We start from the raw sequence: 72089 nt of genomic DNA, 5'->3' as shown, positions 1-72089 counted from the left end.
TGCTTATTAAATATCACTTACATTTAATGACAATGTGCGGAATTACCCGTTCGTAAATGCTACAAGTTGTATTGTTATACTTTCATGTTAAATACTGAAATCTGATTGGTTAAGACGCAGTTCAGAATCCGTTCTATTTCCCCAGCGTTAGCAACGCACTTAGCAACGGGTAACATTACAAATTGTTACATGCGCGAAAATTATGCGCGTACGGTTTGCTGTAGAATTCACCTTATTCCTATACAAAAGCAGTAACATTTTCTAAAAAAATTAAGACATTCCGTACAACAAAATAAATAGTGCCTGTTTGGGAGGATAACAGTTGAAATTGACACCCCTCGAAAACCCTCCCAAACAGGCACCATTTATATAATACGTCTCGGAATTGTTGGTGCTGAATGGAATCGAATGTAAAGATGTAATCGAATGTAAAGATGTAGTTGTTGCATAACTTTAATTGTTCTTTTCTCTCATTCAATACCATGTTTTGTTTTTTTTCTTTGAAACATACTGTTCCTTGTTTTTTGGTATTTTAAATCATCTCGTTTAAAACAAAGTAGATCTATCGTGCTATTAAATACACTGGTTTTAAAAAAAAAATCAGGATTTTTTTTAAATAAAGTGTTTATTCAATTTAAGCATATATAAGAAATCATTTCCGTTTCTATTTGTATAATATTCGTTTTTTGGCACGTAACCCACACCTCTTTAATGTGTGTTATATCATATCTGAAATGGCTAGATGGTAATAAATATATGGAAATATAAGAGAGTACCCAAATTGTAAAGTAAAGAAATAGTTTTTTTCTTTCACAAATAATATTTGATAGTTATACTCATTATGTCTTTAAATTTCAGCTAGGTATAATAATAATATTTACTATTTTTCCACAACCAAGTCTCCTAAGTCGTTTTAACTAAATGAAACTTCGACAGAATGTTTAGCCGTTAATATTATTTTCATTTTTTTTCATTAAAAAATAGCGTGGTGGTATTTCTAACAACATTTACATACTTTTTTTCATTTTCCATGTACTTAATACTTTGGATCGATATGACAATTGAACATGCATTGAATAATAATTATGTGTCTCAGCAAACAAGGAAATAATCGTCATATAATACGCGGAGGTATAACAGTCTTGAAATAGCAAGTCATTGTCCTTCTCTGAAGGAATGCGCATCGCATATGCTTAATTCATCTCTATATTAATCTTGGAAAATTTGACGCAATCATACAAAAACTACGAAGTTTGCTTTGTTTAGGTTTTGTTAAGGTAAACCTATGTTAATAATATTGTACCAAGAATATTTTGCTGATTTATAAATACTGCTTTGTTTCTTTTTTACAAGGTTTGCAATATAATACTCTTAATACATGTGCATACACGTGTTGAAAATCTATATGTGGTCGAGTCAGGTACATGATATCTAATATGCTCTCAGCAGTACTACTTTAACATTAATTGAAAGTCATTAAGGTGTAATTAAAGATGTGAGTCCAGCATTTTTGCGTCATCCTGGCAACCAAAACTTGTCCCACAACCACCAGAATTTTCAAATCTTTTATTTGAAATCCATAAAGTTTTGCGCATATATTTCAGTAAAAAGGTTTAAATGCACTTTTATTTAAATAAAAGAATATATGATATTCTTCATATCATGATTACGTGACGAAAAAAAATTCTAAATGCAATATAATACGAGAAAATAAAGTTACAGTTAACAAAGCATAGGACAATACGAATTAAGATGTATGGTGAATTTAATTGATCCATTCTTCTACTTTATACAACGATCACTTGTAATCACTTAAGATAAATAACGAATATAATCAAAGAACTGAGAGTACTGAAAGACGGGGTCTTAAAGTTTGAATTTGAAATTGTCCTGGATTTCCTCGAATATGCTTCCAAAATTTATGAGTTTGAATTAGTTGTTACAATCTATGTTTATTCGGCTTTTTTGCAAATGTCTGATACTTTGTATAAATTTTACTCAATCCCGGCCTTCATAATTGTAGAAAATTGACACAACGGCATATTATGTAAAATAAGACCCCAAGAATTTTTTTTTTAAAAAATAACTACTAACCGGGAAAATCAAAACACTATATCAAAGTAGATAATTTTAATCATTAGATTTATTCAATTTGGTGATCCAAGGGAAAATCCCCAAGTCGGACGGTATCCGTAATAAAAGTTTTATGAAAACACCGAAAACTCTAAAACCGCTGAATTATCAAACAAAGTGAATATTTGTATACCAATAAGGCAATAACACAGGCACCTGACGTTAGAAATATTTTTTTCAATAAGATTCCAAGAACTTTTACAATAAAAAGATTTGTCACGATCGCCATTTTGATTTTTAAGAGTTAAGACCGACTTTTCTGACACGATTTTCTTTATTTGCGATTCATGCAAAATTATTAGGTAAAAATAAATCCGTTCGCCACTTACTACTTTTTTGTGTATACTCGTGCATCACCTACACGAATTACGATACAACCGTTCCTTTCATTAAAAATCATACTCCGAAAATCAGAGACATAAATAACAGAGATTGTCAACTCCGCCATTAGCGTGTAAATGTTACGGGACCAACCTTACTTTGAGAACTACAAGTGCAACAGCAATCTTGTATAAGTCATTAAAGTAAATCCACCCTCCTGTGACGTCATACATTTTACATAAACCATGAATTCATTAAAATTCTTGCAAGTAGATTTGTAATTTCTATGTTTTCATAGGTGCACATCAAAAACTCAAATAATTGTTTAATTGGAAATATTTAATAAGCGTTTTCCATCCTTATATTCGACATAATTCAAAAATGACAAAAGGAAATAACTCTTTTCTACTTTTCTCTAAGTGATATATCTAAATGCTATAATTTTTCTAAAGTAAACAATTTTTTCTTTTTTTTTAAATTAATTTTAGTTTTCTGGCATAGTAAGCAATAAAAATTAAATAGACAAACTAGTATCCATCCACTTATATTTAATTTTTAAACAAATAAGTGTGATTTTCAGATGATAATTTCAGCCTTTGGTTTTTATTCCCTTACATCTTAAATAGTATGGATACATATATATCTTATTTATTTTTTTATGAAATTCAAGTCCAATAAGTTAAAGAAAAGTTCAGTTTTTAACTTTGAACCCATGATTTTATCGGTACGGAGCTACCTTAAATTTGAATCTGAGAGTGAACATGAATCTGGAAATATTTTAAGCATGTTTTATATATGAAATATTTACAAAAAACATTTATTTAGTTTTTAAATTACTTTTATAAAACTTATTGACTTTTCACAAAGTAATAGTAATGCATTACTTTACTCATGTAATGGTAATTAAGTAATGGTAATGTAATGCATTATTTTACAATGTAATTCAGCCCAAGCCTCATTCCAACTAAGCCGGAAAACATGAACATTAACATTGAACTTGGTTCTTTAATCGATAATATTGTATTATTATACGATGTATAAGTCTTCCAAAATGTATAATCTATTATAGATTTTGCTTACAATGCATTGTGTAAAATTAAAATTCAGTTTAATGAAATAAAGACCCAACGTACGAGAAGGCAAAATTCCTTTAGAGACAAACAGCAGTCATACTGCAAGTAGACTGGAAGCCAATGAAACACCTATGTAATTTGTAAAACATCTGTTTATAACCCGTCCCGATTTCAACTTCGGCTTGCGCGTGAAGTTTGTAAGGATTAAAGTGAGAGATTGTCAAAATAAAATTCACAACTTTTTAAAAATGGGATATTGCGTTTGGGAACTTTATTTTCGATTCAACCTCTTCTATTGATTAACGAGCGCGTACACCAATTGAATCGTCAACAGCGCATTCAGTTACGTAACTCATTCCACATTTGAACACGAGCAAGAATATTTTGATCAATAAAACTATTTGTTTATTTTCTAAACAGAATTTTGTTTATACACAGAGGACTTAATAAGATTTAATGTGTGTTTTAATAATACATATTTACTGAAATGCATGAAAACTTTCTGCACTATTTTCTTACGCGTATACTCAATGCATGTGTTCTACGCGTACCTTCCGGTTTGAGACTTCGGCTGACAGTAAAGCAATAGACGGGGTCACGTGACCCCGTCTAAAAATCAAAACAAAACCATTGGTGAATATTACGTGTCTTATTGTTGCTCCATCATTGTATTTAAAGCTGCTTGGTCCGATTTTATATCAAAGTTTATGCACGCTTTTAAACGATGGCTTTGCTTAGTATATGTATAATAATAGACATTGCAGTAGTTTTACCCGTCAATTATGCCAAATTTCAATGAAGAAAAATACGTACAAAATTTGCTAACAAAACAAACGACATTAAAAGGTACCGCGTTATTTCGCCTCATGTTAAATTTCACCCCTGACGACGAGACGGGAACGGTTGTATTACGAATTTGACATCGCTTTAAATAATGGTCGAAATGATCAAAAAAAGTTACAAATAAACATGTGTACGTTCTGTTAGCCAATATTTCTAAAGTCTGCTTTCTTTACAATCGATGCATAGCATGCGGGTTGAATAACCCCAATCATTCGGGGGACAAAACCATGCAGTTTCCTTTTCTAAACATTCCCGTGATGCATTTTGGTTTGTTTGCCCAAAGAGAAATTATTTTTGTTTACTTTAAAGCAATATGAGCTGTATTTTCTAAAATTTTATTTTGCTGCAAAAACCTGCTAGTATGATAAGGCTGCATGTAACTTAAACTTTTAAGATAAACAAGATTTGGAGAGATCATTAATTTTTGTTAAAAGAGAGATTTCTCTTCTAAGGAATATATAGCAGGTCAATTTTTGTATAGGACGACAATAATTCAATGTTGCTTCAATTTAGGCTTCTAAACGGCTTTTTCCAAAAAAATAAGACTTGCAGAAATTTAAGAACTATGTACTTTTGTCATTTTAGAAGAAAATAACATTTTCGTAACGAAAAATTTCAGCATGAAAATTGCAGCTCATATTGCTTTAAATATTTCTAACTTTGAAAGGAGACTGATTCTGCTAGTGTAAATAGGAGGAAGTCCATAACTTTCTAAGATAAATGATTTGTATATAAAAAAATTGATACTGTAATTACAAAAAAATCGGACCAAGCAGCTTTAAAAGGACACTTCTTGTCTATATATTACAGTAATGGTCCTAAAACTAATATTAGAATATGTTTTTCCCCTTTCCGACTGCTGAAAGTTCATGTGATGGTCACTACTAGCACTCTCGTCATTGGTGAGGTTCGCCTATCCTGCTGAGGGTACTTGTGGTAGATGATTTTCACAGGAAGGTATACTTTTGTGCTTTAATTTTGGCTGAAAATAGAAATTTCACACTTTTTTTTAATACTGGCCGCAAATATTGACATCGCCATAACCTAGCAAATACTTTGAACGCTTTCAAATAATAGAAAAAAATAGTTGTTGTTTTTTTGTTTGATATTGATGCATGCATAACGAATATTAAAGAAATGTTATTTAACAATTAATATAGCTTATACCGTATAGCTGTGTTCTTGTTTGGCGGAAATATAATTTTGGCCTAGTTTGGCGATTTCTGATAATTCAACAACATTAAAATCGCCAATTTTAAGTACTGTCTATACAACTTTTATTGACAAACATGTAGTTTTTTATAGATAGTTTTCATATATTTTTTTATAGTGTGTGATCTTGATAAAAAGGGAAAGACTCATTGTTACATGCACACAGTGTTACAGACACAGATGTACATTTCCTCAACATCAATACAAAACTAATGTAATTAAATACAAACTAAACATTACTATAAATTAGAAGTTAATTGTTTAAACACCATATCTCTTTCCCTTTCCATGTGTGTAATTAGCCCCAGTGTCAGGGGTGTTAGCTTGTGTTGTTTTAGGACACATGTGATTCATGTTTCATTATCGACTCAAGTGCAGATATTTGTCAGATTAACGGTTTCTTCACTACCTATAAAATAATCAAAGTACTGAGAGTACTGAAAGACGGGGTCTTGAAAGTTTGAATTTGTAATTGTCATGGATTTCCTCGAATAAGCTTCCAAAATTTATGAGTTTGAATTAGTTGTTACAATCTATGTTAATTCGGCTTTTTTGCAATTATCTGATACTGTATATAAATTTTACTCAATCCCGGCCTTCATAATTGTAGAAAATTGACACAATGTAATGTATTATGTAATATAAGACCCCAAGGAAATTTTTTTAAAAATTACTACTAACCGGGAAAATCAAACAACTATATCAATGTAGATAACTTTAATCATTAGATTTATTCAATTTTGTGATCCAAGGGAAAATCCACAAGTCGGACGGTGTCCGTAATAAAAGTTTTATGAAAACCCCCAAAACTCTAAAACTGCTGAATTAACAAACAAAGTAAACATTTGTATACCAATAACAAACACAGGCACGTGACGTAAGAAATATTTTTTTTTACAAACAGATTCCAAGAACTTTGACAATAAAAAGATTTGTCACGGTCGCCGTTTTGATTTTTAAGACCGTCTTATCTGACACGATTTTCTTTATTTGCGATTCATGCACAATTAAAAGGTAAAAATAAATCAGTTCGCCACTTACTACTTTTTTGTGTAAACTCGTGCATTACCTACACGAATTACTTTTGAAGGTAATATGAGCAAATAACATTGTTTAAGTGTTAAAAATAATCGTAAATCATTACTATGAATGCCACATTTTGAAAACCAGGCACAATGTTTTTTTAAACGTTTAAATACTATTATCCATTGGAATTTTTGAATTTATGAAATACATCTACTTCGGATATCAAATGCAGAAGTGGGGGGGGGGGTGTTCCATTTCATTGTGATTTAATTCTGGTTGTAACAGCTCATTTGATTGCCTATACAAAATCATATTACATATAATCGTATAACATAACTTGCATACACTACAACACGACGAGAATGCAAAACGCATAAATCAGCTTGACGTTACGCTTAAATTATGTACCAAAACCATTATATTAATTTTTTTAAATTGCCTTTTCTGATTTAAGTAAAAATTTCTACCTGTTATACGAGTATAACATAACTTGGGACAAATAACGCTTTCTTATCAACCGCTTCTTGGTTTATATAGCATAAAGTGTCCAAAAATATGTAATATCGTATAACAGAGGTAGAAATTAAATTCATTCTTTGATTAAAAAAGCAACACATAAACGAGTTGTGGTTATAAACACATGTGCGCGAAAGAAAAAAAAACCGAGACGAAGAGCAATGAAGAAGAGGCCTGACGGAAAATGTGTTTACAAAAACCCCGAGGGAGATGCGTATTATGAAGTTGTTAAATACATGGACTTTAATTCAGAGCTTAACGAATCGACCATTGGCAAAGTACAAATTTAATATGCAGTTTACTTTGAGCATGTATTCAACAATATCATTCTACTGCATTTGCCTAAATGAAGTTACAAAAGATTGAATGTTATAATGAATTTCCTAGAGATTGCTTTGTGTAAAAGACTTTACAACACATTATTTTGAAATATTACAGCAATGTTAAATTTTGCACGTGGTGTATAATGCATTTTTCCCACGTTACACAGGCAATTGAAACCTGACCCCGATGTCACCAACACTTTCGATTTCCTCAATTTATATGTTTTAATTATATGTGTATAGATTTGAGCTCAGTACTTTACTCTTGGCTGAGGTTATTAACTTTATTTAAGTAAAATTAGTTAATTTGGAGCCTGTATTTTGTAATTAAAATATATTTTATTACAGTATACAATTAAACTAGTATACTAATTGTTCACGGAACAATTAGAGGCCTTTTCACCTTTCATAATGATTAAAAAATAAATTCCAAAAATGTTGATAATTATTGAGCAATTAGATGAAAATCAATATCCGAAAAAAAAAATTCCGCATTGCGAAATCGAACCAATAACCCTCGAATGCGTAGGCGAGAATGTTGCCACTACCTTATATCGCTTGTTACTTGATAGAAGGTAAAATTTGTTGAGTTGTGTAGTCAATTTGAATGATGATAGAAAGAAGAGATGGAGCGTTCTTCCGTCCATCTAAAGTTAATATACCCAATGTTGTGAAACCTTTAGAATAAATAGGCGCCATGCGATTGGTCGAGAGGACAGTATTTGTTCATCAGTTTATTAAATAAAATCAGTGCTACATGTAAACAATGTGGCCGGATTGTGTTGACTAAGAAATCAACAGGCCAGGTCAAACTCTGGTGGCGAACGGCTATTTGGAAGGCCACGTTGGATTAACTGACACTCATTCTACTGTTGATTTGAAATGCACGTGTTCAAAAATATATTTACTGTCATGCATTTGTGGATAAAAATTACGGAAAATCGGAACTGAATTAAGGCCAGTCATGTATTTCAGCCAAGTCGGGAAATAAACAAACTGAAAGAAACTGTAAGCTAAATTCATATAAAATCAGGTTCTGGGAAGGAAGAGTTATCTTTCGTAGAACTTCAACACAAGTCGTCACAGGTTGCTGTTAAAATGTATACACAGATTTACAGTGAAATTTGAGCAGGAATTTATTAGATACAAATATCGAAAGGTTGAAATTTCCTTTCTCGGGATAAAGGTTTGATAATGCTGGAGTGGATATATCTTTCTTCATTTCGTTTGAAATTATGCAGACACTTAGATTGAGGTGTGAGGAACAAACCCCTGAATTTTTGCCGACTTCTCCAGAGTTGTACTGGAGCTGGAATTTTTATTCAGAAGCGTAGTCTAAAACGCTGTCTGGAGTCAAATTTCAGTTTCAGGCTTTCAAAATATTCTGACAAACGGTTGTAACACACACTGGATGAAATATCTGGTTTCAGCGCTTCGAAAACCCTTTGGCAACTCTGTGGAAACTTAGGGTTACTTTAAGTTCCCGACAGGTTTCAGCACGGAAACGTCAAGTTTCATTAAGTTTACGTAGTGCTGAAACTTAGGCTGTCCAGGAATCCAAATGGTTTCCGCAACGGAAAGTTATGAAACTTGAAGTTTCTGCATAGTTTCAATCTCTATATACTTTTGGGATACACATTGTTTACAAAGGGTTTCTGCTACGGAAATTTACTGAAACTTGAAGTTCCTGCATATTTTCAACATCCATATACACATGCAACTTATTGAAACGTTTTATTTTTTTTTTGCTTTCACAATAGCTCGGCAAGGTTTCTACTTTATGTAAAAACAACACAATTTCAAATAGGTCCAAATTTATTTTGTTCTCAAAACTGAAATTGTTTCCAATAATCAATAACATAAAGCCAAGATACAATAATGAAGAAACATCCATATGGCAATTCCCTTATCAGGGAATTTTATTTAAAAAATAATAAAATCGCACAAGAAAAAAAAACTTCAATAAAAATCTATACATTTGTACTTGTTTTCTTCCCAATTAAATGCATATCAAATCTCCCCTTAAAAATGCAAAAAAAAATCTTACTGTTTTAAAGATATGAATGCAGTTTACAAAATAACTGCATGTACGTGAATAAACAAAAAAAAGAAAAAACTCACTGTTACATGAACATGATATACTTGTCTCAATTTGTTTTGAATTACAATGAATATGAACACCATGAAATATTTTTGAAAAGGCAAAAGTGTCCATTTTTAGTAAAAAAAATAATTAAAAAAACCATACACTTCAAGATAGTAATTGACTGTAGAGGTATTACCCAGCTTTGATTTGAATATGTATGTCCAGAAATTCCAAAATGAGGTCAAAGTGACCCACTTTCGAGTTAGGATACATCTTTTTATTGTTTTACATTAGAAACAGGATTTTCCAAAGTGAACTTCTCATTATTTCCACCTATGTTGTACCAACTGATCAGATTTAAATGTCATAAGCCTATCAGTATTTAAGAGATGGGAGATATGAAAAGATGAAAAACTAACAATAGAGCAGTCTGTCAAATCATGTGCAAAAATTTGATGCACACATTTGGTTAATTATGCAACACACTTCATTCCTCATGAATTTTGTTCTTTACACACAGTTTACCTTCCTACATTTCACTACTTTACCTACATTAATATTTTTAAATCCAAGTAAATTATACCTTTTTTTTTTATATATGACAAGTATTACTATATTTACATGTACTTGCTTTTTGTAGCATGAATGTATAAGATACAAACTGTCACACAGATCATTCATCTTATATGATATAAAAGCTAGTTCCAATATTAATGGCATAACACAGATTAAAAAAAAACCCACATGGAAACAACTTTCTATGCAAAAAAATTGTTATATAAAAATTGCCCTTGATCCAGTTTTATATCAAAACTATTGTTACAGAGGTGCTGATTGCGAAGCACACGCCAAGGAATGTAGTCAACATAGGAGTTTATTTTGTGGTTGTTTACATCATTTATTACCCATTGATATTGTTATATAACATTGTGGCTCAGTGTTTGTGGATTTCCTTCAACTACAAATATCTTACCCAGAATAATGGTACTAAGCTTTATACAATATACTGAATGCATTAATCCCGTAAAACACAAATAAGTTTGTACATAAAAACTGTTCAACATGAATTTATGACTTCACAGAACCTAATAAGTAATACAATGGAATTTATTTAACATGATCACATTTGATAATGAAACAAATTAAAGGAGAAGAACAGACAACAATGGATTACATTTATCTGTAGAAAATTAAATGACAGTATCAGTCTTGGAGAAGTAGATAGCTAAGCTTCAAGAAGATGTTACAAGATTAAAGCTGCAGAAGGTAATATTTTCATAGTACTGCATATTAAACTTTCCTGAAAAATCTAAGTACATGTGAATAAAAATAATAGAAAATTATTATTAAGCTAGGTAAAAAAGAATTTTTAAAGGGTTTTTTTTAACAAGAAAAGGACATTTTATTATCTTAGTTAACACTTACAATACTTTTATTCAATATTTGGATATGGAAATACCTATTGCGTTTTGTAGCTCATATAATCTGCCCGAAGTTGGATACTTTAAACCTAAGATTTCTATTGCAGCCCAATAAGTATTCTCCCTCTATCTAGAAGAGATAAGCTGCACAGCCCACAAAACTTTCTCCCTCTGTCCAGAAGAGATAAACGCAGCTTCCAGTATCTTTTCTGGAGAAAGAATGAGATTCTTCCACAGCCAAGTGTTTCGGTCTTCACCAAAGATGTACTCTGTACCCATGAGCAAGTCCTCAATCAGAGGCACTCGACTATTTTGTGCTTTGGTTCTTCACAGAGAATTCAATGTAAAGCTTTAATCAATAACACTTACATATTATATAGGGTCTCTCATGATTTGCGATGGTATATGATTTTCATCCAAAAAAGTTGTGTGTTCTCTATCCCTGAGCCTTGGCGTGGGAATAGAAAACACAAGAGTTGGATAAAAATCATATACCATTGCAAATCATGAGAGGTTCGTTAAATCACATGTTTTATCACATCTTCTGTTAAACCGAAATCTTTTCTGTCGAAATTCTAATTGTGAGCCGCAAAGATGTCAAAACTTTTATGCATGGATAAAAGGTCCTTGGGGATATTTCATTTCATGTTCATACATATTTGTATCCTTCTAGAAAACAAATAACCATTTCATTTTCATATATATTTTATTCAAATCATGAAAAAAATAAAGCAGCATAAAATGCTTTACATTTACAACATAACACTTTCCAGCTGAATTATATTTGATCTTTTTTGATTCTGGATCACCCCCGAAAAATAAAGCACTAGTTAAATTTATGAAATAGGCTTTGTACCAACTCCCACCCCCTGAATATATTTTTGGATCCGTGCATGACAAGAAGATAAAAATCTTAAATTTCGAGATTTAGAAAATCAACGAAGAATCACAGTACGATTGTAACTCCAACAATGTAATGTATAATGCAAAGAACTGTTAAAAATAAACTCCACAGAAGAGCAACCTGTGAAGCGTCCTAATTGTACCAGCTGGTTATGCAAAAATGATCTGTCATTATCTGTTATTTTCCTTGTGAGTGCTCGAAAAATGTTTATTCACTTTTTTGTTATAAAAAACTACTTCTATAGTAAAGAATTGTTGAATTGAAATTAATCATGGGATGTCACTTTGGGAGACATACCTGTACTCCTGCTGTTTAGGACGATAAAGATCAGACATCGTTACAGTTGAATTTGGGGGTACTGACTTGGGTGTTTCAGCCAACTGCATTTGACATCCCTTTTACTTGCTCGTTTGTACATAGAATAAACAATAATACATGTCAGAATTCATGTTGTGGATTAATATAGACAATAAGAATTATAATTTCTCAAACATCAAGTTTTCTTTCTTTACCCAAGCAACAATGCTGCAGCCCCATGGTGGCATCTAAACTTTCCCATAGGGCACTGACATGTTAAATCTTTCACAATGCCGTTGTCTTCAGCATCCTAAAGTATCTACAATAGTTATATCAAACGATTATACAGGCATTTGATAAAAAAATATTTCATAATCTTACCTCCAAGGCACATAAACACAATGTATATCAACGATCTTCACATTACACAGATCCCTGAGAGGCATGTACAACAATAATGTACTGGTACTTTGTACAATGTGTCTTTAATTGATGCCTGTACACATGTTATTATGACATGTAATTCGTCCATAACAAACCGAAACACTCGTTCGCTTTCTACCACTGCCTCGCTTTTTCTAGTTCACTTCCTGTGTCCCTCCACAAACTTCGTCCAGTATATAACCGATAACGCCATTGTGTAGCGATGAGCCCGGAAGTCGATTTTCACGCAATGTATCGGCAGTCACATGACGAGATTTATAGACCCTATTAACTTTATATGCGTGTCGTGAAGGTATATTGCTACAATGCTGTCATCATGGAAGTTGACAAGGATGCAAATAGAATAGAATGCAGGATGCACGATACATGAAATAATAATAAAACTTAGGTTTTATCCCCACTACTGAAACAAAATAAAAACCCTAAGACTATCAAAAAATCCTTGGAAAATTCTAAGTGGCACTGCTAACACCCTGAAAGACCCTGAGGTCGGCACTAAGATTTCAAAATGTCGTGAAGTCTGCAAGTAGGTGTTTTGTTTATGATGTTTGAATCAATTAAATCATTATCAGGTGTTTAGTTAATTCAACAAATAATTTGCAAACATCTCGAAATGCTACGTTTTACACTGTCACGCATTTTAAAGTAATGATTTTGATTATTTTACACCCGCTATAAAGGAGAAGGGGTATACTGTTTTATCCTTGTGTGTCTGTCCGTCTGTCCTTATGTCTGTCTCTCCGTTAAAAAACTTCCTGTCGCATCATTTCAGCAACTATTCATTGTAGATGCTGTAAATGTTAACACACTATTTGTTTATGCATGCCATATTGTAGGAAATGTTTTTTTTGTACAAATTGGTCGTCAACTTTTTTTAGCCTAAATTTTCAGACAAATGTTTGCAGATGCTTGAAATTCTAACAAACTATTTGTTTAAGCATGCCATTTTGTGGGATAAATTTTTGCACCAATTGGTTGCCAACTTCCTGTTTAGTGACGACTTTGCTTACTTTGATTAATCACGCCAGAGCGGAGGTATTACTAGTATTACTAGCATTGGCTCACAGATATCTTGTTTATACATGTTTCTCCATATGAAGCATTGGCTTTTGATACCTTAAATTTATCTTTTAAATAGGTAGAGCTTAATTAAGATGGAAACGTGTACATAAATGTACTTTTTTTTAAAATTCCATGAACATTTGTTCAAAAACATTCCATGAATTAGATATGAGATTTAAATGATGGGGTGCTCTAAATAGCCATTAGTTGATGTTTATAAACTATAATAATGTATATTTTGTGCTTTGTTACAGTAGTCTGCCTCGTCCAATCAACCAATTTCTGTGTTTGCTACCTGCAAATCAGATGGAGGCAATTGACGGTCGTTTATATTTAGAGCGCTCGACTGAATAAGGAAGTAGATCTTAAACATCTCAAGGTTGTTTTAACAATTCTGGGTATTCGGTTGTTGTTCTTATTAAGCCTATAATAATGCAAAAATATTTAACCGAATAAGAGGAATAATGGAAACACATAAAGGCGACGTAGACTTTAACCTTTATTTCTAACGAGAAAACAACCTCGCATGCGCAATCTTTTAGAACTAAAGAGACAAATAAACGACATTTAAGAATACGGCATCCGCCTGATGAAAAGTGGAGTAACTCGGTTTTTTGAAAACTACACGTGATAATAAATATGTAGTAGGTTGTTGTTGAAACCTCAGTTATATTTAATGTAAAGTTTTATTTGTGGAATTATCCGTTTTTCAAAGGTTACACGTGCCAATAAGTCTATGGTAGGTTGGTTCTGAAACATCAAGTGAATTGAATGTAATGATTTATTTCATGCATAACTTCTAATTTTCTATTCTTCCATTCAGTATCATGTTTCGTTTTTTTATTCGAACACACCGTTCTTTGTTCTTAAATAACTTGATTCAGATCGTTTGAAGCAATGTATAAATATCCCGCCGGTTAGCACACTGTTTATAAATTGAATTGAAAAACGAAACGTTTATTTAATTCACCTACACTTTATGGACAATTGTCACGTTTGCATCCTTAATAGACGTTTTAGGCCTGTGACCTACCCCTTTTTAATATGTATTATATTATAAATAAAGTGTCTTGATGGTCGTGGCTATTGTTTTAATACATTGACGTCCTTGAAAAGGAGACCTTTAAATTAAAATATAGAAAAATACCCAAATTGTAATGGTAATATGCATGCATTTTTTTCTTTTTAGAATAACAGTTTATAGCTATACTATTTATATCTTTAGATTTTAGGTAGATCTGATGGATAATCTGTTGACCACCCATACTCAATAACGGTTTGACTGATTACAACTTCGAATGATGTTAAACCGTTTGTATGGTTTACGTTTTTATTTACATGTATTACCGAACGGCGTGGCTGTAATTCTAAGAGCATTTACATAGTTTTATCCAATTCCTCTCCATTATAAATGTACGCCATTCACGTACTTATTACGGGCAAGATAAGCTTAAATCGATATGATGATTCAATATATATTAATAATATTCATTTGTCTCAGCAATAAAGGAAACAATTTTCAACTAATCAGCCTAAGGATCAAAGTTTTGAGAAAGCGAGATGCTGTCCTTATTACAAGAACTGCACAGCAAAGATGGTAAATTAATCTCTGAATTTGACATGCAAAACAGAGCGCAATCACAGTAATGTTATACAAAATGTTTGATTGATTTATTTACTCGTTGTAAACGTAAAATTATGTTTAAAATATTGTACGAAAAATGATTGTTATTCTTAAATTTCTTAACTTTGCTTTATTTCTATTGTACAATAATCGAAATTTATTTCTCTGAATATATGTGTGTATAGACGTGCAGAGAGTCTTTCCGAGGCATAGTCATGTATATGGCATTTCTCTAGTTCTGGCTAGTGGGTTAAACCTTTAGCGCGGTTGATAGAGTTCCCGCATTCCAAAGAACCCGGATTCCAACCCCAGCAGCGGCAAAGTTTGTCCCTGTTACATAATCATTGATGTTTAGTGCATATATTTACAAAAGAACGATTCATGCATTTTTATTTAAAGAAAAGAAGTGTTTAAAACATTTTTCATATCATGATCACATGGGGAAAACGCAATTTTATATGCAATTAAATACAATGTGAAACGATGCTGTTGACAACGCGTAGACAACTACAAGTTAAGATTTATTGTGACATTGACTTAATCCATTCTTCTCTTCCACTGCCTGCAGCAATCAAAGGGTAGTCACAATTTATTGCATGTTTATAATTATAATTTATCGATGTGCCACTTTAAATAAATAACGAATATAAAAATCAAAACTTAACCAATGGTGAATGCTACATATGTCTCATTTCTAAATTGCTCCATCATTGTATTTAAAGGGACACTTCTCGTTTAGTATCAGCACATCTATTACCGTAATGCTTCTAAAAATAATAGGAGAATATGTTTTTGTCCCTTTCCGACTGCTGATTTGTATTACAATGTCATACAATGAATTCAGTGGTCTCAAAGTTCATTTGATAGTCACTACAATCACTCCCGTCATTGGTGAGTACTCCTGAGGGCATATGTGATGAAGGATGTCTCACAAAAATGTGTTCTTTTGTTGCTTTAATGCTGGCTGAAAAGAGAAATATAACACTTTATTTACATACTGGCTTCATTCAAACAATACAGAATAAAATACAGTAACAAAACTCATATTTCCGACTGTCTGCAGGATAACTCATTGCCACTTCAAAATCAAAAACAAGTGAAAAGCTGTCAATGTGAGAGCTAACCGGGTTTTCTTTTATGTGAACTGTATCCATAATCCATGTCAACCCGTATCCAATAAAATGGTGTACCCTATATGCAATATTTTGCCAAAAATGACTAAGTTCAAAAGCTGTTTTGTTTTTTAAATAAATTATTAGACATCAAAATCCTAGCAATACGCACACCTCTGATATATGTACAATTGATCTGCAAAAGAACAACTTCCTATCTTGAAAACTGTAGGAGGAGTTATCCGTACAATGAGGGAACCCTTTTGGCAGCCGCCCGCCATTTTCACCATTTTAATAACCGAATTTTTTCGTTGGAAAACCCGGTTAAGTAGGAAGAAAAAAGGAAACATACATATTTAAATAACATTAGCTTTAAAAGAAGAAACATCTTCATACCTGATTAAAATTAAGCATGGACAGTGGTGAAGCAGGTGCTCGTCTCCATACAACAGTGCTGATCGTTAACGTCTGAACAGGGAGCTGAACTAGGTCATTATAAAATGTTGGTTAGTTGTTTTTAAGTGGTTAATATTTATTATAAATAAAGAAGTAAAAAAATAATGCAGATAAAGTTAATTTGTACTACAATTAAGTTTTATTGTTCTTACATATGGTAAATCATCTGTCGAGGTGTGTGGAAATGGTACCAGTATATACTACAATGATATTATGGGTGCTTACTTTTTATATGTTTATTGATTTATAAAATAACAAAATCAAACTTATTTCAAGTAAAGAGTTTTTGTGACGATTTGTATAAAAAAAACCTTATACAAAGTGGTTTTTTTTTCAATTTTAATAACATGTAATTAATATATATATTTATTATTATTTCTTTCGAAGACGAGGTCGGGATAGAATTTTTGCGTTTAACGACAATCTTAATGTACTTTTTATTTGTTCAATCTGCAGATAGCTGCATTTTTTCTCTCCAAATTTAAGGTAAGTATAAATCAATCTAATGACTTAAAGGACTAAATAAATCAAAATGTTATATCATAACTAAATGAACAAAAAATATATATTTAGGAGGAATAACAACTTTAAACTGTGAACATCCAAGTTCAAAGTTAAAAAGTATAGGTTGTATTGATACATGTATCTATTTTATGAGAGACCATCACTAACTTGCCTACAAAAACAGAAATAAATTATAAATCTAGGATATGAATAACAATAAAACAGTTATTTTAGTCATATATAGGAATAAGATTTTATGTTATGCATTCCATGTAAGTCATAATTATATGCATTATTCAGAAAATCAAAAAACAAAATAACACACAAAACAAACAAAACAAAACAAAAATAAATCCCACAATAAAATAATCAAACAAATTCATGAACACTTACCCACAATGCACTGGGTGTATGATCGCCGGTTGGTTGATGTAAACTTGGAAACACTATACATAACTCGATAATGGGCAGGTTTGAGCAAATGTATTAAATTGAAATCTAATCGAGGTCATTCAGATTTTTGTAGACAAGAAATTGTGAACATTCTGGTATATACTGAATATTAACGCATTATATTTAATGATAATATGCATTATTTACAAAATTACTTACCCATGATACACTGGGCGTATTGTCCCAGGCTGGTTTATGCGTACTTGGTAATACCGTACGCAAACTCAATAAAATCGATAACATCCAGTTTTGCGCAAATGTATAAAATTGAAGCACTACTCGAGGTCATTGAGACCTTTCAAAAAATAAAGCGTTCGGTATATACTGACTATTAACGTGTAAGGCTGCAGAAGACAACCTAAATCAACCCACACAGAGGGACGATGTCAACACGTAATTGTAAACAAACCACGGCATACATGTTTGATGTATTAAACACAAACAAGCCTTAGTACCTTTCAATACCAACCAATTAATGTAAAAGAAAGTTTGGATATTCTTTATGTTATTGATCAATGTGTTCATTATTGAAAACATATATGATTTCATAATTACTTGTTATTTATGATTTTTTTGTTACTGTTACATTTAATAATATTTTGCACTGAATTGAAACTTACCAATATTTTCAACAGCTTCATTACTTTTTTTTTATTAAAAAAATAATGCTCAATTAAAAGAGCATGTATGTGAACAAACTAACTTTTTTGACAGAAGTATCCTATCCAGCCAGGACGGCAGCCATAATCACATGTTCCATCGACATCGTTACAACCATCACACGTGTAACTGTTGATACATGTCTCAGAGCAGTCTTGTCCAAAATATCCAACGGGACAAGCTTGCAAAATGTATAATATAATAAATATCGATCGATGCATTTATCTATCTATCATTATCCATGCTGGGTTTAAAAGAAGCATATGGAATCTGAGTTGCATGCAATACTATCATGATATCACAAATATTACTTAGCATGTACCTATTCAAATATCTAAACAATGGAATATAGACCCCCCAAAAAAAGAAGAATACTGGAGACAATTTATTTCACAAATTAAATTTTATTACATAAATTACATCATGACTGAAAAGTTGAATGTCGTGTAAATGTCAGAAAATGTTGTGAACATTTTCAAAATATCAGTAATCTAAGAAATCTAATAAATTATTTTAGTGTGATTTATTGAAAATTGAACAAAAGAATATTGGAAGAGATTTTAATTTTGTCAGTCATTTATTTAAAGATATGTAATTAGCTTTATTTATCGGTCAGACTTTCCTTTGCCGTTATTTACGATATAAATATCCGACGAGAACAAAACTACCCCGTATTCATTGAAATCCAAATTTAACATGCATTAATAGTGTGATTAATGCCTAAATTGAAAAGTGCTGCTAGAATCCCGTGTTTTGTGTTGTTTTGATGCAACATACCGTTTTCTGCGCAAAAATTACAAAGATTTATTGTGAAAGAGAGGAATATATATTTTATCGAGGAGAATATAGGATTCTAGCAGCTATTTTGATAAAACTGAGATCTTTTGCCTCTCCTTGATATGTTTATTGTTTTGTGGAAACCACGAGGTAATGTTCTATCTAATTTTATATTAAGGGATATACGTAAGCTGTTTAAAGTTATCACGTGATAATGCAACAATGTGGTGCTAATGTACTTTCCTAATTTATTGACATCTATCTCAGATGATAATACCAAGTGTTTGGACTGGTTCAAAACATTCTTCAAACTCAAGATTAAGACCCTAAAATGCCCATATGCTTCCTTCACATACCCGCATTTCAATCTAACTATCTATCACTTTATTTATCTAATATATCAATGTGTATGACTATGTAAATGTACAATAGGATTATTCTTCCACTTACGAGTTTTACACAAGTCTCCTTGATAATCGGGATCACATCCAGTAAAACATGTTCCATTGATATTGGAACACTGTTTTACATCACGGCAATGTCCACATGTTTCATTGCATTCGGATCCATACTTTCTTTTATCACAAGCTATAAATTGAAAAAAAAAATCGTATTAATGATACGAAAACAATGTCAAAAAGGTAAATGAATAGCACCATTTCTCTTCAAAACACATTAGCTAACATTCCCTTGTCTGAATGCCAAAATACATCTCTTGCACATTTTAAATTACTAAGTTTTGCAGCGTTAACATGTCTTTTTTTAATTTATATATGGATATTACATACTTTCATGATTCAGAAAGATATTCTCAATAACAAACGTATGTTTATTAATAATGAGCAAATGAAACAAAACACTTACGAGTTTTACACAAGTCCCCTTGATAACCAGCATCACATCCAGTCAAACATGTTCCATTAATATTGGAACACTGGTTTAGGTCACGACATTGTCCACATGTTTCATTGCATTCAGAGCCATACAACCCTCTGTCACATGCTACAAATAATGTTAATTCTCTTAAAGTTTAGATGTTCTTTGTATTATAAATATATTTTCAGTCAAAATATTTTACATGCGTAACTACTCACGGGTTTTACACAAGTCCCCTTGATAACCAGCATCACATCCAGTCAAACATGTTCCATTTATATTGGAACAATGACTAACATCGCGGCAGTGTCCACATGTCTCTTTGCATTCGGTTCCAAAAATTCCTTCGTCGCAAGCTATAAAAATAAAACAATTTAATATAAATATTTACACGTATTGGGAAATCAACAGTCAAACTATGAGTTAATACTCTGATATTTAGAGCATAATACATGGCAACATCTGTATCACACCCCATATCGACCCGAGACTCTTGTCTGAATGCCAAAATACATCTTTTGCATATTTTAAATTACTAAGTTTTGCAGCGTTAACATGTCTTTTTTTTAATTTATATATAGATATTACATACTTTTATGATTCAGAAAGATATTCTCAGTAACAAACGTATGTTTATTAATAATGAGCAAATGAAACAAAACACTTACGAGTTTTACACAAGTCCCCTTGATAACCAGCATCACATCCAGTCAAACATGTTCCATTAATATTGGAACACTGGTTTAGGTCACGACATTGTCCACATGTTTCACTACATTCAGAACCATACAACCCTCTGTCACATGCTACAAATAATGTTAATTCTCTTAAAGTTTAGATGTTCTTTGTATTATAAATATATTTTCAGTCAAAATATTTTACATGCGTAACTACTCACGGGTTTTACACAAGTCCCCTTGATAACCAGCATCACATCCAGTCAAACATGTTCCATTTATATTGGAACAATGACTAACATCGCGGCAGTGTCCACATGTCTCTTTGCATTCGGTTCCAAAAATTCCTTCGTCGCAAGCTATAAAAATAAAACAATTTAATATAAATATTTACACGTATTGGGAAATCAACAGTTAAACTATGAGTTAATACTCTGTTATTTAGAGCATAATACATGGCAACATCTGTATCACATCCCGTATCGACCCGAGACTCCAATATCAGCTTGAGGGCATCTGATATACATGCAGCAATTATTACAAACCATGTGTACAAAGCCCGCTTGTTAGCAGGTTACTTGTTTCTGCACAGTTGCCTCCTTCATATTCCGGAAAAGACCAAATATTTAAGCGGACTATTGTGAAAATATGTTTAGCATTTGTACCTTTAAACTACTGTAGCACCTAGTTTGATATTTAAAAACAACGCCATTAATACTTGATATTTTAACTAATGTAAACTAATAAAAAAAAACCTTGGATTTCAGAGTGTTTTAAAAAATTATTTTCAAAAGAAACGTTATATGAGCTTTTTAAGCGTTCGTTCATTAAAGGGATCTGTGTGAAAATCACGTTACCGGATATTCATTCTTTCTTAGTAGTCAATTTGTTAACTTTCCTATCAATCTATAGCGAGTGCATGTCCCCGGCGCGAAGCGCTGGCAAGAAAAGCGAGCTCTAAAAACTAGTCCGAAAATAGAAACAAAACCAAACTGTCCACTACCAAAGTGCCTGATGGTCAAAATATTAACCATCAGCTGTATTTAAAATGTTCATGTATGATTTGTTCAGCTTTAAACTTTATTTTTTGTAAGGAAAAAAGCCATGTATTTTATCATTTAAATGTGTGATCTTCATTATTTTTGTTATATATAGCTTTTCTTCTGAAGGAAATTAAAGTAGTCTAAAAATGGCCAGGACAATCGACACCACTTAAATTTATTCATAATTTATCTAATGTTCAAAACGCGTAATGACGTTACTTCTGCTTATACCACATGGTAATGTTTACAGTGTGTTTTTGAGCATTGAATGACGTATATTTCCAATGCAAACATAGCCAACACATATACTGAATGTTAGCATTTAATTAATTGCTACACAACTGTTTACAGAATTAAACACAAATTATCCTAGATAATTTTACAATGTGAAGTTGCGTATAAATGTTACTGAAAGATTTTTAATTGCATACGTCGCACTGTTAATTGCAAAGATTTTTAAATGTTAAGACTACAGCCGTACAATATTAATCATATTTTGTTTTCTTTATAGTTGCACATAAGCAGTTTTACCAAGTTCACATCGGTGACCTTTGTATCCAGGTTTACAGCCCTGACAGGTGCCCGTCTCTATGTGACAGTACTGACAGTTTACGTCTGGACAGGGAACGGAACAGTTGGACCCAAAATATCCGGTAGCAGGACAACCTTTGATATGAATAAGATACTTAAGGGTTTTTAAAATATGCGCCATGCGATAAAGCAATATATTTTAAAATGGTTTATATCATATTTCAATGTAGAACCGTGTGGGTTTAAAATGGACAGTTAAATAAAACGGTCTTTGGTTACTTTAATCCACAGCTTTTTAGTTGCTTTGTTTTTTTTTTAAATTGCAATTTGATTCTTATCGTGCGAGGAAAAATACAAACACTGAAACTTTCACCAACAAATACAAGACCATATGTCATCAGTCTGTTAATTTTTATTAAAATATCACGTCATGCACCTTAACTTATCCTGATCATAATTTAAAAGCAGTATAACATTACACTACACTCACCATACACCTCCAATTCACAAATGTCACTGGCAACACGATCAGAGTAACCGTCAGGGTAGGTAACTCCTGGTAGTCTCTCGTTGTAGTAGATGACGTACTGTCCATGTACAGGACAGGTGGTGTTGAAGACAGCAGGTATGGTGTCTAGTGTAAAGTTGTCGTCCTTGTAACACAGTGTTCCCTGTAGTATGTCTGTTGTATTGGAGACGTACACAGAGAATCCAAGGAAATACTTAGTGCGCCAATTAGAAGGACCTGCATTAAATGTTTATTAATTATTGATGGACGTACATAACAATGTAGCTAGACAAACACAGTTTAACAAACACATGGCGTTCGGGGGGGTCCCGACCCCCCCCTGGAAAATGAAAATTTATTAAATTTACATAGTAAAATTATCGAAAATATGCCTCGGACCTCCACTGGCAAACACAATTATCCTTCGGACCCCCCCTGGAAAAATTTTCTGGATCCGCGCATGTCATACATTCTGTTTAACTGTAGTCTGTCTGTAAGTAATCGCATACATCATTGTTGACATTAAATGAATTTGCAGTAAACATCAAAAATAATATTTATTTCTTCTTTTAGATTATTTGATTAATAAAGCTAGATAATTATTGAAGTTCCTAAATCGCATTCGTTGTATTAGAGTCGCGCACAATATGTTTATATAATTTACCTTTCATGTAGGAGGCAGAAGTAAAATTAAAACAAGAAAATCACTAATAGGAAATTAGTGGCTGCTTACAAAGAGCAGACAAACGTATAATCACACATTTTAATCTCAGTTCTTAACATCCATCAACTCATATTGAGTATTCACGGGTTGGTTATAAAGAAGTATTTCGTCCTAAAGAAGCTTTTAATTCAAGAAAGAATGCTATCCATTCATTATCATACCCTTAGTGATTCACACCAAGGCTCACAAGAGCAGTACATGTCCTTTATCGTGCTAACACCTACTGCGACACTGGGCCTATTATTCGTTGCATAGTCACAATATAGATTTATTTGTAAGGATTCTAACACACTATTATCTCTAGGTAAAACTGCACTTTCAAAGATATCCGTGCAGAAATGTTCTGTAGAAATAGCTTATTTCATGAAAAATATAGCAAATGTTTAAACACAGTTTAGATTTCAATTGTTCAACATCCATCAAATGATACTGAGTATTAACACCTTTCTAAAAAAGCAGTGTACCCAAGGAGAACGTTCTGTTTACATTGTAAACCATTTCTCCACACCGCGGCTTACAAGAGAAGTGAGGGTCCTTTATCGTGCTAACACCTACCGTGACACTGGGCATATCTAACGTTACATGGTTACGGTATTGATCTATTTCTATCTCAGTAGTTATAACAAGTGGATTTCAGGTTTAAGCATGTTGCATTACTGATCATTTTAATACTGATGTGATATAGTGTCGTAATTATCAGACGTATATATAGTAATTAATATAGATATTTAAATTTACATCGTTCAACATTTCATAAAATACCCAATGTGCTTGAATTTTTATTTTATTTTAATGTTGATATTACTTATAATAATCAAAATAACAAATTCATCATCTTATTAGTCGGAGAGTTGATTTGTTGTTGAGGTTGAGAAGATGTAATTCGAGAGGTTAAATTTCATGGAAACAATTTAATGAAGATTAATATCACACACTTTTGGGTTTTACATGATATTGTTTCATACATGTAACGTATTGGTATATCGTCGTATTTTATTTCAGAACACAATATTCTAATAGACTGGTTTACTCTAATAAGAATTGGGGTGATATGTGGGGCTAAACACTAAATGTTTCGATACATCTATAGCCAAAACATAAAAGCGAAACACTAAATGTATCGATACAGCTATAGTTGAAGCATATTTATATCTTACTGGACTCTTAGTAAATGTGACTATACCCCATGGTTTATTGTTCGTCGTGAAGTAGATGGTGATGTGGTGTATGCTGTGGATTGTGGTCAGGTTCACCCACCAGGTGGCGGTTTGTCCGGACCGTGATAAAGCACATTGACCTCCATTCCATCTCAGGTCTGATTTACGTTCATCTACAGCGTTACTGGCGTCATATATGCTGTCAGTTGTTAAAGGGTACTGTTGGTATGCTGGTTTGTTGAGGGCGAAATTAACTGTTTCGAAGAAAAAAAACCTTTTTAAACAATGTTAAGCTACAATTCGTTAAAAAAAGAAATGTATATTAATATGGAAAATTTATTTTAATAAGTCATTACATTTCTAAATCAATCCTCTACTTATTACAATCATATGTATAACAACATCATTTAAAGGTACAATAAAAACCGGACGATTTTGATAAAAAGATATATGCATCCAGATTTGTTTTTCGTTTCGTCGCTTTTTTGGCGGACATTAATTTTTCTTTAATTTACATTGTACACAATGACTGCATCGTCTATTGTTTTGTATCATCAATATATAAATTAATTAAAGTTTTCGAGCTGATCACGTGCTGTTAATTAAATATTTAAAAAAATTACAATGTCTGAGATATCGGCACGATAATTAGGCGTCATTTTATGTTTATATGTTAAAATATCACCCACAATGACAAGCTGTTGATCATCTGTAGATTCATATCATGTCTTTTTACCTTCAACTAGAATGTTTTAGGTGAAATACAACCCAAGATAACGTCATGCACATTCCTAATTAACACGTAACATTGAGAACAAATATAAATGAATAATGCGGTTAAAAAAACTAATTACCGCCGTTAACAAAATCTTAGGACGTGAAGCGTCATAGTTCAAACTAACTGGCCGTGCAACAATAAGATTTTCTTTTCTTATTGACAATCTAAACGTTTTGTTTTCCATTAGGAAATATTGACATAGTACAGTATTATAATAAAACACCTGTTTCATTTTCCCCGATATCAGGATCCTTGAACGTGTATTTAGATACAGTAACCAGAGCAAATATCCGTTACTTAAGACGAAAAAAACAACTTTATTTAATCTGTTAAGTCTAACAAAAAATTTTCTTTCTGAATATCGAAAGTTCACCAACTATACAAGATTGGGCCGATTTTATTTATTAAAATTAAATGTTAACTTAAAAAAGAATTGTCTCACCGTAACCATTAGCAAACACAAAAACTCCGACACACACAAACACTTCATACATCTGTGTGACAAACCCGGACATCAGAAAATAAAACCAGGAAACACACCCGACTCTTGAATTCTGTTTATAGTTTCACGTAGACATTTGTTAAACAGAGTGCCGTAGAAAACGGTCTTTACCCCCGAAATTTTCGAAGTTTGTTTATTTCAAGTTTGCTTCGGGATGTTATAATACTATAACTCATTTCCTCGTTTAAAAATGAATGTTCATTGTATGTACTTCATATTTCTGGCTTTTTGGAATTGTAATGGAAACAAAGGAAGCGAGTGCTCTTTAAAATTGTCAATGACATCACGGAGATATCTCCTCTAGCATTTTTCTGTTTATCGACATTCCGGTAATAAAAGGCTAGTCATCACAGATATTACACTTGAAATACAATGATAAATATAACCATGTCCTGTTTAACGTTTTTGTTAGTGTAATTAGTATATAACAGAGAGAATAGGGAAAATGTAGACAGTTTCAATGTCTGGTGTTAAGCAATATAAAAAAACAATGTATGAGATATAACATTGACCAGTCTGGTAAAAAAAAAACTTTGGAAATTTAAATTTATCATGAAAAGGTAAACACGCCTAACTTATAAACAACTGTTCTATTAGATATCAAATACTTTTTGAAGTCATGTATGATAATTCCTTCGATTTCAATGTTTGAAATAATCTTAAATCATTATTGCGCACTCCCATTGTTGGAAACCAGGAACTTTGTTTAGTTTTAAACATTAAATAAATTTTATTTTATATTAGAACAAGTGAAAAGCTGTCAATGTGACAGCAAACCGGGTTTTCTTTTATGTAAACTGTATCCATAATCCATGTCAACCCGTATTCAGTGAAATGGAGTACCCTACATGTATATGCAACATTTTGCCAAAAAATGGCTAAGTTCAAAAGCTGGTATTTTTTTCATAAATTATCGAAAATCAGAATCCTAGCAATATGCACACTTCTAATATATGTACAATTGATCTGCAAAAGAACAACTTCCTATCTTGAAAACTGTAGGAGGAGTTATCCGTACAATAAGGTTACCCTATATGCAACATTTTGCCAAAAAATGACTAAGTTCAAAAGCTGGTATTTTTTCGATAAATTATCGGAAATCAAAATCCTAGCAATATGCACACCTCTGATATATGTATAATTGATCTGCAAAAGAACAACTTTCTATCTAGAGAACTGTAGGAGGAGTTATCCGTACAATGAGGGTACCCTATATGCAATATTTTGCCAAAAAATGACTAAGTTCAAAAGCTGGTATTTTTTCGATAAATTATCGGAAATCAAAATCCTAGCAATATGCACACCTCTAAAATATGTACAATTGATCTGCAAAAGAACAATTTCCTATCTTGAAAACTGTAGAAGGAGTTATCCGTACAATGAGGGTACCCTTTTGGCAGCCGCCCGCCCGCAATCCGCCCGCCCGCCATTTTCACCATTTAATAACCGGATTTTTCCGTTGTAAAGCCCGGTTAAAAACATGTACGTCAGATATTACATGTAGAAAAATAATAAATTTCATATTTCAAAAATACAACAACAACAAAACATTAACGCATGTGTGCGAGAAAAAATTCTTAAACCAAAAACAAATAGAAAACACGAGGCCCAGGGGCCACATCGCTCACCTGAGCAACAATTGCCTTAATTCTGATCAAATTAGCATTACAGTATCAAAATATCTTGCCATCTAAGTACAGAAGATCTTGCTAAAAAAAAAATTGCCAATTTTTATTCACCTTTTTTTTTGGGGGGGGGGGGGGGGGGGGGTAAATACCAAGCCCCTTTTGTTGTTGTACCTGTAAGAAGATTTTTCTCTATTCCTATATACCCCCCATCCCCCCTCCATTTCGTGACCCCACTTTTCTCTAGGGAATCATGGTTTCATCAAACTTAAACCTGCATAACCTGTGCTTTGATACTAAGTACTGAGTTTTGGACCGGAAACTTTCCCAAAATATTTTTAAAGATTTTCTCTATTCCTATGTAAAAATTCAAACCGCCATCACGGCCCCGCCCTATCACTTGGAAACTTGAGTTTACACTACCCGAGGATGCCTCTGGGGATGCTTCTACTCAAATTTGGGCTTTCCTGGCCTAATAGTTTTGAGAAGAAGATTTTTAAAGATGTTCTTTATATATAAAAAATTATCCCCCATTGTGGCCCCGCCCTACCCCCAGGGACCATGATTTGAACAAACTTGAATCTACATTATCCTAAGATGGTTACACGCCAATTTGAGCTTTCTTGGCCAAACAGTTTTTAAAATATATTTTTTTAAAGATTTTTTCTATATATTCCTGTATTAAAATTAATCCCCTAATTTTGGCCCCACCCTACCCCTGTGGACCATGATTTGTACAAATTTGAATCTACACTCTCTGAGGATGCTTCCACTCAAATTTGAGCTCTTTTGGCCTAATAGTTTTTGAGAAGAAAATTTTTAAAGATTTTCTCTAAATATTACTATGTAAAACTTGATCCCCCCCATTGTAGACTCACCCTACCCCCGGGGACCATGATTTGAACAAACTTAAATCTACACTATCTGAGGATGCTACCACTCAAATTTGAGCTTTCCTGGCCTAAAAGTTTTTAAAGATTTTCTCTATATATTCCTATGTAAAACTTTATCCTCCCATTGTGGGCCCTGCCTACCCAAAGGGACTATGATTTGAACAAACTTAAATCTACACTGCCTGAGGATGCTTCCATTTTAATTTGAGCTTTTCTAACCGAATAGTTTTCAAGAAGAAGATTTTTAAAGATTTTCTCTATATATTCCCATGTAAAACTTGACCCCCCAATTGTGGCCCCACCCTACCCCCAGGGACCATGATTTGAACAAACTTGAATCTACACTACCTGAGGATGCTTACATTGAAATTTGAGCTTTTCTGGCCTGAAAGTTTTTGAGAAGAAGATTTTTAAAGATTGTGTCTATATATTTCTAAGTAAAACTTGATCCCCCTCTTGTGGTCCATCCCTACCCCCGGTGACCATGATTTAAATAAACTTGAATCTACACTACCTGAGGATGCCTCCACACAAGTTATAGCTTTTCACGTCGAATAGTTTTTGAGAAGAAGATTTTTGAAAAATACCAACAAATTTTCAATAATTCTCAATTATCTCTCCTTTAAAGAGGGCGTGGCCCTTCATTTGAACAAACTTGAATCCCCTCCACCTAGTGCTTTGTGCGAAATTTGGTTGAAATCTGCCCAGTGGTTCTTGAAAAGATGAAAATGTGAAAAGTTTACAACGACAACAACAGCGACAGACAACAGATAAATTTTGATCAGAAAAGCTCACTTGACCCTTTGGCTCAGGTGAGCTAAAAAGGCTAAGGAAATTTATCACATGTTTATCCCAATATACAGTGGATATCACTCATGGGATAAATTTTTGATATTCCACTGTGTGTTCTTACGCCACGTGACGTCATAGTTAATCATTACGTAGGTTTAGACGGTTGATTGACGTAGAATGAAAAAGGTAAATAATTAATTCAGTTGAGGGGTGTTGAGATATAAATTTGAAACCTTTAATGTTGTTTCAGTTATTTGTCATGAATTCATAAAAAAATGTTCGAAAATGAATGTCTGTTTGTTAAACTTCAAGGAACTTTTTTTCCATGCGTAACGTTGTTGACGTGTTGTAAATAATGTGTTGTGCGGCTCACAATCACAATTTTTACAGAAAAAGTTGGGATTAACAAAATACTTGGTAAAACATGTGATAAAAAGAATCTCTCATGATTTGCGATGGTATATGATTTTTATCCAACTCGTTGTGTGTTTTCTATCCCCTCGCCAAGGCTCGGGGATAGAAAACACACAACTCGTTGGATAAAAATCATATACCATCGCAAATCATGAGAGATCCTATATAAATGTTATGACGATAACAAAAACATTAAATCATAACTAATTAAGAAATAAAGTACGAGTTTTCGTGAATGTTGCAGAATAACCTCCGAGGTCGAGAAATGTTGTTTTGAAATATAAAAGCCGAGGCGTTAGCCGAGGCTTTTATATTTCAAACAACATTTCGAGACCGAGGAGGTTATCCTGCAACATTCACGATAACAAGAACTTTATTTCTATTCTACTAACAGCCCAGTATTTCTACAGATCGTTTCTCCTATAGAGAGACGATCTAGGTCATTTTGACGGCTGTTCCGTGTAACCCCAATGGTTTTGTTGGTAATGTTTACATGTGTATCGATCAAAGGAATCACATGCAGACGACAGAAATTTCTTTGGATTTTTAATACTCTTATCTTTTTTATAAAATATCTTTGAATCATGTTCCTAATATTATAAGGGCAATTTAATACGATTATTACTACTACACGATATATATTTTATGTAAAAACATGCAGTGAAAAAATGCTAAGGAGGTGCTAGGAACAGCCGCATTGATCTCTTAAAAATAAACATTTGAGGCAATACACATCGTTTTGACTGGAACTAACACGTGAAACTGACATGGTTTTGAAACTTTTTACGGTTTGAAGTTGTACTTTCATAGTCAGTGCGAGACAAATAGGTATTTCTGATCTGATAATTTACTGATGACGTTCGTGGTATATTGGAGAATAATGTCCGCGGCATCTCTTTGATCTCGGCAATAACTGTAGTAGAATTCATAACAATCGACCATTGGCAAGGTCCAAACTAAATATGCAGTTTTCAACAATATCATTTTAATAATTTTGATTGAATTTACAAAAGATTGATAAGGCTATTGTGTAGCCTATTTATAAGATATTGCTTTGATAATACGACTTAACAACCTGTCGTTAACAAAAATTGAGCAGTTTAAAATTTTGCTCGTGGTGTTAAATGCACTGTTTTGATGCACACTGCCAATTTTTACCTGGTCCCACAGTTACCAACACTTTAAATTCCCTACACGTATATTTTAAATGAAACGTGCATAAATTTAAGCTCAGTAACTTTTGGCTAAAGAGTTGGCTTAAAGAAATTGAGTAATGTTTGGAAATGAATTTTGGAACAATTTTTTAAATTAATTTTGTAACTTTTTTTGTCGAGTTTATTAAAATAATATTGAACAAATTTTCATGTTTGATAATATTTGTTCCACTTTTCAGAAACGTGATTAAAAAATGATATTTAATAATAATTGATCATTTGCAAAGTAATACAACACACTTGAACTGATGCAAATTACAAAATGAAAACAACTTAAATATGGTATATCTTAAATGTATCTATTTATTTCACTGTATGTCTTTAATTGGTAGTATTAATTTTCAAAGTGAAATGCGGACTACTTATAATTATTTTTCGCAGTGTACCTCTTTTCTTTATTAATTTGTTGTACATAATTTAACAATTCATGTTTTAGAATTAAAAAAAAAAGATCTTATTGTTAATTTGTTGACCATCCCGTCCTCCCTTCTCAGCACTTTTCCCTTCCGTTTGAATAATTTTAAATGACAAAATATTACTGTCTCAAAATTTCGACATCTCAAAAATACATTTTCAAAGCAGAGCAACGCCAGCCTCTAAAAGGATAGAAAAGAGATCAGGTGGCTAGGAGGAGTACTCATCCACTGCCGACCAATATAAAACAAAATTCTAATCTGGATCACCTCAACCAAGTCGAGGAAATAATGAACAATTTATTGATATGTTTTTGGTATTTTGTACATGACTTCAAGTGGTACCTTTACATAATGACAAGACTCTTTACCCATCGAATGTGATAGGTTGATATCTTCTGGTTTGCTAGTATTCATAAACATTTCCTTATTATGTACATAATTTCAAGTGGGCACTCTCCTTAGCAGAAATCGTAAACAAGACTAGTCACCCTTCGAATGTAAAAGGTTGAAATTTTCTTGTTTAGTAGTATTCATAAACATTTCCTTATTATGTACATCATTTCAAGTGGGCACTCTCCATAGCAGAAATCGTAAAAAAGACGAGTCACCCTTCGAATGTAAAAGGTTGAAATTTTCTTGTTTAGCAGTATTCATAAACATTTCCTTATTATGTACATAATTTCAATTGGGCACTCATCTTAGCAGAAATCGTGAACAAAACTCGTCACCAACCGACTGTTAATATTTCTGGTCTGCTAGTATTCATAAGCATTTCCTCAATATGTATATAATTTCAATTGGGCACTCTCGTAAGCAGAAATTATGAACAAGAATCGTCACTCTCCGAATATCATAGGTTGATATCTTCTGGTGTGCTAGTATTCATAAATATGTTATGTATTGTCTACAAAACTTCAAGTGAGTCTCCAACTAACAGAAATCGTTGACAAAACACATCACCAACAAGAACCATTGGTTTATATCTATCGGTGTGCTACTATCAAAAACAATTCGTGAAAATTACTTGATATTTTACTTATTATTATATTTATCTGTTTAATGATTCAAAATTTTAAGATGACATGTGATGATAACAAACTGTTTAAAATCAAACATCCAAATGAAAAACAAAACATAAAACAGGAGGAGAGCAAACACGGACCTCTAAAAATAAAATAGAGGTAGGATCAGGTGACATAGGGAGGAATGAGCACCCTTTGCTGACCCGTCTCAACCGTTGTGTGCTCTTTGTCGTAATCGGGAAAAAGTGAATAATCCGTACATAATACGGCCTAACAATAAGTATAAAAACGTTAGTCAGCATGCGACCCAGTGTAAGATTTTATTTGCTGACAAGGTCGTTGTATCGACTATAGAACTAAAAACATGACTTCAATCGAGACTGTATAGTTCTAGTTTATTAACATGTTTGTCAGTAGCTTGCCTCGCCTTAGAAACTGTTTATACAAAGAGCATGCCCTTGCGTATCAAATTAACTCTATATGCAGATAATAAAGGTATATTGCCACAGGGCTTCAATCATGCAAGTTGACATGGATAAAAATAGGATATGATGCAGGATGCACAATACATGATAAAAATATAAAAAATGAATTTTATCCTGTACTATCACTATTGCAATGGGGAAAAAAACTGTGACTATCAAAAAATCTGATAAAACAGTGAAAGACCCTGACGTCGGCTCTAAGTTTTAAAATGTCGTGAAGTTTGCAAAAAAAATTTTGTTTTAGGTGTTTTAATCAATTAAACCATTATCAGGTGTTTATTAAATTCAATATTTTGCAATAATCTTCACATACATTGTTAAACACAGCTGCACATGTTAATGTAATGATTTAAATTTTTATTCACCAGCTCCAAAGGAGAAGGGGGTACAGTGTTTTCCCCTTGTCTGCTTGTCTGTCCGTTTATCTTTCGGCCTCTTTGTTACAAACCTGTTTTTATTAGGAAGAGCGTATTAGTCCCCTACTGGTTTTCACCGGAGGGGACAATAGCTTTCCTCTGCGCCCTTCTGTCCGTCCGTCTGTCTGCTGTCCGTCTGTCTGTCCCACTTCAGTTTTCTACACACAGGATGAATGACCATCTTTAAGTCCTCCTTAAAGATAGCTTAAAGGTGTTTAAAGGTAGCTTAAAGACGATCTTTAAGCCACCTTTAAGCTATAAGTATTGCTTAAAGGTGGCTTAAAGAAAGCGTAAAGATGGCTTAAAGGCAGCTTAAAGACTATCTTTAAGCCACCTTTAAGCCACCTTTAAGGACAACTTATAGGTCCTTAATGTCCAAACTTCTTTAAGCCACCTTTAAGCTACCTTTAAGCCACCTTTAAGCCATTAAAAAAAATTTAATTCAATATTGTGCTTAATTTCCAACAAAATGTATTAACTTTATGAAAGAAAAGGTATTAAAACGGTTTTTGTTCTAGAAAGAAAAATGAAAAAAAAAAACACAAAAAAAAACCGGCCACGGCGAGAATTGAACCCGGGACCCTTAGTTTACTAGCATCTCCACACATCCTCTGCGCCACGGCAACTTACATATAAATAAGCGTTTTTATATCCTATATATCAGTGGATATTGAATCACTGTATTGAATGTGTTTACTTTAAAAAGATTTTGACAAACCATTCAGTTTGTAACAATCAATTATATCTAATTTATAAATTACATGCATGCATGTATTTAGAATGAAATACGGAACTTGGTCTTCAGTGAACAAAAATATATTATACCTAAATGGAAACCGTTAGGTTCACTATAGTAGGCTTTCTTAGTTAATAAATTTAAACCGAGTAGATATACGTTCATCTAATTTATAACTATAAAAATGTAAGAAAGAAAATGAAATCATTTCTTTTATTAAATGCATTGATACTATTAGGGTATTTGTTCAATTTCCCGCAATTTCCCGGTTTTCATGATCGCGGCGCCGTTCCAATATGTTAAAATATTTACATGTAATTGTATGTACATGTACATGATTTTTAAACTATCAATTCTATAACAAACAAAATTACCAATCACCGGTGACGTATTTACTGCATGTGACAATTGCAAATGACTTGTACATACAATTGAATGATGTGCCAGGCCGGGTATATTTGACATATTTACCCTTATACATATATTTAAATAATCAACCCCTATTTATGATCACCGGTACATTAATTAATTAGCCTCAAGATTTTACTCTTACATACATGTATCGTTAATTTGTAGACGTAACATCTTTGAAACCCAGAGCTAGGAAATAATACTTTGAAAATGAATTACAAATGTAAATTAACTTTTATTCACTAGACTTATCGTATACTCGTATGTACTAAGATTCAACGCCTTTAGAAACCCTGACGTGCACCTGGGCACACTACACACCTGTTGTGTATATCTTTTATATTCTGTGTTAGTTCCAGGGGTTTTCTTAAGTTGGAAAAACAATAGACTTTAATTAGATATACACAAACATGCACCTGGGCACACGACACAACTGCTGTGTATATCTTGTATATTCTGTGTTAGTTCCAGGGGTTTTCTTAAGTTGGACAAACAATAGACTCTAATTAGATATACACAAACGAACAAAACTTTGTCTAGACAAACAAAGCAGTAATATCTTGCCCGATATAACAAAGGCAGTTGAGAGTCTTTTCATCTTTAACATGTATCTAGCAGATCTAGAGTTAGAAATAATGAAAATTGAAAAAAAAAATACAAACCTTAAACCGATTAACAAATTAAATCAAGCATTTTTGGTTCATTATCTTTATTTTGTTTAATAACCGGATGAACTGAGAGAGAGAGAGAGAGAGAGAGAGAGAGAGAGAGAGAGAGAGAGAGAGAGAGAGATTGAGATTTTTTTCACCGATTAATTTATAATAGGAAACAAACATACTTTAATTAGTTTTATGCACATATTAAGATACAGAGACTGCGCTCATTCCTACAATAATTTTGAAACCCCCAAAAATTATAAAGAATTTAATAACGGCAATCTGTGTCCATCAGAGCGGTGCTGATGATAGCGATCTGTGTTTAATGGAGCGACGATTAAAACCGCCTGGAACACCCCCCCCCCTTCCTTGGAAATTATATTATCACTCGGATGACCCCCTTCCATCTCTATAAAAGAGCTTTTGCATTTAATATATGTTTTTATTGTTCAGCTTGATCAATATTTACTTAAAGGCCACTTAAAGACAGTGTAAAGGCAGTGTAAAGAGAGCGTAAATGCCACTTAAAGATGCTTAAAGGTGGCTTAAAGGTAGCTTAAAGAAGTTTGGACATTAAGGACCTATAAGCACTTGCTTAAAGGTGACTTAAAGGCGGCTTAAAGGTTGTATAGCCTTTAAGCTCCTTTAAGTCACCTTTAAGCCACCTTCAAGGACTTGCTTAAAGATGGTTTTTCGCCCTGTGACACTTTTTATGCCCCCCTTCGAAGAAGGGAGGGCATATTGCTTTGCTGCTGTCTGTCGGTCTGTCGGTCCACCAACAGTTTCCGTTAATTTTCTTCGCAGAGGATGAACATATTGAAATGAAATTTGATATATAGGTTAATCATGATAATATCTAGGTCAAGTTCGATATTTGGTACGATCAAGCAATTTTCGACGGAGTTATGGCCCTTGGACTTAGAAAAATTATAGTTTTTTGCAGTGTCCGCTCATTTTCTTTGCAGAGGATGAACATATTGAAATTAAATTTGGTATGCAGGTTTATCATGATAATATTTAGGTCAAGTTTGATATTTGGGTATGATCGAGCAATTTTCGACAGTTATGGCCCTTGGACGTAGACAAATTCCAGTTATTTGCAGTTTCAACTAATTTCCTTAGCAGAGGATAAACACATTAAAATTAAATTTAGTATGCAGATTTATCATGATAATATTTAGATCAAGTTCGATTTTGGGTATGATCGAGCAATTTTAAACAGAGTTATGCCTCTTGGACATAGACAATTCCAGTTATTTGCAGTTTCTGCTCATTTTTTTCGCAGAGGGTGCACATATGGATAATTATATGAAATTTGATATACAGATATATATAAATAATATCTGGAATAAGGTCAAGTTTGATTTTGGGTATGATAGAGCAATTTTCGACAAAGTTATGGCCCTTGAACTTAGAAAAATACCAGTTATATGCAGTTTACGTTCATTTTCTTTGTGGATGTTTCCAAGGGAGGGGGGCATAAATGTTTCACAAACATCTCTTGTTTCCGTTATGCGTTTGAGGAATCATATGAAATTTGCTGAACAGCTTCAAAATGTCAAACTACAGATCAAGTTTACACTTTTGTAGCGTCTGGTCAACATATTTTTGAGAACATTAACGTTTTATATTCCATTTTTTAATGTTCGTGTTCGTTATCGGGTTCGGTGTGTATTCAGTAATACTATCGTGCATTACCTGTACTATTCCTTTTATTGTTTCTAACAAAGTTCTGTAAAAGTTCTGTAAAATAGTGTCAAGCATTGTGTTAATTTAATCGACATCGGTTTTTTTTTTATTACAAACAGGTTCGTTATCGGGTTGGTCTGAATAACAGTGCATTGTTTTCAAAAACTTCTACAAATCGGTAGCAGACATGTACTGCTTATGCAATACTCTCAGAATGCTTTTTTTTAAATTAAGTACTAAATAAATCAAGGTGTTGTATCATAATTAAATGAACAAAAAATTGAATATTTAGGAAGAAAAACCGCATTAAAATGAATTGCGAACATCCAATTTCAAATTTAATCAAAGTACTGAAGTACTGACGGCAGTTAATTTTATCGATTATTATTTATTCAAAATTAACGATATGTGATTTTGCATGGCAAGTATTATCAGTATCTTAAAAATTGTATTGATCCAGGCAAGATTGAACTCTTGTCTTGTTCAACCAAACGCTCGGCTGTCTCCGTTTATCTCCGTTTATCTGTTTTGTCGAATATTAACGGAGACAGCCAAGCGTCTGGTTGAACGAGAGTACATTAAACTCTAGGGTAAGTATACATACGACATTAAAAAAATTTCTAAACTGTATGTACAATTTAAAATCTTGCTATTTTCATGGTATTAATGAATTAGTTTTCTTGAAAGACAATGCTTCAGAATATATAGCATCTAATTTATCGATTATTTTCAAGAACTAAGATTATACAAGTGGCACTGAAAACACCCTTAAAGACCCTGAGGTCGGCACTTAGATTTCAAAATGTCGTGAAGTCTGCAAGTATGTGTTTTGTTTAAGATGTTTGAATCAATTAAATCAATATCAGGTGTTTAGTAAATTCAACAAATATTTTGCAAAAATCTCGACATGCTACGTTTTACAGCTTGAATCGATATGATGATTCAACTGTGCATGTATAAATACTATTCTTTTGTCTATGCAATAAAGAAAATAAACCTTCAAATAAAACGGAAGACCTTAATAATCAGCCGTAGAATCGCAGTTTTCAAATAGCGAGTCATTGCCCATATTACAAGAACTGCACAGCACAAAATGTCAATTCATTTCTGAATTTAACATGTAAAACAGAGCGCAATCATAATAAGGTTATACAAAACGTTTGTTTGTTTTTTTTTTACGCTTAGTAGACGTAAAATTATGTTTGAATTATTATACAAAAAATATTTTTTTTTTAAATTCCTAAACACTGCTATTATACAATAATCAAAATTAAATTGACTGAATATATGTATATAGACGTGCGGAGAGTCTTTCTTATTGCATTCCTGATAATCCAGATTCAAATCCGAGCAGAGGCAAAGTTGGTCCCTGTTACATATCGACCAAGGGCGAAGTCCGAGGCTAATATGCTCTCAGCAATACTACTTAAACATGAATAACATCATGGTGTAGAGACGTACATGCAGCAATATGACGTCATCTGAGAACCAAAGCTTGGCCTACATTGTTTTAGAATCCTTTAACTTATTCCTTTAATGTTAAGAGCATTTATTTGAGTAACAAGGTTCAATGTTTTTCCATTTAAAGAAAAAGAAGTATGTAACATTCTTCATATCATGATCACATGGCAAAATCAAAATTCCATATGTAATTTAATACGATTTGTAACGGTGCTGTTGATAACGCGTAGGTAACTACGAATTAAGATTTATTGTGGTATTAACTTGATCCATTCTTCCACTATATTCAGCAATCAATGGTAATCACAATTTTTTGCGATCTTATAATGATAATTCATCAATATGTCACTTAAAATCAATTACAAATATAAAAATATCCAATAACCAATACTGAATAATAAATGTGTCTTATTTCTGAATTGCTCTATCATTGTATTTATTGGGAAACGTCTCGATCAGTAAAAGCATATACTACAGTAATGCTTCTAAAAATAATAACATAATTTCTTATTCCCTTTCCGATTGCTGATTTGCAATACAATTTCATACAACGAATTCAGTGGTTTCAAAGTTCGTGTGCACTCTCGTCATTGGTGAGGCTCGCCTATCCGTACTGCTGAGGGGACATGTGATGGAGGATGTCCCCCAGAAAGGTGTACTTTTGTGCTTTACGTTTGGCTGAAAAAAGAATTATAACACTTTTTAAAATAATACTAGCTGCATTCAAATAATATTTTACAGAAAAAAATAAAAAACAAAAAAAAAAAAAAAAGCAAAACCAAAAAACAACAACCAAAAACAAAAACGAAACAAATATCATATGTTCGATTTACTACAGGATATCTGACGGCCACTTAAAAAACTCCAAAAAACCGATAAACATACTTTTTTACGGGATCATTGGCTTTGGAAGAAAAATAAATATACATACTTGATATAAGTTAAGTGTGGCAAGTGGTTAAAGTACTAACAGGTGCTTGTCTCCATTTAACAGTGCTAAAAGTTAACGTCTGGACGGAGAGCAGGACTAGGTCATATCAAAAATAAAATGTTGGTTGTTTGTTATTAAGTGGTATATATATATATATATATATATATATATATATATATATATATATATATATATATATATATATATATATATATATATATATATATATACATATATGTTATACAGATTATGTGGACATCAAGTATTTTAGAATAACCTTTAGGCAGACCTTAAATTAAGGCAGACAAAAACGGGTCTGCCTGATTTTAAAAGCAATAATTAACGTTGGGATAATTATTAATTAACTTTGTTTATCATTTTTTTGCAATAACTAAACACAATTATTTCATGGAAATACTTTTTGTGTTTATTGTTTATTTAAGGTCACAATAAAACAACATTAAAAATGTTGAATGTATGTTTTTACAAATACGCAGCATACCCTTTAGGTGGACGATGTTCAACTTGATAAAAACCATACTTTTTAAGAGTATGTTTCATGTTTTTAAACATTTTTTATCATTTACGATAATGTTTTATCAGATCCCATGCTTTTTTCCGAAAAAAAAGTTACGATAAAAAAATCGATATATTTGCCACCGTGCCAAGTCTTCATTTGAAATATATTTTTTGTCCGAAAATGAGCCTCGGTCTTTTTCTATGGGTTGCGAAGGCTTCCGAACAAACATGGCTGCTTTGAGTTACGGCAAGAGATGCGTAAGTAGGATCAAGCTTATATAGACTAGCTTATTAAGTTTCTATGTTGATATTTTACTTTTAATCATTAAAATTCTTTTGTTGTCACACTCTGTTCATGAAATATGACGACAAAAAAAATGTTGAACTAAGGAAAACATTTCAAGGACTTGTCAAAGTTAAACAATAAAACACCAAAATGATTACTAAAAAATTGAATTAAAACAAAATATTTGCAGTTTTAAGTAAAGAGAGAACTAATTCTATGAGATGCATGCATTTCAAGACAGTAGGTTTTACATGATACATAATATGACGTCATGGTTGATTTTTGCGTCACAACAAAATAGATTTATTGTGAAATTAGCTAATCTATACTGGCGTGCGACCAGTTCTCGCCGAGTACCATTTCTCGCCAGTACATTGTGACGTCATTTTTCGTCTATAATTTTATGTGTTGATAAAATGACGTCACAATGTACTGGCGAGAAATGGTACTCGGTGAGAACTGGTCGCACGCCAGTAGTGTTACGTTTAGGAGTTAACATCGTATTCATATTAATTTAATGCATAATATGTATACCTTTTCAGCTAAAAGCAGTCCTAGAAAACGATATAAAGAAAAAGGTAGGAACATTTATAATTCAATTCATGTAAACATGCATGCCCTAGCCTACTGTATAACTGTTGACTAATAACTGTAATATCGCAAGAGGTTGCTTGTTAAATTATAGATTATAACCGAAATCATGTAAAAAATAATTCAGTGATAATTTGGATAATTATTAAGTTTTCCTAGCAAACATATTGTTCATATGAAGGGGGGGGGGGGGGGGGGGTAGGAACTCTTCTGTTTCTTGAGGTAAACATTTCCGGTTTACATGTTTACTCTCGTGACTCGTCTGCCACGGTCTGGGTAAATATCCTGTAATTTCTAGCATTTTATCTTGAATTTCAATAACATAACATGAAAATTTGTATATAGGTATTAATATGTTTTACGGTGCTACCGTTCTGGCGAGGGCAGCAAGTATGTACACATACCTTGCATCATTGTCAACCTAGTGTTATTTAGGTATCAACGAACGTTAAAGAATTTTTGAGAGAGTATTGCTCTACAATAAGTATGGTTAAGGTATTAATTTTACAATAAGTATGCCAAATGTATCAATTTTAATGGTTATGGTACATACAAAGCAATCCCTTACCCCTCTCCAGAGAGGGAGAGAGACTCGGAGAGAGAGAGAGAGAGAGAGAGAGAGAGAGAGAGAGAGAGAGAGAGAGAGAGAGAGAAGTCTGGTCCCTGTTTGTAGTTGTGTATTTTCCCACTTTTAAATTTAATGGTTTGACTTTATGCAATATCTACATAGATTTTTTAACTTTATTTTTTCTCTTTATTCCTTTTTATTTAGTTCAAAATGTCCTATTGTTTATTTCCTCCCCACTCATATAGGCCCTACTTTAATACCTGCCTACTGTACATGCATGCACAATTAGGCCTAGCTTAAAAATGGATCGATATGACAGTAAAGTATGACTCTTGCTAGTATATATTTATATAATCTCTATATTAAAAACAAAATTAAAAACAAGTTATACAATGTCAATGAGGCAGGTATCGCAGTCTATACTGAAATACTGAAATAGCTAGTACACGCATTACAGATGTTTGAGCCACCTCTAAATTTATCATGGGAAATAGAGCGCGAGAGCACTGTGACGACATCCATGACTTTGTTCGTCTTTGTTTATGTATCTCGAAGCATGTAACAAATCTCTTGAGTCTCGCCAAACAATATGCGGTACTCAAAACGTGTCCTCAAACCTTAACACACTGTAAATTACGAGTTAAAAGTCGTCCATTTTTGGCATAGCACCACGGATGAAAACATTAGAGAGCATTAAGGGACGTAGACAAAATATTTTGTTTGATGAGCTGTAGGTTAAGCTCGTTCTTTTTCCCGCGCACACTGGTTCTGAGAGCTCGCTTCGCTCGCCGGCCGACGAGCTGCGCTCGCTATAATAATATTATATGTATTATGTCATGGGAATTTTGAAGATTTTTGGTGGTTCGGTGTGTAGTGAATAAACAAGGCCAGTAACGTTATGTGGTCAGTAATAATATCTGGCATCACTAAGTCTTGTATCACTTCTAACAAATAAGTTCTGTAGAATAGTGTCAAGTAATGTGTGTACATTTTTTGTATTATTACAATCGGGTTCGTTATCGGGTTCGGGCTGTTCAATATTATATAGCTCTTTGGTTTGATTCGGGATACAGAAGATGGTAAGAAATGATATTGTGCATAACAGGGCATTATTTTCACAAATTTCTACCAGCGAATACTTAATGGACTTGGCGAAATTGCACAAGATAAATCAGAGACATAAATGTTACTTATGTCTCTGGATAAATTAAAGAGTATTATTTTTCTCCACTTTGTATATTTCAAGAGGCCTGGTATAACATGTCAAATATTATCATTAACCTTAAAAAATCCCAAAGAATATATGTTACATTTAAATACAGTAAAATGAAGTCTGTTTTCAATCTAAAGTAGAATATATAATTTGAATTTCCTCTGTTCTTTATCTCTTATTTTCAAAAAGAGTAAAGCTTTCATAAAATATTACAAACCGGTCGGGGATCATGTGTATTGCTTGAGCTGCAGTACTCTCAGAATGCTTTTCAACTAAATTAGACGCATATGGGCTTGTATAACTAATCACACACCAGTTCCCCAGTGAAATGTTGACAATCTTTAACCCAAGATATTTACATGAACTGACAAGACTGACTTGAAAATATGAGCCGGTCCTATGATATTGTGGTAGTTAAATCATTTTGTCAAAAAATCAATATGGAGATATTTCCAGAAATTAATGTTATTGTGAGTTTCCTCTAATTAATATATACCCCAGTGATATTCAGCGTGTCTTTGTTTACTATGCCTAAAAATATCCTGATGTCAAAATTCAATTTCAGCGCGTGCTACTGTACGTAAACAGAAATACTGCCTACCATAGAACCTGTGGTATCATATGTATTATAATTATAATAAACAATACAATTTAATAATGTATATTTACATTTGCAAATACATTTCCTTATGTGAACCTATAGAATAGCGAAAACTTTCAATTCTGTATGAACTTTTTTGTGATGTCACAATGTTCATAGCACGCGCTTATCGCTTGTTGCTTGGATTTCGGCTTCACAGGATTTGATCACGTGACAAACCAACTTCATATCCCGGTGAACTTTTATTTGTTTATTTCTTAAATATTAGTTTTAAAACTCACTAATAGTATAGATATATATTGCTTAAAGTAAATTTTTCCCTATGTTTTGATAATATTAATGAAAAACAGTGACTTGTGAACCCAGCTGTTATCTCTAGAGATTTCAGACATGCACAAAATCAAAACAAAGTTTGACAGTTTGATAAAATATGTTTTCTACTCTGTTAATTGGATGCAAGAACCATTAAAAAGCAATATTAGTGAGTAGCAGTATCGTCATTTCATTAGTTAGATAGGTCTGGAGTGAAACATTTGAATTCGAAACGAGAATCCTGCCTTCAGGTGGAAGGGATGAATATTCTGTTTTCATAATGGTGCCGGTTCTGATGTTTTTCTTGCAAATAAAATATCAAATTGTCGAAAGAGCCATGAAACAACGGCTATTTCGGACTAACTGACTACATGTAACTACAGATAACTATAACCACCCATCAAGCTTTATTGTTACCATTCTCACCATCATGATATTTTTTTAGCCCCTCTTTCAGGAATGATGCTATTAATTAAGTTCTTGAATTATTTATCATATTATAAGGAGATGAATTTGAGCAAACCTTGATATGTTATATATATATATATATATCTTCTGATTTTTCATAAAATGTACAATTTACAGTATTATTGATTGATCTTGCAATAATCTTAGTCATATAATACATACTTTTTAGAAAAAACGTTTGTCGCCTGATGCTGAGGCACAGCGTTATTGTGAGGCAGGTCTTGACAAGGACGGCTTTGAAGTCAAATATATATCAGACTATAAAGGTAGTATTTTTTTTTCTTTAATACATATTTTCTTATTTATATTTGAGTAATTTATTTAATTATGTTAAGATATCGCTGATGGATATTATCATTAACAGAAAACCACTCAACTTAATATTGTACTAATTCTAAATTAAGATACTGTAGACGTATTTTTTTCCACGGGGTCATAATTCCGCGGAATCAAAATATCAATTTAATGCGCGGGTAAATACTTACGCGGATTCTTTGAATGAAAAAAAAATCATTTGAATAATTATTATTAAATTTAGTTCTGAGCGATTTTCATTACCTAGAATTTGTCCAACTTCGGACTTAAATTGTAAGAACTGTTCACAGTGAACAGTAATGATCGGTTGTGCACTGGTCGGTAGTCATTAGTTAGCCGTCAAGATGTTACAACAAATATTTTAATCTTTATTAACTGTCAATTTATAGGTTCACATGTCGTTTAAATTATGAGTTGATCAGTTTTATCAATTAAAAATCAGAGCACAAAGGGATCTAAAAATTGCAGTAAAAACACAGGTCTTAGCGTGTAGTTAATTGGGTCATTGAAAGACAGACCCGCTTTGGGTTATTTGTCTTCTGACACATGCCGTTATTTCAAGCTGGGAGAAGTTTAAATTTCATGCAAGTAAATTTACAGAAAATTCAAATCTTTAGGAGATTAAATTATTTATTATGTGAATTCTCAAAACAAATTTGTTTGAGTTTGCATATATAAAAACGATAACACATCGGGTACACGTATAGGCAAGTGTTATATAATGTATTAACTTCCAGTTATCCTTATTCATGTAATGCAATTTCAAAATTTCGTTCCAAACTGCACTTTAAGTAGCCTGGGAAAAAATTCTGCGGAAAATTTGTGCCCGCATTCATAGTGTAAATTAATACCAAGCGGACAAAAGTACGTCTACAGTAATCTTAATGACACTTTCAGAATATTTCTATGATTTCCCTATGCATATAATAGCATCAATGTGAATTTTTTTTTTTAATATCTCTTACTAGTAAGGTTGTATTGGACACCTCCAAATTGTGACATACTTCGAATTTAAGTAAACAATCATATCAAGTAAAATTTTATGATTAAAATGATAATATAGACAGGTGTCCCATACCACCTAGATTCCAGGATTCTCTCAAACACTGGTGTTTAAAATCAGAAGCATTTAATGATATATATAATATATATTATCCTCTTTTTAAAACATTTTACTGACCTTATATTGTGACATTATTCCCTATGCACAATGATTTTAACGAAAGTTCATTCTTTTTTTTAACCAAATCTTTATGTGGTTTTGAAAAATACCGTATTAATTTGATTAATAAAGAAATTTTGCATTTCATTTCAAAAGTTTTAGTAATATAATGGCGTGTGACCAGTTCTCGCCACCTACCATTTTTCGCCAGTGCATTCTTACATCATTTTAATTATCAACACATAAAATTATATATGAAAAATTACGTAACAATACACTGGCGAGAAATGGTACTCGGCGATAACTATTTGTATGAAAATGTTAAACGTGACCCGTACTTGTAATGTTTTGTTGCCAATCAGGAGTTTCATTTCATCCATAAAACAGGGTTTGGCGTATTTAGTGTGGCTGAGCATGCGAAAGGGGATTTTCTATTACAATATGCTGGGGAGAAAATAACGAAGAACGAAGCAACTGAAAGGATGAAAAAGTCAACAGAAAACAAATTCTTCTTCTATTGCTACAAAGGACAGGACTTATGGTAAGAATAGTTTTGAATACTTTATTGAATCTTATGTATACTTTTGTGATGTTAATGAGATATTACATGTGCATAAATATGGGTACATGTACCAACCGATGACAAGACTTGCTGTTTATATATAATAATGTTGTGTTTACATGTACTATGCCTAAATAGTAGTCAGGGTTTGAGACAATATTAGTGCACAAGCCTATTGTTATTATTATGCCGACTGTTGAATATACGGACATGCTTTGCTATAAGTACATGTAACTGTGACGTTCGAGTGTTGACAAGTCCCTAAAAATAATCACTGGAAAAGCAAGTGTTTGTTTCTTTTTCAAATTAATCAATTGATTTGATAGTTTATTTAATCAACAATTTGTTGTACATTAAAAAGTCAACAAAGGTTTATGTTCTTTTCAAGAAATGAGAGACGTTTGGCCTTGCCGAGAAAACTCGAAATGTTTAGCAGACGAAATCTCATTGAATTTTTTTCTTGTACATTCGTTATCAAGCGTCATTTAAAAAAGCGTTTTTGTGATTCTCATGTAGAACAATGTAGAATTTCTTTGAAAAATGTTCAATCAATTTGTTCAAAAGTTCATTAGAAACTTTAACTTTAAAATTACCGTCAATAATGAAGTGTTTTTGGAAAAACAAATAATTTTAATTGCTTGATGTCAGCCGTACATATCTACATTTTATATAGATAAATACCGTTATTTATAATAACGGCTAATTTAGTGTAGCGGTAACGCGTTGGGCTTCAAGCTGGAATGATTTTAGCGTTGTGAGTTCGAATCCTGCTGTCGGCGCTTGAAAGATTTTTGTTGAAAACATTTGCCGTGCTCTATTACGGCATAGTATGCTTACGCTATATAAATCCTTTAATACTATGCGAAAATAGATGAGTAATGAATATATAGTGACAAACAGACAGAAGGCATAAAAATTTCTCTTAGACTATGTAATGTTTGTGAATTTGTTTTATTTGCTTCCGATTTTTGATTACGCTTTCATGTGTGAAATCATTAAAGATGAGTGTGATATGCTTATTATACAGTCCCCTGTAAATTAATTCAACAAATAAAATGCATATTTTATTATAAAAAAAACCCATAATTACAAGCATAGGGTAACTTTATTGATAGAAGGCATACATGTTAACTCTATCGCTTTATGTTGAAGTCTACAGCTTTTTACATCTGAGTCTGTTTCCCGCTTACTGCTTTGATTTGGAGATCTACTGCTTTTCTTCAAAATACATTCGTTGTTTTGTTAGATAGCCATTTGGTCCAAAAACCCTGTCAGGTTTGAATTATTAAACTCTGGTGTAGGAATACATGAGACTATAAAAATATCTTAGTTGTTCATATTATATAAAATCTGATTATTTTCAAAGTGTTTATTGATAAGTTTCCTTGAGAAACAAGCATACATTACATTGAATTTTTCTATTATTTTCAAGAACTAAGTCTTGTCAGCGGTGAAGATTTGTGCTTAGGTCCAAACACTGTTTCACTTTGGGTTTGCCAGAGTAACTGCATAGGAGAGTTGATTAAAATCAACTCCCAAAAATGATAATGTGTCAAAGAAGATATCTTGATATTTTCCCTTTCATCAATTTCAATTGTATTTCTTTCACAGGTATGTGTATTTTAAGTAAAAATCATCAAAAACAGATTGAAGCAATAACTTGGGATAGAGTAAAGTTCTTTATAAATAATATTATTTGTAAAATTTCGATAACTTAGCCTATTTTTTACTGAACAAAGGCAATTGTTAAAGTCTCCAAAAAATAAAATAGCTTTAACAGTTGGATGGTAAATACATGCAAACTTTTTGGGGGGCAGGAGTTGATATTGCTAAATATGTCAAGTTTTCTATATTATAGTTGATATCCTTCTCTCTCTCTCTCTCTCTCTCTCTCTCTCTCTCTCTCTCTCTCTCTCTCTCTCTCTCTCTCTCTCAATGTCATGAACGTGAACAAAAGTTGTCATTAAAAAATTCTGATGAAAATGAATTACACAAAATTATTTTACATTTTCCTGAAACTGTGTTTGCATGTTTGAGGACTTTCTGTGATGGTTTGGGGCTAACAATGTTTTCTACCTTCTACATACCGGGCCGGTACATGTACATGCTAACCTACAGTGGTGAAAAAGAGGTAAATTTAGAGCCCCAAAGAGATGGCATTGTGTGTGGCCTTTTTTGTGTATATTTTAAAGCACATAGTTTTATATACTATTTATGTAAATAGAGATTCTTATTAGTTATTCTTACTGGGGCTGTAAATTTACTTTGAGATAAGCAGGGCATTTGAGTTATCCGTGTTGACATACCCGGGTTTTTTATAATCACTTATATAGTAAAAATGGGTGGGACCACAGACGTACCTCGAGATATCTGCGGTATTCGAGATATTGGTGCTTGAGATACCGAAGTTTAACTGTATCCAGAAAGTCTCTCCTTATTTCAATTTTGAAAAAAGGTTCACAATTGATAGAAAAATTTGCAAAGTATATACAAAGCAATATGTACAAAAATACAAAGCCCATTAATGTGAAGAGTGTTATTTCATGTATATAGTATAAATTACTTAAACTTAAGGTACCTTACTACAGCTAGACTTTACTTTTCAAGACACTATATTACAAGATGGCAGTTAAAGGAATATGAGCTGCAATTTTCATGATGAAAATTTTTTTAACGAAAATGTCAAAAATATCATGGTATTTAAATTTCTTTTCGCCAAATTTTTGTGAAAAGGGCCGTTACGGAGCCTTAATTGGAGCGAAATTGAATTATTGTTATCCTGTACAAAAATTGATTTGCCATATGTTCCTTAGAAGAGATATCTTTTCTCTGACAAAAATTAATGATTTTTTTTCAACCTTATTTATCATAAAAAATTAAGTTACATGCAGACTTAGCATCCTAGCAGGATTTACAGCAAAATGAAATTCTAAAAAAATACAGCTCATATTGCTTTAAATGTATTGTTATGGTATATTGTTGTTAAATATCATTTATTTATCATAATTGCTCAGCAGTTAAAACATTGGGCTTGTGAACTGCAGATCATGAGTTGGAATCTGCCTATGACTTTTGTTCATGAATACTAGTGTACTGAATTGAATTTTTAAAAATACAGTTTTTTATCCAAAATTTACCTCCTATTTGATTTCTACACTTCTTATTCATCATGCAATCTATCATAATCAAATTTACATAATCAAGTAGTGTTGTGCTGATTTGAGAAATTATTTCAAGGTGTAGTGAGCCACATTATTAATAAAGGTAAAATACAGATTTTTTTTTCTTCATTTGTTATTTATAATTGTTTATTTTTTTTGTTTTAGCATTGATGCAGAGGGTGTCAGTAACAGCATTTGTCATTTTGTGAATGATGCAGACAAAACAGCCAATTCAGTAATGAAGCTTAAAGTTTTTCATGAAAAGGAGTACCTCTGTCTGTATGCTATGAAGGATATACAGCCAGGGGAAGAAATTCAATATAATTATGGGGACAAAGAGAACCTTTGGTGGAGGAGCAAGGTAAAGTATATTAACTAACATCATGGAGAAACTGAAATTATATACATGTAATTGATAAATAATAAAAATGAAAAAAAAAAACATTAAAATTTTTTGAAGATGTTATTTAATGTTAATTGTTTTAACTTCATACCCAATGATTAAGGTTCACATTTTTTGTATGTTTGTTGCCCTCATGTCTGTCTATCTGTCTGTAGATTCAATTTATTTTAAATATCCTGCATGGATAAATTAATTTAAATATGTGTGGATATGTTAAACAATATCACAACATGTTTGAACTAAATTAAATGTTCTGTGTTGGTTGGCATGGATGAGGGTTGAGGTATTAATTAAGGAATGAAAATTCTATGTTTTATCATCTGTATATAACTAGCAGGTTGATTTATTTCAAATGGACACCAGTTTTGTTAAGAAAATTAGAAAAATTAATGTTATAGTGCCTAGAATATAATTTTATTTTCAATTGATTTACTCAACAGTAATTTCTAAGATGGCACATAATTTTTTTTCAAAACTTTTCAGGATGTCTGCAAGTTTGGTAAATGTCATTTATAATTGCTGAAATAGTTCAAATAAATTTCATCTGATTTATTTTATTTATATATTTTCTTTTTAATGTTTTTATAGTTATTATTACCCTTGTGTATATATCAATTTAACATATTGTCTAATTTTTTGGTTTCAAATTGCATATGTGCCTTATTTAACAGTCTTTGATTGTCCTTATGTTAGTTAATAGAATAAAAACTGATAATAAGTAATGAAATAATAATGACCATATTCCTGAGTATAGGATACTTTTGGAAATTATGTTACACACCCATTCTGGCATTTAGAACTGGATTTTGTTTGAAACTTGCTGTTTCAATTAAAAGTATTTAATGTAATTGACAGAATTTGAGGATGATGACTGTGATGATATTGATGATGATCCATTTGATATCAGGAAGATTTCGGGTAAATAATATTTTAATGACAATTTTTTAGACGGATATGATCATGGTGAAGCTTCAGTGTAAATAAATTAGTCATAATCAAGTGGTGTAAGCCAGCTAGTGCACATATTGTACATGTACCTCAAATGCTACATGTTATTGGTTATTGAGAAGACAGCATTTTTTATGGTGGGCTTTATTTGAAAGATATTATTATTCTATCAAACAATGCTGCTAATGTTACACTGCATTGTTATTGCTTACATTAAATGGGATCAGTGATACATGCATGTGGTCAAATAACCATAATAATCTATCAAGAGAAACTGATTGTATTTTAGTAGAAAGTCATCGGGCTGACTGTTTAAAATAAATTCTATGTTCAATATCTCATTTGTTTGCATAAATTAAGGAAAAATTGTCATAAAAAAATTTATTTATTTTTTCCAGTTACATTTTACTTAATGCAACAAAAATACTGCATTTGTACAAATAGGAAATGCTTGGGGCACATCATGAATTATACATCGGATATTTAATGGGATGGTCTTTTAAACTGACAGGAAAGATCATTAAACAGCTAGTCTACATGCAGCTAGAATACTCACTATATATGTATATATGTGACTGAAAATCACTCGTTTGAAAACTTTTTGTATCTTTTCATTTTGTTGCCCTCCCTTATAGTTTGGTATTTCAAAGTTAACGCCTAAGATTCAATGAGAATATTTTTGAATATGAAGCAAATTAAAAAGTTACTGCTATAATTATTGGTATACTTTTCCTTATTTTCTTTTACTTTTGTGTTAGATGTCAGCTCAGAGGAAGATTACATTTCAGATAGCTGTTCTGATTCTCTACAATCAGAGATCATACAACAATTATGCTTTAAGACAAAGAACTTCAAGGTAATAGTAAACATATAATATTACATGTACATTGCTGAGCAAATCATTCAAAATGAGTATCATATTACCTTCAAAAGTTTGATGAATGGTTTTAAGTTAAGTGTCCAGTCTTATTTAAGGACTAATCAACAATTATACCCTCCTTAGTACGGAAAATACTTAGCATAGAAAAGTACCAAGATACTCAAGAAAGAACAAAAGAATTCTTTGATGTAATAGTTCATGTTCAGATATGAATTTGTGACTTATTTAAACAGAGGAGTATTGTTTGCCAGCCCCAGTGATAGTATATATAATACTGTAAAGACGTTTGCTTAATATCTAGAATAAATATTGCAATTCAAAGGGGTGAAAATTATGCAAGTGTAAAATGATGAAAATTACCCTATATTCATTATAACTACCTAAGCTTTAAAATTCACTTACTAGTAATTATTAAATCTCATGTGATGTTTTTTTAGCCAGCGGATTTGGGGCAACGAGAAGAGAATACTGGAGAAGTGTTCAATGAAGATGATGGGGTAAGTTAAGAAAGAATGTCTCTCGTATTCTGTCTCAGATATTTTAATATGAACTATATATATGTAAACAGTATTTGGAGGACACAAGTTAAGGTGTCTGCTTAAGAGGGGTAAACGAAATTATTAATTATACACCTATAATCTATAATAAAAATATGTAATTAATCCTGTATCTCATACATAGTCAGAAAATGGAAGTGTAGAATGGTGAAGATTACCCTGTATTCATTATAACTACAGTACCAATCAGACCCAACCTAACACCAGAGTAAACCTCCAACTAAACACCTGGTATACATTCGAGGTTAACTTGGGGTTTACTCTGGGTTTACTTTTGGAAATTTGTGTCCAGTTTGGGTTTACCATGGATCCACTCAGTATTTACTTTGGGTTTACTCGTGTTTACTTTTATAGTCCTCTTTAAACATTGAAATGTGAAGCAGACCCATCTTTTATCTAATTATCTTACTGCCTGTAATGCCCACCTCTCGTATATTCGAAATACACATGTAGCGTCTGCCTTAGTGGTCTTTTTACAGGGGTTACTCTCTAGTTTACTCTGGGTTTACTTTAATTAACCTGGAGTTAAACCCGAAAGTAAACCGAGGGTTTAGTTTGGGTTCACTTTCTGTAAGATTGGTACTGTACCCAAGTTTGGTATATCCAACCTTTTTTTTAACTTAATGGGGTGTTTTTTGTAGCAAATGGATTTAGAGCAACGAGAAGAGAATACTGGAGAAGTGTTCAATGAAGATGATGGGGTAAGTTAAGAAAGAAAGAATGTCTCTCGTATTCTGTCTCAGATATTTTAATATGAACTATATATATGTAAACAGTATTTGGAGGACACAAGTTAAGGTGTCTGCTTAAGAGGGGTAAAAGGAATTATTAATTATACACCTATAATCTATAATAAAAATATGTAATTAATCCTGTATCTCATACATAGTCAGAAAATGGAAGTGTAGAATGGTGAAGATTACCCTGTATTCATTATAACTACAGTACCAATCAGACCCAACCTAACACCAGAGTAAACCTCCAACTAAACACCTGGTATACATTCGAGGTTAACTTGGGGTTTACTCTGGGTTTACTTTTGAAAATTTGTGTCCAGTTTGGGTTTACCATGGATCCACTCAGTATTGACTTTGGGTTTACTCGTGTTTACTTTTATAGTCCTCTTTAAACATTGAAATGTGAAGCAGACCCATCTTTTATCTAATTATCTTACTGCCTGTAATGCCCACCTCTCGTATATTCGAAATACACATGTAGCGTCTGCCTTAGTGGTCTTTTTACAGGGGTTACTCTCTAGTTTACTCTGGGCTTACTCTAATTAACCTGGAGTTAAACCCGAAAGTAAACCGAGGGTTTAGTCTGGGTTCACTTTCTGTAAGATTGGTACTGTACCCAAGTTTGGTATATCCAACCTTTTTTTTTAACTAAATGGGGTGTTTTTGTAGCAAATGGATTTAGAGCAACGAGAAGAGAATACTGGAGAAGTGTTCAATGAAGATGATGGGGTAAGTTAAGAAAGAATGTCTCTCGTATTCTGTCTCAGATATTTTAATATGAACTATATATATGTAAACAGTATTTGGAGGACACAAGTTAAGGTGTCTGCTTAAGAGGGGTAAAAGGAATTATTAATTATACACCTATAATCTATAATAAAAATATGTAATTAATCCTGTATCTCATACATATTTAGAAAATGGAAGTGTAGAATGGTGAAGATTAACCTGTATTCATTATAACTACAGTACCAATCAGACCCAACCTAACACCAGAGTAAACCTCCAACTAAACACCTGGTATACATTCGAGGTTAACTTGGGGTTTACTCTGGATTTACTTTTGGAAATTTGTGTCCAGTTTGGGTTTACCATGGATCCACTCAGTATTTACTTTGGGTTTACTCGTGTTTACTTTTAAAGTCCTCTTTAAACATTGAAATGTGAAGCAGACCCATCTTTTATCTAATTATCTTACTGCCTGTAATGCCCACCTCTCGTATATTCGAAATACACATGTAGCGTCTGCCTAAGGGGTCTTTTTACAGGGGTTACTCTAGTTTACCCTGGGTTTACTCTAATTAACTTGGAGTTAAACCCGAAAGTAAACCGAGGGTTTAGTCTGGGTTCACTTTCTGTAAGATTGGTACTGTACCCAAGTTTGGTATATCCAACCTTTTTTTTAACTTAATGGGGTGTTTTTTGTAGCAAATGGATTTAGAGCAACGAGAAGAGAATACTGGAGAAGTGTTCAATGAAGATGATGGGGTAAGTTAATTAAGAAAGAATGTCTCTCGTATTCTGTCTCAGATATTTTAATATGAACTATATATATGTAAACAGTATTTGGAGGACACAAGTTAAGGTGTCTGCTTAAGAGGGGTAAAAGGAATTATTAATTATACACCTATAATCTATAATAAAAATATGTAATTAATCCTGTATCTCATACATAGTCAGAAAATGGAAGTGTAGAATGGTGAAGATTACCCTGTATTCATTATAACTACAGTACCAATCAGACCCAACCTAACACCAGAGTAAACCTCCAACTAAACACCTGGTATACATTCGAGGTTAACTTGGGGTTTACTCTGGGTTTACTTTTGAAAATTTGTGTCCAGTTTGGGTTTACCATGGATCCACTCAGTATTTACTTTGGGTTTACTCGTGTTTACTTTTATAGTCCTCTTTAAACATTGAAATGTGAAGCAGACCCATCTTTTATCTAATTATCTTACTGCCTGTAATGCCCACCTCTCGTATATTCGAAATACACATGTAGCGTCTGCCTTAGTGGTCTTTTTACAGGGGTTACTCTCTAGTTTACTTTGGGTTTACTCTAATTAACCTGGAGTTAAACCCGAAAGTAAACCGAGGGTTTAGTCTGGGTTCACTTTCTGTAAGATTGGTACTGTACCCAAGTTTGGTATATCCAACCTTTTTTTTAACTTAATGGGGTGTTTTTTGTAGCAAATGGATTTAGAGCAACGAGAAGAGAATACTGGAGAAGTGTTCAATGAAGATGATGGGGTAAGTTAATTAAGAAAGAATGTCTCTCGTATTCTGTCTCAGATATTTTAATATGAACTATATATATGTAAACAGTATTTGGAGGACACAAGTTAAGGTGTCTGCTTAAGAGGGGTAAAAGGAATTATTAATTATACACCTATAATCTATAATAAAAATATGTAATTAATCCTGTATCTCATACATAGTCAGAAAATGGAAGTGTAGAATGGTGAAGATTACCCTGTATTCATTATAACTACAGTACCAATCAGACCCAACCTTACACCAGAGTAAACCGCCAACTAAACACCTGGTATACATTCGAGGTTAACTTGGGGTTTACACTGGGTTTACTTTTGGAAATTTGTGTCCAGTTTGGGTTTACCATGGATCCACTCAGTATTTACTTTGGGTTTACTCGTGTTTAGTTTTATAGTCCTCTTTAAACATTGAAATGTGAAGCAGACCCATCTTTTATCTAATTATCTTACTGCCTGTAATGCCCACCTCTCGTATATTCGAAATACACATGTAGCGTCTGCCTAAGGGGTCTTTTTACAGGGGTTACTCTCTAGTTTACTCTGGGTTTACTCTAATTAACCTGGAGTTAAACCCGAAAGTAAACCGAGGGTTTAGTCTGGGTTCACTTTCTGTAAGATTGGTACTGTACCCAAGTTTGGTATATCCAACCTTTTTTTTAAATCAATGGGGTGTTTTTTGTAGCAAATGGATTTAGAGCAACGAGAAGAGAATACTGGAGAAGTGTTCAATGAAGATGATGGGGTAAGTTAAGAAAGAATGTCTCTCGTATTCTGTCTCAGATATTTTAATATGAACTATATATATGTAAACAGTATTTGGAGGACACAAGTTAAGGTGTCTGCTTAAGAGGGGTAAAAGAAATTATTAATTATACACCTATAATCTATAATAAAAATATGTAATTAATCCTGTATCTCATACATATTTAGAAAATGGAAGTGTAGAATGGTGAAGATTACCCTGTATTCATTATAACTACAGTACCAATCAGACCCAACCTAACACCAGAGTAAACCTCCAACTAAACACCTGGTATACATTCGAGGTTAACTTTGGGTTTACTCTTGGTTTACTTTTGGAAATTTGTGTCCAGTTTGGGTTTACCATGGATCCACTCAGTATTTACTTTGGGTTTACTCGTGTTTACTTTTAAAGTCCTCTTTAAACATTGAAATGTGAAGCAGACCCATCTTTTATCTAATTATCTTACTGCCTGTAATGCCCACCTCTCGTATATTCGAAATACACATGTAGCGTCTGCCTAAGGGGTCTTTTTACAGGGGTTACTTTAGTTTACTCTGGGTTTACTCTAATTAACCTGGAGTTAAACCCGAAAGTAAACCGAGGGTTTAGTCTGGGTTCACTTTCTGTAAGATTGGTACTGTACCCAAGTTTGGTATATCCAACCTTTTTTTTAACTTAATGGGGTGTTTTTTGTAGCAAATGGATTTAGAGCAACGAGAAGAGAATACTGGAGAAGTGTTCAATGAAGATGATGGGGTAAGTTAAGAAAGAATGTCTCTCGTATTCTGTCTCAGATATTTATACCCCCCGCAAACAAAGTTTGGGGGGGTATATAGGAATCACCTTGTCCGTCCGTCCGTCTGTCCGTCTGTCTGTCTGTCTGTCTGTCCGTCTGTCTGTGTAATCATATCCGGTCCATATCTTTCTTATGGAGAAACATTGGAAGTTTTTACTTCACACAAAGATTGTTTATGACCTAAGGGTGTGTCATGACCTTGACCCAAGGTCATTTGGTCAAGGTCACTGGCAGGAAAAGTGCAAAATTCGTGTCAGGTCCATATCTTTCTTATGGAGAAACATTGGAAGTTCCTACTTCACACAAAGATTGCTTATGACGTAAGGGTGATTCATGACCTTGACCCAAGGTCATTTGGGCAAAGTCAAGGTCACTGGCAGAAAAAAATGCAAAATTCGTGTCCGGTCCATATCTTTCTTATGGGGAAACAATGGAAGTTCTTATTTCACACAAAGATTGCTTATGATTAAAGGGTGTGTCATGACCTTGACCCAAGGTCAATTGAAAAAGTTCAAGGTCATTGTTTCAAAAAAGCTAAATTCTGTCTGTGTCATGTTTTGTATTATTGGAAATATTAGAAGCTAAAAATTAACAGTTTTCAAAAATAAAGCAGTTGTTATTTATAGAAAATGGACAGTGAAATAGATTCATCCAATATTTTCTATAATAGCAAAAATACACGCGTTATGATTTTTTTCTTAGCGGGGGGTATCAATTGTGAGCTTGCTCACAGTACCTCTAGTTTAATATGAACTATATATATGTAAACAGTATTTGGAGGACACAAGTTAAGGTGTCTGCTTAAGAGGGGTAAAAGAAATTATTAATTATACACCTATAATCTATAATAAAAATATTTAATTAATCCTGTATCTCATACATATTTAGAAAATGGAAGTGTAGAATGGTGAAGATTACCATGTATTCATTATAACTACAGTACCAATCAGACCCAACCTAACACCAGAGTAAACCTCCAACTAAACACCTGGTATACATTCGAGGTTAACTTGGGGTTTACTCTGGGTTTACTTTTGAAAATTTGTGTCCAGTTTGGGTTTACCATGGATCCACTCAGTATTTACTTTGGGTTTACTCGTGTTTACTTTTATAGTCCTCTTTAAACATTGAAATGTGAAGCAGACCCATCTTTTATCTAATTATCTTACTGCCTGTAATGCCCACCTCTCGTATATTCGAAATACACATGTAGCGTCTGCCTAAGGGGTCTTTTTACAGGGGTTACTCTAGTTTACTCTGGGTTTACTCTAATTAACCTGGAGTTAAACCCGAAAGTAAACCGAGGGTTTAGTCTGGGTTCACTTTCTGTAAGATTGGTACTGTACCCAAGCTTGGTATTTCCAACCTATTTTTTAACTTAATGGGGTGTTTTTTGTAGCAAATGGATTTAGAGCAACGAGAAGAGAATACTGGAGAAGTGTTCAATGAAGATGATGGGGTAAGTTAAGAAAGAATGTCTCTCGTATTCTGTCTCAGATATTTTAATATGAACTATATATATGTAAACAGTATTTGGAGGACACAAGTTAAGGTGTCTGCTTAAGAGGGGTAAAAATAAGCTAATATCAATTTGACTGCATAAGCTGGATATTAATTTTAAAGAACACTCTATAAAACGTTTTTGTTACCATGCATTATATCAAAGTTTTTGAGGTTTTACAATGAATTTAAAATCTAAACACTTCATGACCTAAAGATGGATTTGAGGTCAAAGGTCAATGCCAGCAATTTTTACTTTTTTTAATAGGTTGTAACACTTTTGTTTCCTGTTGATATCTCAGAAAGCATTTTGTGCTTTTGCAATTAATTAAGATATCATAACTACTTCATTTTAATTTAAAGTCATATACATGTAGATTAATTTCAACTTTAAAATCACTTTTGTTATCCTAATCTTTATGTATAGCATGAATATTTTTGAATTAGTTGTAAAAAATCAGTGCTTAAAGTTAAAAGTTATAGATTTATAAATTTTCTTTGTTTTAGAGATTTGAAGATTCAGCGTTAAAAAGTACCCGAGCTAAACCGAAAAAGGAAGTATGTAGTAGAATGTTGATGTAACAATTTTATGAAGAAAAAGACCATTAGATTAACAAATATTATTACAGTGAAGGATCTTTTATAAAATTTAGAGAGATATTCATCTTTAAGTTTGCTTGCATTAATCATATCTATTCTATTCTTTCAGAGACCAGGTCGAATGTGTGTGTTTTGCAGTAAAATAATTGAAGGAGGAAAGTTGAAAAGGCATATAACAAGTCACAAAAAAACACATGAGGAAGTTGCAGCCATCCTTAAAAAACCAGTTGAAGAGCAAAACAAATGGTTTGAAGAAAAACGTCATGAAGGAATATACAAATACAACATGCATCATTTGGACGATAATGATACCAAATTGATGAGGGAGAGGAAACCAAAAACGCCGGATGAGCTTCGGATGTGCTTGGCATGTAAAAAGTTTTTTTCCAACAGAACGTTTTACAAACACAAAGAAACTTGTAGCAGTCAAGCTCAGCCAGTTAAAACTAAAACACTAAGGCCTCTCGACCTTCACTATAGTGAAGAGTTTGTTTTGAATATCCTGAATAAATTTCGAGATGGTTCTATTGGAAACTTCATAAGAGAGTCCAAGATTGTTCAAACAATTGGATATAAACATTATCTTGCTAGACGATCAGAATCGAGTAAAACTACAGAGGTGAGAAGAGAAGTCATGATGGAAATGAGAGAACTCAGCAGACTGTTCTTTTGTTTCAAGTCTATTGCAGACGAGGAGCTTCCGTTTGAAGAAATGTATGAAAGAAACCATCTGTCAACTCTAAAGGAAGCTTTCTCAACTTTATGCACAGGAGAAGAAGGAGAGAAGTATGGTTTGAAAATGAACTTAAACAGCATTTTCCAAAGAAGCATAAAGATTCTTTTGGGATATTACTCAGAAACACAGCTTGACTCCAAAGTTAAGGAATTGGAGAGGTTCAGAAAAGCGTACAATTTCAACCTTCCTGATATTGTTGGTAAAGCCAGATATCACACAGAGAAGAACTCTTTAAAGAAGGCAAGACTCCCCAAGAGCCTTCCACTTGAAGATGAAATGAGGAAATTGAAACAATTTCTCATTCAAGAAATAGATGACACCGTGGAAAACTTTTCACTTAATCGGTACACATGGCTTCGTTCATTAGTAGTCGCCCGATTAACTCTATATAATGCCAGACGAGGAGAAGAGGGTTCAAGGCTACTGCTTGAGGAATGGTATGATGCCATAAATTCAACCTGGATACCTCAGGAAGCAGTTGAAAGTGTTAAAGATGATGCAGAAAAGTACCTCATTGGCCAATATAAACTAGCATACATGGCTGGGAAAGGGAGAAAGTGTGTTCCAGTTCTGATTCCGAATGATTTGGTAGGGCCAATTGAACTGCTAATATCACACAGGCAGAAGTTTGGGATTGCAGAGACTAATAATTTTTTGTTTGCAACAAAAAGTTCGAGTTCACATTGCTCTGGATGGCATGCAGTATTCACTGTGTGTGAAGCAGTTGGCATATCCTCAGTCACAGCAACAAAAAATAGGCACAGAGTGTCAACAGTTTATGCTACCCTAGATATGTCGGAAAATGACAGAAAAATATTTTATGACCATCTAGGTCATAATGAGGCAATAAATAAGGACAACTATCAGTGTCCTCCAGGAGTGACCGAGGTCTTGCATATGGGGAAGTTTTTGAGCTCGCTAGAAGGTAAAAACATACTTCATACGAAAGTCAGTTTTTTGCATCTTACTTTTAAGTAGCATTACTATGTTAGGTATATCAATTTCGATAAATGTAAATGGAATTGCTTTTCTTTCTCAGATGGCTTACCAGTAGCGGCTCCAGAAAGCCATGAGAAGAAGACAAAGACAAAAGGTAAGAATAGTCAGGATTTTAAAAATATTTTACATGCTTATTATTTGTTAATTTTAAAATTGGTAAACAATATGTGACTTTGCATGTTAAGAAATATATTGATACTAATTCTCTTGATTTTAAACTTAACAGATACTAGAACACAAAGTGCAGAAATTGTTAGTGAAGGAAAGAAGCAAAGAAAAGGTTAGTCTGTAATATACACTTTGCATGAATCCCACTACCAGAGAGAACCTCTTTCGTAGCTCACAGAGATGAAGTCTGGGGGAGCTTATGCTATACCCCCAGTTTTTTTTTTGCTTCGGCGTTCGGATCTGGTTTAAGTTATTGTTGCAGGTCCCGTATTTTAATTATTATTGATTGTGCATCTTGACATACTTACGGACATAAGACTTGTATTCTAAATTTGGGCCATGAATTTCAGATGGTGGAGGAGGTTTTTGGAGCAGGTTAAAGGTTTTGGAGCAGGTGCCCTTTGATTACTATATCCTTGTTATTACTTGTTTTAATTTCACTAAACTTGTATGAATGGTGCATCAAATGATACTCATGCACTGGACAGGCTTGAATGCAAAAGTTTTGGATGCCAAATGAGGTTAATGTTTTTCGAGATAGTTAAAGTTTTTGGAGCAGGTTCCCTTATACCTTGTATCAAACAAAATAATACTATGCTGTATCGTATCATATTGTATTATACGATATAATATCATATTTCATACAACAATATCATATGATACATTATAAAGAGGTGTTGGCGTATTTGATAGCTTCGACTGATTTGGACACGTTAGCTCCGGGTTTGAGTCCGGTCTGTCGCTATTACTGTAACATTGTAACCTTGGGCAAGTTACTTAACTCTACTAGTGCACTCTCTCTACCCAGGGGTTAAATTGGGTACCTGGCTCATGAGACAACCTGGCCATGTGGATAAAAAGCATTAGCGCCGTAGTTTGGCAGCTCTGCTTGTAAGCTCCAAGTTGAGGATCCAGCAGTTGCATTACTTGATACAACAAATGATTACATGTTTGTGCATATTTTCTGGTCTAGATTTAATATGCTTGTAATATCCTTTATTTCTACAAATAAACCAATATGCTGATCTAATATTCTGCAAGTCTCATCAAAATTAAACTCTGTACAAATTTTTTTTATGAGTTTTATGTATAACTTGTGCATATCAATCATTACTATTAAAGTAAAAACAAAGAAAAAGCTTTGAGTTTTTAATACACTTTTTTTTAAAATTTCTATTTCCAAAGACTATCCAGCATTTGAATTTATCTTTTCAGACTCATTTCGCTGGACAGAAGCGAACACGAAAGCTGTAATAACAGATTTTAAGGAGTGGGTAAACACCGAAAAGGGAAACAGTCTACCAAGTTCGTATTTTTTTTCTTTCCATGCTTCAGTGAAAAAATTCTTTGACAAAAGCAATTTTTCTGTAAGTTTATGTTATCTACAACGTTCAGTTGAGACCTTTATTTGAGCATGTAATATGCATACAGTTATGCAAACAGGAAACTTTGCATAGTGACAGTAACTTATGGTTTTTAGCTCACCTGAGCTGAAAGCTCAAGTTAGCTTTTCTGATCAAAATTTGTCCGTTGTCTGTCGTCGGCGTTGTTGTTGTCGTTGGCGGCGTTGTCGTTGTAAACTTTCCACATTTTTTTCTTCTTCTCCCGAACCACTGGGCAGATTTCAACCAAATTTGGCACAAAGCATTACTATGTGAAGGGGATTCAAGTTTGTTCAAATGAAGGGCCACGCCTATTTAAAGGGGAGATAATTGAGAATTATTGAACATTTGTTGGTATTTTTCAAAAATCTTCTTCTCAAAAACTATTCGGCCAGAAAAGCTTAAACTTGTGTGGAGGCATCCTCAGGTAATATACATTCAAGTTTGTTCAAATCATGGTCCTCAGGGGTAGGGTGGGGCCACAATAGGGGGATCAATTTTTACATAGGAATATATAGAGGAAATCTTTAAAAATCTTCTTCTCAAAAACTATTAGGCCAGAAAAGCTCAAATTAAAATGGAAGCATCCTCAGGTAGTGTAGATTCAAGTTTGTAGAAATCATGGTCCCCGGGGGTAGGGCGGGGTCACAATAGGGGGATGAAGTTTTACATCGGAATATATAGAGAAAATCTTTAGAAAATCTTCTTCTCAAAAACTATTAAGCCAGAAAAATTCAAATTAAAATGGAAGCATCCTCAGGTAGTGTAGATTCAAGTTATTCAAATCATGGTCCCTAGTGGTATGGTGGGGCCACAATGGGGGGATAGATTTTTACATACGATTATATAGAGAAAATCTTATTCTCAAAAACTATCAGTCCAGGAAAGCTCAAATTTGAGCAGAAGCATCCTCAGATAGTGTAGCTTTAAGTTTGTTCAAATCATGGTCCTCGGGGGTATGGTGGGGCCACAATTGGGGGATAAATTTTTATACAGGAATATATAGAGAAAATCTTTTTAAAAAATCTTTTAAAAACTATTAGGCCAGGAAAGCTCAAATTGGCGTGTAACCATCCTCAGATAATGTACATGTAGAATCAAGTTTGTTCAAATCATGGTACATTGTACCTAGGGGTAGGGCGGGGCCACGATGGGGGATCATTTTTTATATATAGAGAAAATCTTTAAAAATCTTCTTTTCAAAAACTATTAGGCCAGGAAAGCCCAAATTTGAGTGGAAGTATCCCCAGATCGTATAGATTTAAGTTTGTTTAAATAGTCCAGGGGTAGGGTGAGGGCACAATGGGGGTGAATTTTTACATAGGAATATATAGAAAAAATCTTTAAAAATCTTCTTTTTAAAGACTATTTGGCCAGAAAAGCTTAAACTGGTGTAGAGGCATCCTCGGGTAGTGTAAATTCAAGTTTGCAAAATCACAGTCCCTAGCGGTAGGGCAGGGCCGCGATGGCAGTTTGAATTCTTACATAGGAATATTTAGAAAAAATCTTTAAAAATATTTTAATTTAAAGTCATATACATGTAGATTAATTTCAACTTTAAAATCACTTTTGTTATCCTAATCTTTATGTATAGCATGAATATTTTTGAATTAGTTGTAAAAAATCAGTGCTTAAAGTTAAAAGTTATAGATTTATAAATTTTCTTTGTTTTAGAGATTTGAAGATTCAGCGTTAAAAAGTACCCGAGCTAAACCGAAAAAGGAAGTATGTAGTAGAATGTTGATGTAACAATTTTATGAAGAAAAAGACCATTAGATTAACAAATATTATTACAGTGAAGGATCTTTTATAAAATTTAGAGAGATATTCATCTTTAAGTTTGCTTGCATTAATCATATCTATTCTATTCTTTCAGAGACCAGGTCGAATGTGTGTGTTTTGCAGTAAAATAATTGAAGGAGGAAAGTTGAAAAGGCATATAACAAGTCACAAAAAAACACATGAGGAAGTTGCAGCCATCCTTAAAAAACCAGTTGAAGAGCAAAACAAATGGTTTGAAGAAAAACGTCATGAAGGAATATACAAATACAACATGCATCATTTGGACGATAATGATACCAAATTGATGAGGGAGAGGAAACCAAAAACGCCGGATGAGCTTCGGATGTGCTTGGCATGTAAAAAGTTTTTTTCCAACAGAACGTTTTACAAACACAAAGAAACTTGTAGCAGTCAAGCTCAGCCAGTTAAAACTAAAACACTAAGGCCTCTCGACCTTCACTATAGTGAAGAGTTTGTTTTGAATATCCTGAATAAATTTCGAGATGGTTCTATTGGAAACTTCATAAGAGAGTCCAAGATTGTTCAAACAATTGGATATAAACATTATCTTGCTAGACGATCAGAATCGAGTAAAACTACAGAGGTGAGAAGAGAAGTCATGATGGAAATGAGAGAACTCAGCAGACTGTTCTTTTGTTTCAAGTCTATTGCAGACGAGGAGCTTCCGTTTGAAGAAATGTATGAAAGAAACCATCTGTCAACTCTAAAGGAAGCTTTCTCAACTTTATGCACAGGAGAAGAAGGAGAGAAGTATGGTTTGAAAATGAACTTAAACAGCATTTTCCAAAGAAGCATAAAGATTCTTTTGGGATATTACTCAGAAACACAGCTTGACTCCAAAGTTAAGGAATTGGAGAGGTTCAGAAAAGCGTACAATTTCAACCTTCCTGATATTGTTGGTAAAGCCAGATATCACACAGAGAAGAACTCTTTAAAGAAGGCAAGACTCCCCAAGAGCCTTCCACTTGAAGATGAAATGAGGAAATTGAAACAATTTCTCATTCAAGAAATAGATGACACCGTGGAAAACTTTTCACTTAATCGGTACACATGGCTTCGTTCATTAGTAGTCGCCCGATTAACTCTATATAATGCCAGACGAGGAGAAGAGGGTTCAAGGCTACTGCTTGAGGAATGGTATGATGCCATAAATTCAACCTGGATACCTCAGGAAGCAGTTGAAAGTGTTAAAGATGATGCAGAAAAGTACCTCATTGGCCAATATAAACTAGCATACATGGCTGGGAAAGGGAGAAAGTGTGTTCCAGTTCTGATTCCGAATGATTTGGTAGGGCCAATTGAACTGCTAATATCACACAGGCAGAAGTTTGGGATTGCAGAGACTAATAATTTTTTGTTTGCAACAAAAAGTTCGAGTTCACATTGCTCTGGATGGCATGCAGTATTCACTGTGTGTGAAGCAGTTGGCATATCCTCAGTCACAGCAACAAAAAATAGGCACAGAGTGTCAACAGTTTATGCTACCCTAGATATGTCGGAAAATGACAGAAAAATATTTTATGACCATCTAGGTCATAATGAGGCAATAAATAAGGACAACTATCAGTGTCCTCCAGGAGTGACCGAGGTCTTGCATATGGGGAAGTTTTTGAGCTCGCTAGAAGGTAAAAACATACTTCATACGAAAGTCAGTTTTTTGCATCTTACTTTTAAGTAGCATTACTATGTTAGGTATATCAATTTCGATAAATGTAAATGGAATTGCTTTTCTTTCTCAGATGGCTTACCAGTAGCGGCTCCAGAAAGCCATGAGAAGAAGACAAAGACAAAAGGTAAGAATAGTCAGGATTTTAAAAATATTTTACATGCTTATTATTTGTTAATTTTAAAATTGGTAAACAATATGTGACTTTGCATGTTAAGAAATATATTGATACTAATTCTCTTGATTTTAAACTTAACAGATACTAGAACACAAAGTGCAGAAATTGTTAGTGAAGGAAAGAAGCAAAGAAAAGGTTAGTCTGTAATATACACTTTGCATGAATCCCACTACCAGAGAGAACCTCTTTCGTAGCTCACAGAGATGAAGTCTGGGGGAGCTTATGCTATACCCCCAGTTTTTTTTTTGCTTCGGCGTTCGGATCTGGTTTAAGTTATTGTTGCAGGTCCCGTATTTTAATTATTATTGATTGTGCATCTTGACATACTTACGGACATAAGACTTGTATTCTAAATTTGGGCCATGAATTTCAGATGGTGGAGGAGGTTTTTGGAGCAGGTTAAAGGTTTTGGAGCAGGTGCCCTTTGATTACTATATCCTTGTTATTACTTGTTTTAATTTCACTAAACTTGTATGAATGGTGCATCAAATGATACTCATGCACTGGACAGGCTTGAATGCAAAAGTTTTGGATGCCAAATGAGGTTAATGTTTTTCGAGATAGTTAAAGTTTTTGGAGCAGGTTCCCTTATACCTTGTATCAAACAAAATAATACTATGCTGTATCGTATCATATTGTATTATACGATATAATATCATATTTCATACAACAATATCATATGATACATTATAAAGAGGTGTTGGCGTATTTGATAGCTTCGACTGATTTGGACACGTTAGCTCCGGGTTTGAGTCCGGTCTGTCGCTATTACTGTAACATTGTAACCTTGGGCAAGTTACTTAACTCTACTAGTGCACTCTCTCTACCCAGGGGTTAAATTGGGTACCTGGCTCATGAGACAACCTGGCCATGTGGATAAAAAGCATTAGCGCCGTAGTTTGGCAGCTCTGCTTGTAAGCTCCAAGTTGAGGATCCAGCAGTTGCATTACTTGATACAACAAATGATTACATGTTTGTGCATATTTTCTGGTCTAGATTTAATATGCTTGTAATATCCTTTATTTCTACAAATAAACCAATATGCTGATCTAATATTCTGCAAGTCTCATCAAAATTAAACTCTGTACAAATTTTTTTTATGAGTTTTATGTATAACTTGTGCATATCAATCATTACTATTAAAGTAAAAACAAAGAAAAAGCTTTGAGTTTTTAATACACTTTTTTTTAAAATTTCTATTTCCAAAGACTATCCAGCATTTGAATTTATCTTTTCAGACTCATTTCGCTGGACAGAAGCGAACACGAAAGCTGTAATAACAGATTTTAAGGAGTGGGTAAACACCGAAAAGGGAAACAGTCTACCAAGTTCGTATTTTTTTTCTTTCCATGCTTCAGTGAAAAAATTCTTTGACAAAAGCAATTTTTCTGTAAGTTTATGTTATCTACAACGTTCAGTTGAGACCTTTATTTGAGCATGTAATATGCATACAGTTATGCAAACAGGAAACTTTGCATAGTGACAGTAACTTATGGTTTTTAGCTCACCTGAGCTGAAAGCTCAAGTTAGCTTTTCTGATCAAAATTTGTCCGTTGTCTGTCGTCGGCGTTGTTGTTGTCGTTGGCGGCGTTGTCGTTGTAAACTTTCCACATTTTTTTCTTCTTCTCCCGAACCACTGGGCAGATTTCAACCAAATTTGGCACAAAGCATTACTATGTGAAGGGGATTCAAGTTTGTTCAAATGAAGGGCCACGCCTATTTAAAGGGGAGATAATTGAGAATTATTGAACATTTGTTGGTATTTTTCAAAAATCTTCTTCTCAAAAACTATTCGGCCAGAAAAGCTTAAACTTGTGTGGAGGCATCCTCAGGTAATATACATTCAAGTTTGTTCAAATCATGGTCCTCAGGGGTAGGGTGGGGCCACAATAGGGGGATCAATTTTTACATAGGAATATATAGAGGAAATCTTTAAAAATCTTCTTCTCAAAAACTATTAGGCCAGAAAAGCTCAAATTAAAATGGAAGCATCCTCAGGTAGTGTAGATTCAAGTTTGTAGAAATCATGGTCCCCGGGGGTAGGGCGGGGTCACAATAGGGGGATGAAGTTTTACATCGGAATATATAGAGAAAATCTTTAGAAAATCTTCTTCTCAAAAACTATTAAGCCAGAAAAATTCAAATTAAAATGGAAGCATCCTCAGGTAGTGTAGATTCAAGTTATTCAAATCATGGTCCCTAGTGGTATGGTGGGGCCACAATGGGGGGATAGATTTTTACATACGATTATATAGAGAAAATCTTATTCTCAAAAACTATCAGTCCAGGAAAGCTCAAATTTGAGCAGAAGCATCCTCAGATAGTGTAGCTTTAAGTTTGTTCAAATCATGGTCCTCGGGGGTATGGTGGGGCCACAATTGGGGGATAAATTTTTATACAGGAATATATAGAGAAAATCTTTTTAAAAAATCTTTTAAAAACTATTAGGCCAGGAAAGCTCAAATTGGCGTGTAACCATCCTCAGATAATGTACATGTAGAATCAAGTTTGTTCAAATCATGGTACATTGTACCTAGGGGTAGGGCGGGGCCACGATGGGGGATCATTTTTTATATATAGAGAAAATCTTTAAAAATCTTCTTTTCAAAAACTATTAGGCCAGGAAAGCCCAAATTTGAGTGGAAGTATCCCCAGATCGTATAGATTTAAGTTTGTTTAAATAGTCCAGGGGTAGGGTGAGGGCACAATGGGGGTGAATTTTTACATAGGAATATATAGAAAAAATCTTTAAAAATCTTCTTTTTAAAGACTATTTGGCCAGAAAAGCTTAAACTGGTGTAGAGGCATCCTCGGGTAGTGTAAATTCAAGTTTGCAAAATCACAGTCCCTAGCGGTAGGGCAGGGCCGCGATGGCAGTTTGAATTCTTACATAGGAATATTTAGAAAAAATCTTTAAAAATATTCTGGGAAAGTTTTTGGTCCAAAACTCAGTACTTTGTTTGAAAGCACAGGCTATGCAGATTTAAGTTTGATGAAACCATGATTCCCTAGAGAAAAGTGGGGCCACGAAATAGGGGGGGGGGTATATAGGAATAGAGAAAATCTTCTTACAGGTACAACAACAAAAGGGGCTTGGTATTTACCAAAAAAAAAGATGTGGATAAAACTTAGCAGACTTTGAATTTTTTTTTGCAATATCTACTGTACTTAGTTGTCAAGATATTATGATACTGAACTGCTAATTTGATCAGAGTTAAGGCAATTGTTGCTCAGGTGAGCGATGTGGTCCGTGGGCCTCTTGTTTTACATTACACACACTTTACATATATTATAGAATTAAATATTACATGTAGATATACTAGTATTCTTATATGACGCAATGCACTTTAAATTTCATAAAGTTATGTGTTCTTTCAGGTAAAACATGTCTGGAGGAGTACTTAAGCAGATCGACATCCCTTGCTTGCACAGTTCTGCAACTCAGAACAAAAATTATGAATGAGCAGAACAAAAGAAAAAAGAATCATTCCAATCGATTAAAAAAACTTTCTTTTTAGATTTTTTATAACAAAACTTTCAATCAAATACCTTTGTTTACTCCTTTTTAGCTAACCTGAGCTGAAGCTCATGTGAGCTTTTCAGATCACTTTTTGTATGACGTCTGTCAACTTTCACATTTTCAACTTCTTCTCTAGAACCACTGGGCTAATTTCAACCAAACTTTGCACAAAGAAACCTTTAAATGGCTTTCAAATATGGTCAAATGAAGGACTAAGTCCCATTTAAAAGGGAAATGATTTTTATTTTACATATCATATTTTAAACAAATCTTCTCGAAAACCATTTGGTTGGAAAAGCTGAAACTTGTGTCGAAGCATCCTCAGTCATGTAGATTCAAGTTTGTTTAAATCATGTTCCAAGGGGGTAGGGTTGAGCCACAATGGGATAATATATAAGTATTTATATAAGTAATATATAAAGACAACTCTTCCAAAACCTTTTTCTCAAAAACCAAAAGGTCAGACAAGCTGTAATTTGTGTTGAATTTTGATTAAATCAGGATGCTCAAGGTTAGGGAGGGGTCAAGATGGGGGGGGGGGTCAAATTTTTACATAAGATTATATCGAGAAAAAATCTTTAAAAATCTTTTTCTTTTAAATTTTTTTCTTCTCAAAAGCCATGTTGTGACTTATGTTGAAGAATTATCAGGTAGTGCAAATTTCATCATGTTCAAATCATGATTATGATCTTGAGGGTATAATTAGGTCACAATAGGGGGGGGGGGGGTGGTATAATTACCTAGGAAATAATTCTGATTCTCCAAAACTCAAATGTTATTTGTATTTGTTATTTGTTATTCATATGGTATTGCTTATAACCAATCATCTTGACCTTTATGATTCTCAGTTGTTCTCAACTGTGGCCCCTGAGCTACACAATGTGTTCAAAGTTTGATGTTATGAACTGTTCTTCTTGATCTTCTGGAGAAATGAAATGCTCAACATGTAGTTAATTGATGATAAAATCATCAACTTTCGAAAGAAGCTCAATGTATAGCACAATAAAATGTGTTTTAAAAATCTATTTTCCTACATTGTTCAGATATTTTCTAAATGGCCGTATAAAGCTGATTTCATCATTGATGTCGTTGCTCAAGTGAGCGATGTGGCCTATGGACCTCTTGTTTGGAAATTATCTTGGTCACTTTTCAAACCAAATTTAAATTCTGCCTGTTATTCTAACAAACATTGAAGATAGCTACATGTTTGATGTTTAAATGTTTCTTCACATAGATTTTACAAGCAAATTATTCCCCATCAAATCCCATTTCAATTTTTTGCACAACTGATGGCAATTAATAAAGTTTGCTTGATTATCATATACAATGTAGAGATCTAGAAGTTGCATTATGTCTTTGTATTACATATTGTTTTTAAATTAATTTAACTATAGGAAACAAAAATTAAACACACTTCCTTGATTGTGTTTCAGAAATATTACATAGTTGTTTTGAGGCAAAGAAGTAAAAAACCAGGCCCGTGGAGTGCATTGGTTTTTTTGTTGACATAATCTTTTAAGGAAAAACTACTGTGGTGTTAAACATCTATTAATTATTATGAGAATGTTGTGCATGTACCTGGGTTTAATTTATTCATATACCAACGATTAGAACTAATGTTTATGAATATGCATAGTTGAGTTAATATAAATGTTTTCATGTTTACATGAAATACATGTAGTTAAGTATTTACTGTTAATTAGAATATAGTGACTCCTAAAATTAATTTAAACTTACTAAACTATTAAAATGGATTAGTACAACCGTACAAAGTGTTTGTTTTTTTTAAACTCTGTAGTCCGTTAGAGTTTAAGCTGTATCTTTAAAATTTTAATACATTTAATTAAAAAAATAATTCTTATATTTTATACAATAATGGAGGTAATAATGAATTAGATTTATTTTAGTTATTGAGCATGTTATCAATATGTGTATAATTATGATACATGTACTTATATCATTGCTTCAGTTGTTTCGGTAACTGTGTTGATCTGTTTACAACATAAGTGCATATCAAATCAAAATACAATATCATGCAGTAATTTTCATGTCCAGAACAAATTAAAATGAGATATCATGTTAGTTTCATTTGTAATACTAGTTCATTTTTAATGTTCTCATCTGTTATATATATATTTCTGATCATCGGTGTTTTAATATTAAAAATATTAAAACTTGGAATCGCTTTTCTTGTCATTCATAAGAGGTTTGTTATTACATGTACCAGTGTACAATTTAAATAAAATTATTATTTTAAGTTAAAAATTATAAAGTTATTTCCTTTAAAAAATAGTAATGATGTTGTGACTTCTTCATCAAGTTTTAATGATTCTAATATTAATCAGTTAATTTAGATTTGAATAAATTTTTTACCTATGACTATATAAAATATAAATTTTTAAACAGATTTGCTGGCACAACCGCACAATATACACTTAAAAATGTGTTAAGAGATGAATACGACATTGCTTTAAAATAAATACTATACAATTAAGGTAGGAGTTAGGTTACCAAAAAATAATGTTTGTAGAATGCAATTGCTTTTGCATTTTAATTAACACTATTGAATGTATATTAATTTACTAAAATTACTACTATTTATATTATTGTCTGCCTGATAGGCATTTCAAATATTAATATATGTCTACCTTATATTGTATTTATATAATGTCAGCTTAAAGTCTACTACATGGTTTTGAAAAATTAGGCAGACCTCTTAAAATGTATATCTCTTTGGATGCAATATATCTTAACAACAGTCTACCAATGAACATACTTTTGTGTTTTAATAGCTTGTTGAGATGGACAATGAATAATATTGAGATTTAAAAAAAACTATATATGTCTGCCTAAGTATGGTTTTTTAGCCATGTCCGCCTATTGGTGAAAGCAGGTATATATATATATATATATATATATATATATATATATATATATATATATATATATATATATATATTTAAAACAAAACAATATGTTGATAAAGTTAATTTGTACTACAATTAAGTTTTCATGTTCTTACACATGGTAAGATACATTTTAGGGGGCAATGGAGACATTTAGTAACACTATCTACTACAATTATATTTTAGGTGTTTAATTCTCTCTAAATATTTTTGATTTCCGAAATAATAGAGTCAAAACTTATTATGGAAAGAGTTTTTGCGCATTTTTATTGACGGTTTGTAATAAACAATATAATATAGAATGAGATTGTTTTCTTTAATTTTCAT

The 72089-nt window shown here is 32.9% G+C and overlaps 2 protein-coding genes and 2 long non-coding RNA genes across 11 annotated transcripts; 1 reads left to right on the top strand and 3 right to left on the bottom strand.

Annotated features, from left to right (window-relative positions):
- Window positions 1–15485: 15485 nt before the first annotated feature.
- LOC136273056 (uncharacterized) lies at window positions 15486–19835 on the bottom strand. The gene is made up of 4 exons (XR_010711228.1): window positions 19698–19835; window positions 17006–18651; window positions 16794–16882; window positions 15486–16249 (listed from the first exon to the last, which is right to left on the bottom strand). It is a non-coding gene; the product is annotated as an uncharacterized lncRNA (long non-coding RNA).
- A 711-nt stretch (window positions 19836–20546) lies between these two features.
- Window positions 20547–26188, bottom strand: LOC105325729 (uncharacterized). Its single transcript, XM_066087664.1, has 7 exons — window positions 25984–26188; window positions 24790–25017; window positions 22865–23119; window positions 22375–22509; window positions 21022–21159; window positions 20792–20929; window positions 20547–20554 (listed from the first exon to the last, which is right to left on the bottom strand). Exons 1-7 carry the CDS (start codon window positions 26054–26056, stop codon window positions 20547–20549), a joined length of 975 nt encoding a protein of 324 aa, XP_065943736.1. The 5' UTR covers window positions 26057–26188.
- Window positions 26189–38763: 12575 nt separating this feature from the next.
- Window positions 38764–39346, bottom strand: LOC136273066 (uncharacterized). The gene is made up of 2 exons (XR_010711238.1): window positions 39205–39346; window positions 38764–38951 (listed from the first exon to the last, which is right to left on the bottom strand). It is a non-coding gene; the product is annotated as an uncharacterized lncRNA (long non-coding RNA).
- A 150-nt stretch (window positions 39347–39496) lies between these two features.
- LOC117680547 (uncharacterized) lies at window positions 39497–71037 on the top strand. 8 transcript variants are annotated; one of them, XM_066076583.1, is made up of 21 exons: window positions 39497–39981; window positions 40552–40587; window positions 43932–44028; window positions 45627–45780; window positions 49128–49323; window positions 49849–49864; window positions 50221–50283; window positions 51072–51169; window positions 51631–51690; window positions 52392–52451; window positions 53157–53216; window positions 53916–53975; window positions 54681–54740; window positions 55446–55505; window positions 56205–56264; window positions 57704–57763; window positions 58312–58362; window positions 58514–60065; window positions 60180–60233; window positions 60366–60419; window positions 61523–61986. In XM_066076583.1, the coding sequence occupies exons 1-21, from the start codon at window positions 39925–39927 to the stop codon at window positions 61717–61719; spliced, it is 3105 nt and encodes a 1034-aa protein (XP_065932655.1). In that variant the 5' UTR covers window positions 39497–39924; the 3' UTR covers window positions 61720–61986. The 8 variants fall into 8 exon arrangements, with proteins under 8 accessions (XP_065932655.1, XP_065932668.1, XP_065932660.1 ...); XM_066076588.1 differs by lacking the exons at window positions 53157–53216; window positions 53916–53975; window positions 54681–54740; window positions 55446–55505 and having other exon boundaries at window positions 39501–39981; window positions 61523–61985; XM_066076596.1 differs by lacking the exons at window positions 53157–53216; window positions 53916–53975; window positions 54681–54740; window positions 55446–55505; window positions 57704–57763 and having other exon boundaries at window positions 39500–39981; window positions 61523–61985.
- Window positions 71038–72089: the final 1052 nt, after the last annotated feature.

This window comes from Magallana gigas, chromosome 1 (assembly GCF_963853765.1).
Source record: "Magallana gigas chromosome 1, xbMagGiga1.1, whole genome shotgun sequence".
Classification (NCBI taxonomy): domain Eukaryota; kingdom Metazoa; phylum Mollusca; class Bivalvia; order Ostreida; family Ostreidae; genus Magallana; species Magallana gigas.
Note: the sequence above shows the minus strand (reverse complement) of the source record. Positions and strands in the feature narration are given on the sequence as shown.

Coding starts and splice junctions, on each gene's coding strand:
- LOC117680547 (XM_066076583.1), top strand. CDS start 39,925: ATGGGTTGCGAAGGCTTCCGAACAAACATGGCTGCTTTGAGTTACGGC. Junction 60,066..60,179: donor GTTTTTGAGCTCGCTAGAAG/GTAAAAACATAC, acceptor TTTCTTTCTCAG/ATGGCTTACCAGTAGCGGCT. Junction 60,420..61,522: donor AGGAAAGAAGCAAAGAAAAG/GTTAGTCTGTAA, acceptor TTATCTTTTCAG/ACTCATTTCGCTGGACAGAA.
- LOC105325729 (XM_066087664.1), bottom strand. CDS start 26,056: ATGTCCGGGTTTGTCACACAGATGTATGAAGTGTTTGTGTGTGTCGGA. Junction 23,120..24,789: donor GACGAACAATAAACCATGGG/GTATAGTCACAT, acceptor CATTTAATGCAG/GTCCTTCTAATTGGCGCACT. Junction 22,510..22,864: donor TTGTGAATTGGAGGTGTATG/GTGAGTGTAGTG, acceptor TTCATATCAAAG/GTTGTCCTGCTACCGGATAT.